The 72,089-nt window shown below is 42.5% G+C and overlaps 1 protein-coding gene across 1 annotated transcript; it reads right to left on the bottom strand.

The window, feature by feature from the left end:
• Window positions 1-20,376: 20,376 nt before the first annotated feature.
• SYNE3 (spectrin repeat containing nuclear envelope family member 3) lies at window positions 20,377-55,439 on the bottom strand. The gene is made up of 17 exons (XM_082485148.1): window positions 55,184-55,439; window positions 52,090-52,262; window positions 51,344-51,653; window positions 45,102-45,263; window positions 44,021-44,365; window positions 42,710-42,846; window positions 40,647-40,794; window positions 39,688-39,870; window positions 39,278-39,421; window positions 38,159-38,293; window positions 37,033-37,194; window positions 36,139-36,302; window positions 35,070-35,196; window positions 34,742-34,894; window positions 33,838-33,987; window positions 32,472-32,510; window positions 20,377-20,720 (listed from the first exon to the last, which is right to left on the bottom strand). Exons 1-17 carry the CDS (start codon window positions 55,325-55,327, stop codon window positions 20,532-20,534), a joined length of 2,865 nt encoding a protein of 954 aa, XP_082341274.1. The 5' UTR covers window positions 55,328-55,439; the 3' UTR covers window positions 20,377-20,531.
• Between the last annotated feature and the right edge of the window lie 16,650 nt (window positions 55,440-72,089).

The raw sequence follows: 72,089 nt of genomic DNA, 5'->3' as shown, positions 1-72,089 counted from the left end.
AACAGATCCCTCTTTACTGGCAGATTTCAGATTCTTTTATCCTCCTGTGAGTCTCTCAAATCCTCACGTTTCTTTTATATAAAGATTCTTCTCCTCATCCCTTCCTCCTTTTTTTCTTACAGGAAAATGCACATGGGACTTTTATCTGCTTTTGTCTGAGCTGAGCAACTTTGATTTCATTTTTCGTACTACCGACAGCTGTGCGTGACACTCGGTGGTTTCGGAGTGCGTGGAAAATGAGGACTCCATCCCACAGATTATCCGTGACACTCTCAAGAATTAAAGTAAACACTGTTTGGGTTCACTATTTCAAACACAAGAAGAAATAGCAGCTGGTTTTGGCCGGTTGGAACAGAAGAGGTTTTGCACGATGTGATGGAATTTAAACACAAATGTTTCAGGCTGTGGCATGAAAGGGGCAGAGGAAACGGAGCCTTCCACCTTCCCCGGAGAAGCATGCACAGCCTCGTGTGTGCACACACACGTGTGCCCTCAGAAGAGCTTCCCATAGCAACAGTGCAAATTGGAGATAGAAGCTAGGAACGTGATTGCATCCAAAGTCAGCACATGGGCTCTCCAAGGAGGGTCTTATCAACCAAGTCTTCAAAAAAAAATCTCAGATAATCTCTCATTCTGTAGGTCATAGTCCAGTCCCAACTGCTCTCACCTGACACCTTTCTACTGAGTGAGTGTCCAGCACTATGGGAATACGCCTCTCTGTGAGGGTCCTGGGCTCCCAGGCATGTGGCCCGTAGACCTCATGGACTTCTCTTCTTGTGAACCTGCCCGGCTTTTCTCACTGCTGCCTGGGCACCCAGGCTCCTCACAGGTAAGATGTTAACACAAATTGGTTTAAAAATAGAAGTGATCCTTTTTCAGCCAGCTGCCGGCACTTCTGAGCAGAGGGTGAGCAGCATGGCACGCATGCCTGAGTGTGATTTTTGTCAGCTCTTAGATACTTGTAGGTGCCAGTAGGGATGTTCTGGCTTTCTTCTCTCTCCAATATCAATGGATTTGCACAAATGCAAGCCTGTGCCTTAGCACAACTCCTGTCAATTTTTATTGAACGCAATTTTTACTGAACCTGTGTTTTCCCCCCAAGTTTAGGCAAAGAAATTCAGAGCAATGTGACATCCAGCTCCAGATACTGAAAGCATGAAACCTGTGCTCACGGTAGTGTGGCGCTACCTTGGATTACCAGCTTGATCCAACACAGCTCTCCAAGATGCTGATTTCCATTTTCAGAGGCTGGGAAGAAAGTGGCACCGAAGGAAATGCTTACATTTCTCCTCCTCCCGCTTAACATGAGTCTTCTTCTCATTACCCTGTTTTCTGTCATAAGAAATTAAACACCTTTTTGCTGTCCTGGAGGAATCGCCCGGCAAAGCACATATTGGCCCTTCCCGTCTGCATTACCTCTGCCAACTCATGAGGTAACGCGCTCTGCCACCGCAGGTGGGTAGGGGACAGAGCGGCCAAACCCATCACAAAATATTGTGACACTGTGCCAGTTCTTGCTAATTGCCGCATTTAGCTCTTCCCACAGCAAAATCAAGGTGGGATGACTAGTGGTTAAAATACTATAACAATAACTCAGGCAAGGCAAGTCTTCTATCAAGGACAAATAGCACATGTACAAGAGGAGGAACAGTTCTTCTCAAAATTTGGCCCCAGGAAGACAAGCGTGGCCATACTTGCTCATCCTGGGATGAAACCTCAAGTTTCAGGACTGCTCTGAAGCAAAAGGAGATACCCAGAGTCACCAGCTGCCCTTCCAGCACGGCAGGTAGGCACCAGCAGTGATTGACTGCATTCACACAGAAATTTAACCTTGCTCTCGAACAAACCTTTCCCTCTAGCTTTCCTCAAGCTTTGCCAGGTGCCCTCTGGAGAGGACTGTGCCGCTGGTGGGCACCCAACACTGCCCTTTGCCATCACTCCCTGGCAGGGGCTGAAGGAAGGGCTGGGACCATCCAAGGTGGCCAGAGACAGCCCAGGAGGCAAAGATGTGGCTTGTGGGTGCTGTGTGGCAGCGGGCATGGTCAGAAACCAATTTCTGTTGGCGGTCGACATGGTTTCGGAGGCCAAACGGACCCATTAGAAAACTGCTGGTTATAAAGAACCTGTGGGTATGGGTTAGTTTTGCCAAGCGTTGGATGGAGACCAGCCTTGCTGGTTCCCTGCCAGCCTGCCTGCCAGTGGGGAGCAGGGCCGGGGCCGGCTCCTGTGCAGCCTCCGGCTCCTCTGTGGGGGATCGGGCATCCCCCTGTGCCAGGAGTACTCTTCCTCCCGGCTCACTGCCGAAAGGGAGCCGGAGAGCCAAACACAGCAAGGCAGTGACAACATGGAAGAAGATCAGTTTGGAATTTCTTACCATGAGTAATGTGACTCCTGCTTGGAAATGTTATTAAAAAGTACCTCTGGACATGACTGTTAGCAGAAGGCAGTTTGCTGTTCTGCTCGGCTCCGAGTAAACAGGCTGAGGTGTGGGCAGCAGATCCCCTCCAGGCTGACGGCTGTGCCCAGGCTGGAGCCCGGCTGCCCGGGACGCTGCCCTGCTGCCTCTGCTCCCCTTGGGAAACCCAGCACTGCTTCAGGGCTTGTAGCTGTGGCATGAATTTCATCAGACCCATAGGAAGCATTGCAGAGCACTGTTTACCCCCTCGTTCCAGCTCGGCTCCTGCAGGTCTCACCACACCTCAGGTGTCTGGGGTGGATTGGAGGTGGCAGCGGCATCCCCTGGCAGCAGCAGGATGCGGCGCTCATGCCCTGTGGAGCACGGGGCTGTGCCTGAGGCTGTGCCTTCGCTCCGACCCTGAGTCCTGTGTCCCATGGGTCTCCTGCAAGTCAGGTACCAGCAGCTGGACATGGAAAATATCGAGTTCCCCCCCAAGATTCCTCTGCACTTTTGTGAGGCAGATTCCCAAAGTGGGAAATGGCCATTGCGCTGTGAAATCAAGGAAAGCCAAGGGGGATTTTGGCAGTGATTTCCCAGGGATAGCAGGATTTCACTCCGGTTCCCCCAGTGATCTGAGGACACCCGTGACCCAGCCGGAGGCAGAACAGACATCTCAGCCCCATCCACTGCTTCTGTCAAAGGCTCGTTGTGGCACTGAGCCATTACCCCTGTGTCGCCCTCCCGCTGGGCCAGCCCTCGGCTCTGCGTCGTGGGTAGCCCCCTCTTTCCTGCCCACTCCCACTCCCGCTCCAGCACCCACTCCCTTCCAGCTCCCTCTTCCCCCGGTGCAGCATTTCCATCTGCGGCTCACCCCGCTTTCCTCTTCCCTTTGTTAGAAAGCTGTCACGTCATTTGTCATTTACCCTTTTTATTTTCCATACATAAATACTGTTCTTCCTTTTTTTTTAACCTTGCTGCCACAGCTTTCCTTTAATTCCGTTTCCTTGGTTTTGCCTTGGACGGTTTGGGTTCTGAATGATTTTTGTTTTTCTTTGAATTTGATTTCAGTTTTCTGGGATCAAATTGCCGCCCTGTGTAAATTAAGCAATAATGCCGAAGTGGTCACGTTCCTCATCATCTTCCTCAGCTTTTTGCTGAGTGACGAGCAGAGCTGAGGCAGAGAGGAGCCGAAACTGCTTTTATTTACTTTTGTTTACTCTTGGCTGGTGTCTGCATTCACTAAGGCAAGCCCGACACTACAAATGTTGCTGATCACACATATTACAGAGTACATACATATACAGGCATGTAAAAAAAAAAAAAAGCCTGTTGCATAGATGTGGTTGTACCAGTAAAAGCATATTTCTGCCAATATGTCTTCGTTCTCCACTGGAAAAATAATGCTGTTAAAAAGATGCAGTTTTGCTGCTGTAAGCCGTGTCTCGTCACTGACTGTTTTGCCGGTAATGTATAATTCCCCGTCAAAAAGCGACACTTAGCATTTTATCTGCTATAGCTGTGAAAGCGTGAGCAAAAAAGAAATACAATCTGCAGCTACTTTGTCCTTAATGGGCTGTGATGGTCATGTTGAAAGCAGTAATGTAGCCGTATTAGCAGTATTAGGCTACATTCAACCTCCAAGCAAGTACGCTTGGCTTGCTTTGCACAACTGGCGAGCTGGGAATCCTTCTCCAGCGGCTGGCAGCTGGGCTGTTAACGCTCAGCTGTACCTGCCGTTCCCCAGCCCCCGCTCCGGTCATGCCCCGAGCACCCAGGCGAGTTGGGTGAGACGGGGGCGTTTGCAAACCTTTGAAGAAGAGGGAAAAAAAGCGGTTGCATGTGTTGTCTTCGCTTCTGCACCAGCTCAGAGGAAAGGGATTTCAGGGCCTGACATGTTAGGAGGTAAAATTTGATGCTGGGGCGTACAAGTGCCATGGACTGCAGGCGAAAGGCTCGGTGCAGCACCTTTCATTGATTTCAGGCTGATGGCAAGCTAAATTGCTCCTCCTGGGTGTCACCCTCTCTCTCACCTTCTTTCCACCCCTCTCTGCTCAGATACAGCCCCCTAATTATCACGTGTAAGTGAAAATTTTCCTCCTTCAACCATAACTCTTGGCCAGATGTCTACAGAAAACAAATTTTAGAAGTTTGAGATGTTTTCCTCTCCTGCACGGTATCATTTCATGAAAAACACAGGACCTGGTGCAGAAGGTAAAACCCTGCAGCGGGTACCAACGTGACACGCAGTGTAAACACTAACCCTGCCAGCCACCGCGGCCTGAACTCATTCCCGCTGTAACTTCGATGACCTCCTTGGAATTACTCGGGGAGGAAATCGGATGCTTACAGCCACGTAACTAATTGGCTGTTCATGAAGATGTGTTACTAATTACAATTACCGAATGTGAACAGCGCTACAGAAACATTGAGAGTGCCCTGTATATAAAAATATTTTGGTAGCAGCTAAGGTCATAAATGAAGGTACTAATTTCAATTTAAAAGCAGAAGCCAAGGGTCTGTAGGTTTGCCGAGGGGCCTCGTGCGGTCTAACGCCAATCAGGTAGGGGCTGCTGGCACTTGGAAAATACCAGATGAAGAAGAAAGGTAATTGCTAGTCCTGACCTGTCAGAGCTGCTCCTTTGTGCCCCAAGTCCAACTTCCCCTTACACTTCCAAGTTATCTACAGCAAAATGTCTTCCAACCTAAACAAAATCAGAGGCTTTTAGGAACTTAGAAACGTCTGCTTAATTTCAGCATCGATAAGCCACTGCTCCAACTCATTCTTAATGTATCAAAATTAAATGTTTTAAACATATTTATCTAGTTGCTATGGCTTCGCCTGGTGCGTCAGACACTTTATCCATCAAATATGACAATTGAATAATATTTGTATTTTTAGATATGGATCACAGATCCTTCTCATCATGCTATTCCCTTCCCCCTCCCCCTTTCCCGAGTTTTGAACTCACTGGAAAATCTGTTCCATAATACGGTGGGTAAATGAATTACAGTCACAGATGGCCTCTGGAGATTTCATACATGCTGCAATTCATTTGTTTGGGGATGAAAAAAAAAAAGAGACCCTTGTCTTGTGAGGGCATTATCAGAGACAGCAGATCAGACCCGGTAATGCTGCCTTGCACTCTGGATTCGACCCATTTCCTAAGCTTTTATGACTCGGCGTTTACTATTTCTGGATTTGAAATTTTTTAAGTGGAACGTCAAAATCCACAATGAAAATGACTGAACGCAAGGAACTGCGGCAGTTACAAGTTACAATTTATTTTTACAATGCTGAGTAAAACTATCGTGCGGTACTGTAGCGAGATGCTCAAGAACGGCAATCTCCCACTCTGGCAATAGTATTTCAGTTGCAATTAGCAAAAAGAACTTAATTAACAGATGACTGTTGAGAATTAGTTAAACCTTGCAGCGGGCCTTGAGATCCTTGGGAGGAAAATGCTAGGAGAACAGGAAGCATAATAAAGTAGTATATAATTTTACTGCTTGGGTGCCTTGTTCAGTGTAAGCCCTAAGACCTATTTTCGGGCGACCGTTGGGGTCCGTCCCCAGGACCCACTCCTGCCGTGGAGTTCAGGCCAGCAGTTGCGGGAGGAAGGGATGGGGTGATGGATGCGTCAGCCCTCGGGGAAAAAAAATCACCCTGCAATAAATGCCCCGAACTTGTCTTGAGAGTGAATCGGACAGACTTGTTTCTGTTTGTGCAATGATACCAGTCAAAACCAGTGTGGTGGTTTAACTATCCGCACCAACGCACCGCCACCCCGTCGCAGGGCTGAGCCACAACAGGCTGAGGGAGCCAATATTTACCTTTTCTCAACATTTGGCCCTTTCCCAGTCGCATGTGGTACCTTTCACCCCCCCCCTTCCCGCCATTAGGCCCCACAGGTGACACAGCCCAACAGGCGCCATGACGGAGGTGTTTGTCCGAACGCCGGGTCAACTGGCCCAGCGGAGAAATGTCAGCCGAGAGGCCCCGCTTTGTGTCGGGCATTGCTTGGGGTAGAAAGGAAACCACCCAAAACCTTTGGCCGCCATTTCCACAGGCGGGCGCCAGAGAGGAGGAGGCCGGTTCCCCCCTTTACCAGTGAAGGGCCCTGCCAGGAGGTGGGCCGCCTGCCCTGTGCCGGGAAATGGCCGCGGGGACGCCTTTGCTCACACCCCTTAGCAGGAGTTTAGGGAACTGGGAGGTTAAAATGCCGGCTGAATCCCCCCAGGGCGGCCGTTCCCCCTCCCCGTAAACCAGAGGGTGATTAAACAGACTCTGCGGTTTAATGGATGGCTCTCGCTGCAGCGCTCGGGGACCCCCTGACAGGGCGCTGTGAAAGGGCAAAGGGGGACTAATGGCTGCTGTGTTCTCCGGCATCCCCAGCCGGAGCGAGCTCCGTGTATGGCTGACATCCAGTCAACGTCTGCTCCCTGTCTCTGTTGGCACTTCATCGAGTTATCTCCTCGCGAGCACAGAAATCCCAGCTGATTGAGCAGCACATCCATCATCTGGATTTCTCCCCTCCCTATCTTTTCCTGTATCGACGGTGCCATAAAAAGCCCACCAGAAAAGTCACCGGCGATCTGCTCTACCTTCCATTAAAAGCTTTTGCAGAGCCACATTTAAGATCTGAAGTCAAGAAAAAAAATCAAAACAAAGCCCGAACTTTCCCCCCCGCCCCTCGCTGAAGCGTCAATCAAGGAACATTAAACAAAAAGATTAGTTCTGCTCTTATTTGTTTGTGAAACAAAAAGCATGAAATATTTAGCAGCATTGTAATGCGAACCAGATGGGAATAATGGCGGCTTTCAAGGCCGCTGGTGAGCAGCTCCCTTTCATGCCGCTGCGGCGGCGGGAGGAGGCAGGCAGCCCATTAGGACAATTTATGAACTGGACTTCCACAGAGGGAGTTCTAGCAAGAGGTCCACGGCTCGTACGGAGCAACCCCGATAACATCTGTTAGGGTTATTCATTGAAGAGGATTATATTACAATCCCTCTTAATACCACGAGTGCTACGGTAAAACCGGATGAGCCTTCAGTTTCATTTGCTCCAGCAATATGTGTTTATCAGAGCGTTCCTCTGCAGTTGGAAACCAAGGCTGCGTTCATGGTATGTCAAAGAATGAAATCTGGAAAGCTTGAAATATTAACCTAGAAAAAAAAACCCTCAGTCCCTGCTTTTAATCTCTCACGGCCGCAGAGCTCAGCTTCTACGGGCAGCATCAACACACCATCAGCCCTTTTCCATGGAAAGTCACTGCCCATTAACTCTCCAGGGCTGAGACTGGTTTTATTTAAATAGTTCTCACTCGCTAACCTTGCTCCATCCTTTAAGACTTTGCTAATGACGTATTTTTTTTTCCCTTAATTTACCTAAGCGTATAATGAATGCTCACATCCGAAATGACCTCATTATACCAGCGAGGACTTTTGTGCGGATACGATTTAGTGCACGGGCGTAAGGCAGAGGAGAACTCTCTAAATGGAGAGGTTTTAAGCATTCTGTAAAATCCCTGTTGACTACAAGCCAGATTCTTACTGCTGTAAACTGACTTAGCTCCAACAGCTTCAATGAAACTACACTGATTTACTCCACTTGAGGGTCATACCCTATTTATTTTATTTATTGAACTTGCCACCTTTTGCTGCTACAACCTAAACAGATACTTCCACCCTCTAGCAGCAGGGCTGCTATCTAAAACAGGTGTTTCTCCAGTAATATATGACTTAAGAGATTTATAACTGCCTGGAGTATTTCATTGTCCTCGAAAAGTGTTTATAATAATTCTCGTTGACTGTCTCAGCTCCCACTGATCAGCTGTAGAGTTGTTTGCAGCCTGAACGCGGTCAACAAAATATTTATTCACCATACAAGTGTGAGCTGTTCTATCTATTCTTAAGCATTTTGCTCTTGTCTGTGCTGGACAACAGTCTTTCCTGGTCTATGTATAGCGTCTAGGACAGAATCAAGCCCCAAGTTTTTTTGCAGGTTCCAGAAGAACAGGCCTGATATACACAAAGAAGCCCGCTTTCTGGCTCCACCAAAAAATAAACTGCAAGCTGAAAAATGCATTGCAAGGGAAAAAAAAAAAAAGAACAGAAATTTGTCTTGTGCACTGATTGTAGCCCTTCCAGGAATGTGACTGTCCCACCATGACAACCTGCTGCTCCTACAACCCTGAGCTTGTTATACCCCCTTCTCTTTCGGGAGAGATTCGAGCTGTTGCTCTGATCTTGACACAGCTATGATCAGCTGAAGTGTTTGCATTTGTACTTTTGGGGGCTTAGTGGGAGACAGCTCACAGGAAGGCACAGGACCACATGGTCCAAATACCTGAGAGAAGTCAAAGACTTGGATAAAGCTCAGCGTGTTCATAAAAGCCACAGAGAACCTAGCCCACAGGTTCACCAAAAAATTGTAGTGGTTTTCCACTCCTCCAGAAGTAACTGCCTGTGGAGCCCTTTGATGTCAGAGATCCTGGCTGACTCTGTCTCATAGAGATTCAGGAAAGAAACCAGCAATTACCTGGGTGCTAATGAGAGTTGTGCATCTGCACATACGTGCTGCAGTGATTACTCTTCAGAGAAATAAGTGGTGGTTAGACTAATACACTGCTCGCTCGCTACATGGGATTGGCTTTAACTTCGAACCTGAGGTCCTCAAAAAATTCCCCTTTGTCTTAGCAGGTTTGGGATTGAGGGCAGCCCCACAGAGAGAGAGTGTCAGAGGCTAACGCCGTGAGAAATCATTCTGAATCGTAATATGATTAAGAAATGCACATTTTCTTTGGGTCTGGTAGAATTCTGTTCAAACAACCACACAGTCTTACAGAAAAGCTGACATTTTCTATTAAATTTTACAGGGCTAGAGTGAAGTAGGTACATTCAGTATAACTTTCTTCCAGTGGTAAATGAGCAAAGATGCAGGCAACAGTGAATTTTATCCTTGCTTCACATCTTCTGGGTGTTTCTAGGTCAGCCCAAATAGTCTGATGGTAAGAAATAAGCACAGCAAAAATGTGAAACCACCCCCCAGAATAATTTAAAAGTCCTTAAAAAGAAATACGTGTGTATTTATTTACTGCATTATAACTGCAACATCAAATACAACTATATTTGCATTACAAAAAAGGACACATGCAATAAAATACTCTGCTTTTATAATCCGATTCAACATAGTTCATTGGTATAAGTGGAGCATCACGAAACGGTCACAGGGCTAGGGCTTGGAGTGATGAATTTCCAGTCTCTTTATCCTACTTGCAAACAGCAAAGCCACGTCATATTTTATTTGTCATCGAGGGATAAACTTCTGGAATAATGTGGCCTGATCACAGAAGGTCCCAGCTGCCCTTAACTCCCAGATGAGTTTTGCAGAATCAGATTTATTTTTTTTTTTTACTTGAGAAAATATTATGCTTCTGACAAAGTTGAGGAATAGACAGTATTTTCCAGGGAGAGAGCAGAAATCCTTCCATGTTACACCACGACCAAGGTACAAACCAAGGGCCTCTGCTTCACAGGTGCGCAGAAGCCGAGGCTGTGAGCGACTTTAACTATTGTTCCGAAGAATGAAATCAGGCCATTTTCTGCAATATTTCACTGCAATTTTCTATTATGTTCACCTGTGCACGGGGCTTCAATCGATTTAATCTGGCATTTCAGCTATGGAATAAATCCAGAATACACAGTAGGAGGCCACAGTGCAGAAAAAGAACACAAAATGTTGTCCTAAAATACTCAAAATATAACCTCTTCCCCAGTTAAAAGGCCTCGTTCTTCATTACAAAAGGGCCTTATTCTGTCGCTTCCATTCACACAACATAGGCTCTTATTTTTAACACTTCCCGTGAAATTTCATGGGAGTACTTGTGAAATAAGGTCCTTAGCAGTGTGAATACGCTATAGAGTCAGGCCCCGAAATGGCACCGTTTCTGGGGTACATTCTCCTGACTTTCAGTTGAGACGTTTTAGGAAGTGTCACGTAACGCTGTCCAGCCTTCTGAAACAATGACCTGATTTCTTTCCGTCCATCTTGCGTGGCATAACACTAAGGATGACTTAGCTCTAACAATTTAAATTAAAAAAATGAAGTCAGTCTTTTTATGCAGCTGCATTTTTACATAGTTACATAGAGTCAGTACACAGAAGCTTACAGCTTTTTGAGATAACTCTAGCAAATAGGAGGATATATATGAAAACAAAGTTTCAAAACTACATGGAAATCTGTAGAATAAAATATATATCTATATATCATTTACCAACACAAGCAATTGGCAGTTTAGAAAAATATGATTGTTACAGTCTTTCTGAATCAATAATTGTAAGAAGAAAGGATTGAAAAAATAAGTTCAGCTTTTCAAAAAGCCACATTTTTAATAAGAAAATAGACTGGTCCGCGTTTCCCTGAATAAGCCAGAAAGGTCAAGGAAAGGTCCAAGCAAGACAAGGAGTCTGACTTGGACTTGATATCAGCTGTGATAACATACACATGTACAGAGACAGCTGCTTGGCTCCAGTATTGTTTACCTTAGAAGCGAGCCTAATTTATCACAAATGTATTTAAAAATCATAAATAACATGACAAAAGTGGAACTGGTCCCTGCAAGGCAAATAATTATATTCATACAAGCAAAAAATGACATCAATCCAGTTATTTTCTTGTGACAGTTAAAAAGGTATGTTGTACCCAACTGTTACATTGAACAGCACATGTAGAAGCACAGATTATTATTACAGACTCTGCTATCAGCTACTATACATAAACAAGAAGAGATGTTCATGCTGTAATTGCCTCTAATGTTTTTGTTCTACTTGAATATTAACATTTGCAAGAAGCTGAGGTGCAGACCTGACTGCAAGCCAGGATTTCAACATGCAAAAAGCACAGGGTTCACGGGAAGGTTTTTTATCCTCCCCATTATGGACATTTGGAAGTGTATAGGAGCTCTGAAGAATTTTAAAACCATTCACAATACGAGTTCTTCTTGTGAACGGCCTTAGGTTTCCTCTCTGCCCAGAGGTGGGTGATCTAACATGGGACATACTGGTGAAATTTAGATCCGCATCAATAAATCTCTCATTCGGGAGGGTTCACATTTTAGTTCCAGGTCACTGCTGACAGAAGGTGGCCAAATACACCTCAATATTTGCTGATTTTTAAATTAAAAGCAGAGAACAGTGGGATTGCAGAAACTTCACTCCAGGCTGTTCTTAATAACTTTTTAATACATCAATTAGAACTTCTTATTACTTCTGTTCAATGATAGAGTAAACCCCCTCATTTTGTTGTAATTTTTGAGAAATATATGGGATATTTACTCACCCTTTATGGGAGTCTTAGCACAGTTCTTTAAACTTTCTTTTAGCTTGAAACTAAACAAAAGCACAAAAACGGATGGAAGCAAGATTGATGGAGTGTTGGTGAAGGGATCCAAGATTGTTTATAATCCAGCCTTGTTAATTAAATTGGGCCTGAGACAGCCAGCTGCTTTGAGAAGTGAGGACAGGTCCCCTGTAGAAGCACTGTACATCGGTTATATTGCTAAGAATGCAGCTTCTGGGTCTCCTACCACTTTTCAGTGTCAATGGAGTGTTACGTCTTACAAAAGGCAATGACAGAAAAATGCAACGCCTGTGTTATTGCTCGTGTAATTGCTTCACAGTGGTCCAGTACACCCAAGTAAACAATGAGAAGAAGGTATGTTGCTGGAAGGGAAGCTCTGAGGCTGGGCAGGTGGAGTGTGCCCTCCTGGAATCACCCGATAAACTCGATCAGCACAAATTAAAAGGGAAAAAAAAAAAAAAGGAAAGAGTGACGCTGATCAAAAGGAATACATCCACTGAGAGAAAAATGACAGTCAGGGTCTTGGAGCAAGACAAAGGTGTGTCTTCTGCCTCCCAGTCAAGCATGTGTACAAAATGGAGGTTGGCGGTTGAGGACAGACACACAGTACATGCAGCATCCAAATACCTTCAGGAATAGCCAGTGCTCAAGCAGTGACTCCCAGATTAAACTCTTAGAGGGTCTGATCTGGGAAGGCGATGGCAAAATCATCCTGGGTGCTTTTTGCCTTAGAGACTGAAGCCCTAACTCAAAGCTTATTAAAGCTCATTAAAACACATACCTTTAAACTGTTCCAGCTTCCCTTTAAGACACGGTTTCTCTTAAAAGCTGCACTTGAAAGTTACATTGAAGTGGAATGTCACCTTTCTTTAAGTAGAACAATAATTACACTCCCCATTACATATATATACATACATATATTTCATGGCAATGGAAAGTACTGTACAGAGGCGTTCATTCATTTCTGTAGTGAAACCAAGTCTGTGGTGTTCAATGCTTATTGGACTTGACAAAAGAAATAATTTGATTTTGAAGGCGGGGGTCACTTCAAGAAAAATAACAGCTTCTACCCTTGAATTCTAGCTGGAGGCCTCCCGGCAAAGCACTGCTGAGGGCGGGTGGCACTGGAGCCTGCCTTCAGTTTCCAGCCTCTCCAAATTCATCTCTCCATTTTAACATACAGCTTTTGATGGAGCCAGAAGGAGCTAAAATAAATGGTTTGCTAGAGGGCTTGATAAATGAGTTGTGAAATCAGTTTGTTAAAAGTGACCATTTTCTTTTTCTTTCTTTTTTTTTCCAGCTCAGAAAGAAGTCCTGGCTTATTAGGGTCTATAACGGCAACATTCAAACACTCCCGGCAGCTCAAAGGCACGCACCCGGGAGCACATGGGAGCGCTCACACAGGCAGTGTGAGGACAATACTGCCGAGACTGAAACACTGACCCTCCTCGCTGATTAAGGACCAATTTTCTGCATGCAGTCATTGGATTGCCCATCAAAACCTGCTTAGAGAGAAGAGAAAAAGGCCTGGGCAGGCTATGAACAATGCTAAAAAAAAAAAAGCCTTTCGTTATTAATAATTGTTTGTTAAGTGATACCCTCGCACTCCCATCTGCAGATGTGAGTATTAAGGGCAGTCCATGAGCCAACATGGAAGGCAGATGAGGGCAGGACGTGGCCAGGAGACTTGGAAGAGATGGCTGGCAAGGACCGGAGTCCCCTCAGAGAGTCATGAAAGCTGTTTTGACACAGGGGGCAGCAGAAAAAGGCAGAGCATGTGCAGGAGGAACTGCAATGGGGGAAAAATGTATTGAATTTCAATTTATTGAAACAGGACTAGAATTTTTCTCTATGTATGGGGAAAGAACTGGCACTGGAAACAGTTAAGAGGAAGGTGACAGAGATGATCAAGGGCATGGAAGAGCTATAACATAAAAACAAGCAGAAAAGACTGGGATTGTTTACTTTAGGAAGGAGACAAAGCCGAGTCTCCCTTGCTGATAAAAGAAGGAAAGACAAAGAATGGCCTGGAGAGGGTAGTGCGGGTCTTTCTGTTTTCTTGGTTTCAAGACATAGGGGCCAAGGAAGCAAAATCAAACAACCTCCATGCCCCAAACTACATTCAAAACCAATTCAGGGGAATACCTGTTTCACACAACTCGTAAGAAGATTGTGGAACTTAGTGCTGTGAATGGCTGTGAAGCCAGAAAGGCCCTAGCGTTCAGTAAGGCACTCAACAAGCTCACCCCCAAAATCCAGAAGACTAAAGGCAACGCTTGACATTTACTTGCAAAGGAGCAGAAAACCTCCTACTTCACTTCTATAATGAACCTCTAATTCCTAAGGATTGAAGAGAGACCTTCATGACTATCTCTCTATCTACAATAGCGTTTCCTGTCTCTTTTCCTGGAGCATCAGCGCCTACCACCTACCATTAATCTGTCACTGAGGGCTTTGATTTAGCAGTTTCTCCTGTATTTAATGAAAAGAAAAAATCACTCCCAAGGCTCAGCTCTCAGCTAGAGTGAATCACCCTGAGGGGAGCCTCCTTCCACAGTCAGGGATGTGAAACTGCACATTGCTGATGGCCACTGTCAAATCTCTATCTGGCAGAGCAGGACGGCAAACCCTCGTTCCCATGTCATTAGTCCTGGGTTGCTCTCATTATGCCAAACCCACATGTTCGTCTCTTGCATCAAGATACCAGGCTGCCTTTTGAAGACTGAATGTTTCCTGCTGCTTCCACTGGGATATTGCACCTTCACCTGCACAGTTTCATCTCCCCCAGGGTTTACTAGGAGGGTGGATAGCTCACAGCTATCAACAAGCTAAAATCTGGCACTTGCTGAAGTAGGTTAGGTAACAGAGGTGCCATTTAGGCTACTGCTTGAATTGGTATATTCCTGACACATAATCCTTTTCTTTCCCAATCTACCGATAACTTTCTGGTAGACATATATTCAAATTTTATATTGGATAGACAAGAGAGAATAAAAAAATCAGCTGTAGGACAGATTATTCCATCCTGCTTTACATTTTTTTTTTTTTTTAATTCTACATTCAAGAATTTTTTATTTGTTTTGTTTTACCATTGAACAAGTGCAAAATGAACCCACAATTCTTAAACATACGTGTGCAAGTCAAAAAGCCTTGTGCCTAAAACATTCCACACAGTTACCCAACACCTACGACTAATCTGTTTGCAATCCAATACAACCAATAGCTAATTATGTTTAAATATGGCAAAAACATAAGATTGGTTTCTGAATGAATCATGATGTCTGTACCAACAATATTATCTTTACTATTTTAATAAACTGGTTTCTGAGAGTTGTCGACTGCTGACAGATAGGTTAATGCAATAAACTTGTAATGGCTCAGAGCAGGTCAATGATCTGAGAACTACTAAGAATATCCTCGACAGCCCCCAGTGACTCCAAGAAGCTGATATATTTATTTGAGTAAACATGTTTTCAGCTGCAGATTTGCACCTGATAGTGTCCAACAGACAGTAAAGTCTCCAAAAGCAGTTCTTAGAGTCAGTTGGGTACATAACCTATGACCTGAAATACACCTATGATGCCTGGCAAAGATATGTTTATTGGGGTATTTATATCATCATTTCTTGAAAGGAAAAACTGTTTCTCCAGTATGCTAGGGTGGATAATTTAATTTCAGTCTGTAATCTTTAGTTATTCTAAAAGGTTTTGTTTGCCATACAGTGGTTTTGTTTTTTCTGGAGAAAAAGTCTTCTTTTCTGTACTCTCTTGTCGACACAAGTCACAAGAATTCCTCTATGTGAATTCACTCTTCAAATCTCTTTAGCGCTCATGAGATGCGTATGCATACGCATCAAAGTAAAACATTTCCTATTTAATACTGAGGAGGAGATCAGATGGAGCAAACTCCTGAGGTCCTAGAGCAATTAAAGAGAACATACTATTTCTTCTGACATGCAGAGATTGCCATCTGCCTCTCTAGTGATGGCCATTTTTGGAGACATTTCTTCTCTCTGAAGTCTTTTTCAACTATCCCAATGAAAAGGATTAAGGAGAAGCGGAAAGTCATTCTAAAAGCTCTCCAAATTATTCAGTGATCATTAGGTGGTTTTATTAGGTTAGTAGCTTGCTTTTCAGCTGCAAATGTTTGAGTTTAGTAAGCATCTCAGTCAGGGCAAATAAGCTAGTATTTGGTAGAAATCATGATTGCTCCGGAGATCCTGTGCTAACGGAAATACAACATTTTAAATGTGTGCGCATAGAACTGAACATGTTTTTCATACAGAGATTTCTTGAGAGGGCATATATAAATGATATGTAATGCAATCTAAATTGCTAGCTTGAATCAGAGAAAGGGCTATTAATAGACATGTGGCACAATAGCAATTTTCTACCTCACTGTATTGCAGTCATGGAAAATTCTGTTGAAAGCATCTGGCTACAAAATCAATTACAATTTATAAATTAGGCTTGCTTTCACTCCAAAGGTTGGGTTTGAAGTGTGCCTTTGGGGCTGTGCGGAATTCTTACTTTAATGTATGGGCACTGTAGTGCAGGATTTTGCCTTCAACACCGAAGGGTCACTAACATGGTTGATCAAATACCGGGCCCAATAATGCACGCAAAAGAGCTTGGAGAGCCACGTGGGAGCTCTGCTCTGTGAACAGGCTGGGTACCTGCATGCAGTGTAGGCTACATGGCCTGAGCCAGACACACAAATAATTTACAAGCTCAAACATATTCCATCTATTTTAGAAGGTTTTAGCACCCTTTGACAGTGGTTGGATCTGGATTAGAGTCAAGTGGTGCAAGCCCTCAGCCTATCTCTTTTGTGCATCCTAGGTTTTTGGCAGGGGATATCTTAAGGCAGTGGGGCCAGTCCAGAGCTCAGCTATAACACAGCTCAGTTACATTTGGATCTCAGAGATGTATGACCTGGGGATTTTGTAGGCACAAGAGTGAGGGTGTAATGCCCAAATCATGTGTGAGCAAAGATTCAGGCATGAAGAACAGTGCTCAAGATTTTAAGGACTGATTTGAAAATGGTATGATTTAGCTTGTGTTTTGAGTAATCTGAGCTTTGTTCGGTTTCCTGGAAGTTGAACTGGGCAGTTGGTTTTCATTATTCCAATCACTGACTTGATTAATATTTACACATACTTCCAGGAAACAGTATCACAAACTTTTCAGAAAAAAACCCCAAGAGAGTAAAAAACAAAGTAAATTTTGGATTTACATTTCAAGATTACTTCTGTGATTTTAGCAGGGCCTGCTGCAATAGGACATGTGATAACGGTTTTAAACTAAAAGAGGGTAGATTTAGGCTAGATATAAGGAAGGCATTTTTTACAATGAGAGCGGTGAATCACTGGCCCAGGTTGCCCAGAGAGGTGGTAGATGCCTCATCCCTGGAAACATTCAAGGTCAGGTTGGACGGGGCTCTGAGCAACCTGATCTAGTTGAAGATGTCCCCACTCATTGCACGGGGGGTGACCTTTAAAGGTCCTTTCCAACCCAAACTATTCTATGATTCTATGATTTTTTAAATTGTTTCTTTCTTAGAAAAATCTCACACCTGCATTGGACAGGTGAGGTCAATGACATTATGGAAGAGTTAAATTATTTTAAGTCAGATCAACATCAAAGTCCTGTGCTTTGGATAGTTTCCATTGCAAAGAAGTAGAAAGATTCATCACTTGGGTGAGATATTTAGATTACTTAAATTAATGAGAATGGATTTGCTGAGATTTAAAGCAAAAAATTCCAAGATTACATACAGGGGACTTACAGAATAAATTGAATGCAAACCTAGCAGCAAAAGTGTGTTTCTAATTCTTTTTTTTTTAAACCTGCCACAACACTGAAACATCAAGGTGATGATGCAGTCGCTCTGTTATGGTCCTCTGTGTAGAATTTTTTTCCCCCAATTGCATGATCCCGTTGCATGATCCCGTAGTGTCAAATGCCTCTGTGAACCCACTGAAATCATCCAGCTCAAAAAGGCTGGGCAGAAAGAAATCTGATGTGAGATTTTGTGCTTTCGTAGGAAAAGCCTGTCTATCTCCCTACTGATTTTCACTTGTGGCTATATCGTTCCTTATTATTCTTACTTTCTCACAGGCATTTTACTTTCATCAGCTGCAACAACTCAGCAAAACCCAGAGAAGTGCAATGTAGCTACGCCAGAGAAAAGCGTGTGCACAAGTACACCTATCCACAACCACACACAGCAGGTTTTGTTACTGCCCCTCTTCCCCCACACTTCTTTTCTACTGGTGCATTTAATTTGAAATGGAGATGTGTGTGATGATTAGCTCTTTGCTGCACAGCCACAGGGGTTTCTTCCCTCAGGCCTGGCAGCAATTTTTAGAGGAACATTGTGGGAACATGCATGGCTCTTGCACAGGTAATCAGAGGAGAGACAGAGGTATGTCCTCTGCCACCAGAAAGAACCATTGCAAAGAAGGCATTGATTTGCCCCATTCTCTGACGAATTATAGCTCCTCTCCATCTGGCTCCTTCATGAAGGAAACCACAGGCCTTCCTTCGCTTCCCGTTTAGAGGCGAAGGTCTTATCGCTCAGCATACATCCTCTCTCCTCACCCTTCTGCTCTCAGCCCCGCTCTGCCTGCTCTCTAGAGCTCTTCTGCTATCTCCTGACAGTCAGGTTTTAATCTGTATCAGTTCAGCTCCTCCTCACGCTCCCCTTGCACTCTGCCTGAATACGTTCCCCATCCCTGCTCTCCTCTAATTTCCACTCTCCTTTTCACTTTCAGCAGAATTTTGGCATTTTTATCCAACTCCAACCCAGTGTAGATGGAAGCACTATTAGGAACACAGTGACAGAGTCCTGGGAGTGGAAGAGTCTCCTCAGAACACTGGTAGAGTCCCTGTTACTTGCCCCATTTTAAACCCTACTGAAGAAAAGCTGCTTAATATGCAATAGGTAGCAGGGAGAGGGAACTAAAAAGATTCAGAGATTTTTCCTCCATAGAGCCTGTATCCTTGTCCTTTGTATTCATTGTGACTACTTTTCTTAGGGTCTATAAATTGTTGGACACTTCTCTTTAGCTCATCCTCATTCACATCTGCCTGTTCTCCCACATTCTGTGCCTATAATGAGCTCCTGGCTGCTACGCCTCTCTATTCTACCAAAGTTTGCTTCTTTAGCAAAACTTTCATGATTTGTTAAAGAAGTATGACTTCCTCCTTCAGTCTCAGCTACTACATAATTTACCTGCATAAAAGATTTAATATTATTTTGGAACTTATTTGGAAAACAACACTGAATAAACCATACTGGTATCCAGAAGACAAGTTCCTCCTGCAACATAGCCAGGATGGGAAAAGTAACTGTTTCTTCTGTTAATTTTTTTTTGCATGATTACTACTGTGGCTAAAAACATGAGACAATAAGGTATAGCTCTCAGAAATAGCACAAAATTTTAGAAATTATCTTTTCTCTCAGGAATCAATTAGGTAAAACACCACTGAGAATGGTTTCATCACAGTAAAGTGAGAATTGCTTTTACATTAAAAGGCAATGTTAAAATGTACATTCAAAAATTTGATAAATCAGAGATAAGGGTAGGTAGATAAATGACAAGTTATCATAATCTTAGAGTTTAGAATATATAGAAAACTATGCTTGACTGTCCTTGATACAATCATTTTACATCAGTTTAACAAACCATTAATATAAAAACATCCTAGGAAGGAATCTTGTTTCCAGGGTGGTATTATTAAAGTACTTCCAACTTTTGTTTTGCTGACACTGAGCCAGGCTGCATTACACTGTTCAGGCTTTATAACCCATTACCAAATGCCTCTTTATAAAGTAAAAAAACCCAACAAACCAAACCACAAAACCCCACAAGCAAAAAAAACCCCACTGCTTTTCATAGACAAGATCATTGATACTAGGTTTTGTTCAATGCTCACAAATTTGTTCAGAAAATTATGACCTGATTTTAAAAGTTCTCCTGCTATAGAGATGCTAAATATATATATATTCCTTTCTTCCCAGCTTCCTTCCTACTGTATGCTACCTCTCCTGATTCAGGTGGGCTGGAGAACACAGTAATTGGAAAAGAAATCTGGTAGAAAATAAGAACAAGAGGAGGCCCTCCCCCACTCCTGCTGAAGTCAGTAGAAAAATTTCCATTACCTTCTGCAATCCCTGTTTTCAGATACTGAAAAAACAGCTCAAGATTTGAAATAGAACAGTCCCAATTTTCCTTGGGCTGAATGTCAACCACTGGTATTCAAACACGAACCACTGTATTCACACATGATACTGTGCCTGCTCTCCAGTTTGCACTCTGGTGCATGCCCACATCTTCTCATACTTGCTCTGACTTCGGTTGTAATCAACAAGAATCTGATTTTAAAAATCAACCCAAAAAACCCTCAACAAAACCATCATTCAGTATTCTTGGCTGAAATATGGTAGAAACAGAAACATTGCAGGATTATCCTTAAACAGTGGATGGTGAATGTTAGTTTGACCACAGATATGTGTTTTTTTATACATATATGTACATACATACACATACACAATCTCTATATACACATTATAAATATAATAATAAAATACTGTAAAAATATTAGTTTTGCTCAAATACCTGATTAAAGTGGACTAATCTTATGTTGCATTTCTGTAATCTTTCCAGTCGGTATGATGGCCTTGTTAGAAGCCCTAAAATCTACAATACTTGCATTTGTTAAAAACAAAGAGTCTGTATTTCTGACAGTCACCTCGTGCCATGTCAAGAAGTTAGGTCGGAGGTGGGCCCTCGTATCTCAGCATCAGGTTGAAGGACCGAGCAAAGTTGTTGGCCCGTGAGCAGCTGTGGGGCAGGGGCAGGAGGAAGGCCAGGAGCAGGAGGAGCAAGAGGAGTAGTTGCAATGGTAGTGCTGCCCAGCACACTCGATGCAGGAACGAGCACACGCCTCCAGAGCGCTTCTGAAAGACACAAACCGAAGAGCAACTCAGAAAAATAAACACCTGGGGAGGTACATTTCAAACACATCAAACTGCCGGTTAGGGGGACTGACCAACCCATGTTGTCCTTGCCCTAGGAACCAGCCTGGGTGCTTGGTACGCTGCAGCTCACTGAAGCTGGTGCTTAAACAACTTCTCTTAGGAGAACATTTCACTCTTTTCAAGAATTCACTGCTGCAAACTCTTGTCCTCTAGAAGGAAAACACTGCTGACTTTCTAGTAGTAGAAAACAATTGGCTCCAAGTCCATTTTCCAATTACAAAGTAGTGCTTACAAATGCTCATGCCACAGCTGCTGACTGGTGTCCTCACAGCCCGCACATGGCACAGGTGGTCTGCAATAGTAACTCTCCTGTCAGTGAAATGAGAGTGCCGATGCCTGAGAGAGGAGCCAGCCTTCTGCTCCCCGTCAGCAGAAAGGAGCTTAAGTTTGCAACTCATCCAGCTCACCGTCATCTCCCCAGCTGCAATGTGCTCTTTGGATCCTGACTTTGGGCTCCATGGGGCTGCAAGCCAGAAAGAAGGCCTTGAAGTGCACCTTTCCTCAATATCTCTTTACCATACCCATCTTAAACTTTTATGTCATGCAAGACAATGAGAGAAAACACAATACTGACAGCGAGGAGGATATTAAAGTCACATGTATCGCTGAGTAGTCACAAAAGGGACATGTAAGTAAATCACACTGCACTTTCTTCATGCTTGCGCAAATCTAGAGTAGCTCGGTTAACCTCATGAATTTAATACGGATTAGCACAGATGGGACAGAACATATTTGGGGCTACAGAATTCAGGAAAGATTAATTAAGAAGTGAGATTTCCACTGTCATCTGGATCCCTGGATATCTCCTGCCAATGAGTTGAACTACATATGTTTCACAAAAAAAAAAAAAAGGCAAAGTCAACTATCTGTAAGGGTGTCCTGAAAAAGAGGACTCAATAATCCATTAACTTCATCAAACATGGATTTATACTCAGAACATAGAAATAACACTTAATGCTGCTACAGCATTAGGTGCCAACCTACATTACAAAAATCAATGCAGAACATCCACTGGAGTGGGACCCACGTTTTCCACAAGCAGAAGTTAATTTGTTGTATCCAAGCCACAGGCGATGTCAGTGCTGCAGTAAAATTAGGGCTTCTGGCCTCTACTGGATGCTTGACTTAACAGGCAATGCCTTTGTCCCACTACAGCACCACCAGGAGTAGTCCGTGGGAAACACCAGCAGAGAAGATAAGGAGCAGAATGATGGCAGAGGAAAGTAATTACCCTCTTCTATTTTTTAAGGGTCTCTCTCTTCCACTGCTTTCTAAATTTCTCAGTCTCTTGCAGCTCTATGTAAATGCTTACAGAATTAATTATGAAGGAAAATATATAGCTGCAGTTACAGATCATGAGACAGTTGTGCTGTGAAATCCTTCTTCTGTTGTAGTTGGTTTGCTTCCATTAAGCCAAATGGCTGATGAGATTTAATTCTTGTGTCAGGCAGATGTAGAGGCAGCAAAGCAACAGCTGCTCGCTCCTATAATTTCTGGCCTGCAGTATCTTGAGTTGTAACTTGCTTGCTGAGGCCAGCGAAAACTCAGGTCCTTGGCCACTGGAACTGCCAGTAGTTAGTGGGCAATGGCCAAATGTCAGGTTGTAAGTGGGACTCCGACTTTAAGCACCCTAGGGCAACTTCCCTGGGTACAGTGAGCATTTACCCTCCAAATCAAAGCTTCACCAACTGGGCTGCATCACAGGACTCATCTGCTCCTACTGTGACTTGTTCTCAAACACGAGCCAAAGTACCAGGAGTAAGCAGCTGTACTAACAGGACTTTCCTTTCTCTAGTTGCTCAGGTTTGTTGTTGGCTTCCGAAGATGACCACACTGCCAGTTAGTCACTCATGTTTTTCCCATAGCAATTCTTTCACTGATCCAGCATTTGATTCAGAGCAGGCCACTGACTCTGTCCTGATCTCTAAAGCAAAGACTATTAATGAAAATCTAAGAAATGGGATGATATTGAAATGTTATTTATTAAGTGCCTTGTTTTTAGATCTACTGGAAAGAGCTGTAGAATAGTATTGCTTTTCAAAGCCCATCCTCCAGAAAGAATTAATGCGAAATGGCTTTTTTAACATTTGCTCTCCTTGGAGCTTTTTGCAGGGTAAGATACTCAGGCTCACCCCAGCAGATCCTAGCTTTAGAAAAATCTGTGGAGGCACATTTGCCTGGGGGCAGAACTTCAGAGAAGGAGAAATATTTTTTCTTTATCTCCTGCTTCTCTCCCACCTGCTTGCTGGGTTTATAGGCATTTGTGTTTGATGAACTTTTGTCTTTGCTGCCCAGCTTCTCCGTTTCTTTTGATCACACAGGAAGGTCAGAATCTTGTATTTCTGACTCCATTTGTTGGGAATGACTCTGCTATCACAAACATGGTATTATGATGTCTCTGCAGGACTGAAGATGAGGCACACAGGAGCTGTGAGGGTTTGGTGCTTTCAGCAAATTTGCAATGATAAGCCCTTAATATATGAGGGCCCCAACCTGCACACACTGAAATCCATGGGAGATTTACCATTAACTTCAGTGTCTGCAGCAGGATTATGCACAGAGACAACTAAATAAAGTCAGGATTGGGAACTACTTATCCATGGAATTCAGCAGATACCCTGACAAATGGATTCATTACGTATATGCCCAGGTTCTGGTGTTCTTGTGCACATGAAACCTACATTAGTTCTTTTACTTTATGCTTGCTAGAACAATTGGTGATACGATACTTTTTTTTTTGTGGTAGTACTACTAGAGGTGTTATAGTTAAAGGACCAAAATTTTTGAAGGAGACACGGTAACTTTTAATAGGAGAGATGATACTGATGGAAAAAGCAGGGAAGGTTTTGGCCACTGACTCCCTCTCTGAATGTGAAAAAAGCAGCACTTCAATTTTACTAAGACTAAGTCAAGGTATTTTTTTAGGTCTGTGCTGTGAGAGAGAGATGCTTTCAGGCTGCGGTGACCTGAGACTATGGCTCCAACAGGGAATTCAGGAGGCCAAGGTTCAAACCTCTGCTCTGCTGGGCTCAGAGTGATCAGGGCTGTACGAGTCTACCTGGAGTCAGAACCACACTCCCAACCCTTCAGCACATCATTCTGGATTAGAAAAGGACAGTCTGACAGAGTTCCACCTTTGCAAAAGACAGTTTGAACATTTCCACATGCCATCAAAGGTGGGAACTACAACCCCTGCTACACACTGGAATTCCCCAATCACTCCAGCTACTGGCATCAGGAGAGCTACTACCTAGTACCTACAGTGCCTGCAGTGCGTGTGTCAGATCTAGGCTCCACAAAATATTCTGAAATCAAATCTTCTTCTGAGAAAAACTGGCAAAGCTCCAGTGAAGTCAACAGAACTTTAATTTCCACCATCTTAGAATAACAGCTGGAATACCTGGGTATCGAGCCAAAGTGTCAGAGACATTTTTGAAACACACATGGAAAAGGAATAGGTTGACATTTAAAAAGAAAATATACTTTTAAAGTTCACCATCAAGAATGAATGTCGTCCCACTTTTCCCTCAAAATACCAGGACAAGCAAGGACTGTCAAGGGGCAGACGGCTGTGTTTCGTGTAATGCTAAATGCATGCTTGTTACCAAATGAACTGCACTGGCTGTGAACATTCACATTTGTACTTGATTCATGTCGGGGCATTTGAATGACAAGCATCGGTTTAGATCTATGGAGTCCTCAGCACTTAAATCTGTTTGCAGTTAATAACTCCTTACCAAATGCACCGTGAAAAATCACTTGGATGGGAAACAGCAGAAAAGCACTTTAGAACTTGCTACATAATATTCCTGTGTAAGTTGCTGAAGTGTTTTACTAAAAATCAGTGCACTCCCTGGTTTGCTATTGACCGCATTCCAGGATATATGAAAACACACAGTTAATCTAGCTATTTGAGGGAGCAGAGGAATATAGCATCTTATACCATGCTCATTAGTGGGTTTTTGCTGCTGCTTGTATGTCACCAGCATGCCTGACAAAAATCATACCTGCACCACTGCACTGGGAGCCAGCAGAGAAAAAGATTTAGTCTGGATTCATTCCTCTTACCTTAGAGCATTTCACTGAGGGACTAACCTGGGAAATGCACTGCTGCCTGAAAACTCCTGCTCTCCCCATGGATAAAGGAACCAATACGCTAGCGTCCTACAGACACTATACAAACAAAGATGCCAACAGCTATGCTGCTTCATGCCAGTGCTGTACCCAGCCCACGTATCCTATAGTCTACAGCAAACAGCGCAGATGCATAGGTACTAAGGCAAGCCCAAGCATAAATAATTCCTCATTAATATTCTCAGCCTCCATCTGCTTTTAGCTCAGGCAGCTTCCTGAGCCTGTGTAGCTTGTCCATCTAGTTAACACTCAGCGAATCTTTCTTCCAGATACTTGTCCAGTTTCTCCTTGAACCGATACAGACTACACAAAGTCCTTAGTATCCTTCAGCAAGGAGTTCCATGGATCAACCAACTGGCATGAGGAACAGCTCCCTTATGTTAGCTTTGAACCTAGCTCCTAGTTCTTTCTTATGGAAGAGATGGAGAGTCAACCCCCATCTACACTCTCTGCACCAGGCATGATTTTGTAAACCCCTGAATTAAATGCTTACACAGGACGAGGCCAGGGCTACCTCCACACTGGGAAGATCACAACATAATGGGCTTAAGCTATAGCAATAGGGACAGAGGAAATACATCTTAATAGGAAGAACAGATGGGCCTTGGGAAGGATCACCTACACAGGTATCAATTCTACCACTTCTGAGAAAAAACAGAGCTGCCAGGAAGGCTGCAACAGCAGCTTACCATACGTCCCTTTCATTCTGAGTAGGAGCACACCATCATCAAGCACTACCACTTTATTTTTTTTAGGTGAAGCAGTTGCCTTATATTTGCTTCTGAGAGGCCCTGGGTTTCTGCCACTTGAGATCTCATGGGCTACTAATTCAGTTGACACTCACAGAGACAGGTTATTGCCAACAAGAAGACATCAGTTCCAGGGGGAGCACAGGCTGCTCTCTCAAACCAAAGCAAACTGGGTTTTTATCTCAACTGGGGTCCTCATCAGTTCTCAGCTCACAGCCATAAGCATCCCTTTCTAAGATAAGTAATGTATTGCATATCACAGCTGGTCTTTTCAAGAGGGAAATAATTTGGGGGAGTTGGATACTACTGTCACCATAGAACTGAGCATCCAACATGCTCTTGGGCAAAGCTGTGGCTCATTCCCATACACCACAGCAGGAATGAAGAGTTGGATAGGAGTCGGATACTGTCAATCAGAGGTTATGCGGCCTCTGCAAAAGGACAGTGAGCCACTGGGTTCAGAACTGTACTTTCCTAAATGCAAACACTGCCCAGGTTAGGGAACTGGCAGCGAGGGATTAGTAAGGATGGCTGGGACCCCTTTGAGTCCTATGCTTATCATTCTCCATCTCATAAAGAGCTACCAGAATGAATGTGCTGAAGGGAGGTTAACTGAGGTCACACAAGCAATTTTAGCTCTGACATTTTCTATCTTCAGATTGCTTGACTCCCCAACCTTAATGTTCTTTTCAATTCTGAAGAACGTGTATGTACGTAAATAAGTAAGTATACAGGCAAATTACAGGCTTTGTTTTCTCCCTTAGGGGAGATTCTGGAGTACCTCAACACGGCTGGATGATAAGCTAGAATCTTTGATGAAGGCTTCATTTAAAAGAAACAGAAAACAAGGAAAAGCCAGCAGTTTGTATCTGAGGTTTCAGCAGTCACATATGGCAGATATTTCAGAATTTCTGCTGCAAAGTCGCTTAGAACTAAGTACTGTGCCATATGCTACTCTGACACAAACGGATTTATAAAGGTTAGCTTCTGTGTGTGTATACAACATGACATGCTTTTAGGAGAAGGACACAGGAAAAGGGCTACAGCCTGATCTGTTAAAGTAGCACTGATTTCTATAATTCTCCAGACCTAAGCAAGCAGAAAAAGTCCCTGGTTTTGTCCCATCTTCAGCACATAAGCAGTGGAAACTACTTTCTTTTTATCTGGGAAGTGTTTGATATGTGACAGAAGTTAGGAAACGCTATGGAAGATCAGTAAAGTGGTAGGTAGGATGGGTCACTAAAAATATCTTAGTTCCATGTTTTAAGAATATGGAAAGTCACACTTCCAGTGAGGTAATTTTTAAGCACATTCTCATATCCAATAGCAGGCAGTGAGTTACACTTAGTTTCTTAAGTATCACACGGGAAGTATTTGCAAAAGGTTCAGAACAGGGTAAGAAGTTTTTAAACCAGTTGTACTAGTTTTGCCTCAGATAGCGTTAGCTTTCTTTAAGAGTAGCTTGTATGGGAGTATGTTTTGAACTTCTGATTAAAACAGTGTTGATAACACACCTCTGTTTTAGTTATTGCTGTGTGTACATAGCGTCAAGGCCTCTTCTGCTCCTCACACCCACCCCACCAGTGAGCAGGTTGGGGGGTTACAAGAAATTGGAGGGGCCACAGCTGGGACAGCTGACCCCAACTCACCAAAGGGATAGTTCCTACCATATCACAACAAGCTTAGCAATAAAAATTTGGGGAATGTGTTTTACCAGGGTTGACATTGCTCAGGGACTGGCTGGACATTGGTTTGCTGGTGGTGAGCCACTGGGGTTTTTTTGTATCACTTGTTTTCCTTGGTTTTGTTTTTCTTTGCTTCCTTCTTTTACTTTTTAAACTGTCTTTATCTCAACCCACGAGTTTTCTCACTTTTACCCATCTGATTCTCTCCTCCATCCCACTGTAGGGGCAGATGGAGTGAGTGAGCAGCTATGAGGAGCTGAGGTGCTCATTGAATTTAATTGAATTAAATTAAAAACACAGGAATACTCCACTGGTTTTAAACACACTCATAAGCTATATAATTTATCCCAATAAATATATTTTGTACTTAGGAGCAATGCTGTACTGCTTTTAGAAGGAGAATTATCGGCAGCTAGTAGCTGGATGACATTTCAGTCAGTGTATCTGAAATTTAGTAGAGGAGACATCAGTGTTCTACGTTTATTCAGGAAGGAGAAGAAGTAGGACTTTGCTCCATTTCCAACTCCCACTCAGCCTTGCAATTTCAAATAAACTAATTAAATTGGGCATAGAAAGAATAAAAACTAAAATAAAGACGACATGTTCTGGAACCTGTAGAAGGTGCTACTGACATCAAAAGCTGGTTTATCACATCAACAATGTACGTTTCCAGCTGCTTTACCAGTGACTTCTCTCAAGTCAAGATTAAACTTTTCTTAAACTTCAGCAGTCACCATACATAATTTAAACATTATCTGCATTTTATTTAAATAATTTTAAAATGTGATAGCTTACTTTTAAAAAAACTAACACGTATACAATTTGAGATATTGATTACAAGAATTTTTCCTTCCATGCTTTTTACAGTAGCCTTAAAAACATTTTTCAAGTATATACTGGAAATTGGTTTCATTCTGCTATTGGTCAATAAATGTCTCTCTCTCGTTACCTTTCCGTTAGGAGGTAAAATTGTATTTGCTGAGAAATATCATTCTAAGGTATCTCCTTGGTGAAAATCTGCAAATATTTCACAATATGGTAGGCTACTAAAGGACGCAGCTGTTCAACACAGCAAGCAGGGACCACCAACCCCATACCTAGCTAATACCACGCTAACATTAAGAGAAAGTAAGAACCAGGTGTCCTGGGAAGCAAGATGTCTTCTCCATCCTGCCCCAGCACTGCTGCAGAGGGAGAGCATTGGCAAGGCCCACAAGTGGCAGAATCAGATAAAAGCCAAACAGAGTCCCCGTTTTCTAGCATTTGGGAAAGCTGTAATGTAGAATGGTGAACAACATGAAACCTACAGAAATAAGAGCAGAGAGGCAGGCAGTAACATGAAGGGATGCTTGTGGGCCAGCTGGAGAAGGAAGGGGATGATGCTGTCTGGCACAGCATACTTAACAGTGGGTCAGAGTTAGGAAGAGGCAGTCAGGATTTTTCAGCTTTTAATTTTTTTTGCCTAAGTCTCCTTCCTGAGCAAACATCACTGCTGAGGGAAAATAAAGTCTATCTGCTAGGTTTTAATGGTAAGACGCCCTTCTTCCTGTGTTTGGGCCACAGCTTAATTCCTAAAGCAAGTAGGCACAGGCTTATAGGCACAGTGATGAAAAAAAAAATACGGAAAGATATTCTCTCTACCTTTAAAAGATGTTGAAAACCGAGGGAAAGATACCTTTTAATGAGTATTTTCCATTTCACTACGAATGTAGTTGTACAGAATATTTCAAGTGGCTAACACCCAGCAGGACTTCAGGAAAACAAACGGGCCGCATACATTCACTAGAGAGGCACCACTAACACAGGCACGTACACACGATGCTGCTCATTTCTGTGATGTGAATTCCTGCCATGAAGAAATCCTGTCGTATCTGCACTTGCACACATTACTGTTTTCTTCCTGGCAAGCTGTGGCAGCTCTTGCTTTGCACAGTTTCCTGAATGACTGCATTAATTTGATTGACTCCAGATCAATGGTGTCTCTAAATAAGATTAAATTACATGTTCCTTCTGTCTGTGTGTTACAGGAGATTACTCTTAGTAGAATCTCAAAGGAAGCAATTAGCTGACCACTGATGTAATGAATCCTAATTATTTTGTTTGTACAAACAATAAAGCCAGAATCATTTGTTTAGCAAGGAAGTGTAATTACTCTGAGCACTCGAGAAAATAAATCAAACAGTGCTACCTAGATGTGTAAATAACGAGCCTTTGACTTCCTATTTATGCTAAGAATGCTCATGGAATATTTTCAGGTAACTGGGAGCCAACCTTTGAAAGTAACATTTATCATAGTTATTATTGAGCGTTTGCTTGATTATGTCCTTGGGCGTGCTAGGTGCCCTGCAGAAATATCCATCTACATTGCCCTGTCACTGGCACCTGCTAAAAATTCACTGCAGCCAGTGCAATTTCCTGCAACTGTTTTTTGTTAATCAGCAAGAAGTCGCTCACATCGCAATCATTAGCCTGCACTGCTCCTAAGGGCACCAGTGGCTAGGGGCACGTCCTCAGCAAAGGATGAATGATCAGAAAAAAAGCACATTACTATACATGGAGCAGGCTCTATTCTGCTCAACATTTGGCCATGTAGGCTAGAAATGAAAAAAAAAAACCAGAAGGCAATGGAAGGAGACTGACCACAGTTGGGTTTTCCCCTTCTCCAGGTTGATCTGCTGCTGCTGCAAAATATTCACAGCTCAAACAGGAGAGACAAGCAGAGTCATTGGGGACCTCCTGTTGCAGAAAGCAGAGATCAGTCCAAAAATACCTGAAATTCTGCCACCTCTGCTGATTTTGTGTGACTCAAAAGCATGAGGGAGCTGACAAATTAGAGATAATCTGATCCCATTGCATGCAAACTCACTGGATGTTGCAAGTACAGCGATGCAGCCCCTCACCATGTGTACCGTCTGCAGATACTAACTCCCGAGATCAGCCATTCTCTCAGGGTAGTTGGTTTCCTTCACCATGGTTTCAAAAGGATATTCAAAACATCCAAAAATATTTTGCGTAATCTTTCTTTCATTTCTAGCCACACTTTAGGTGTTAAATCTGAATTTAAAATAAACTTCAAAGCCACGAATTCTGCAGTTGGTTTGCTTTTCCTCCTCTCTCAGCCTGAACAGCAACGCACCCAAAAAGGCTTAACATTATTTTCTCACTCTCTTAAGTGGTGCTCAACTATCTTATGGCAACACAGGCTCACGTCCTGACAAAAGCCTTAGCCTGAATGAAAGAAAAAAAAAGACACTTCTGCTTACAGTGCTTGGATTCTCATTGTAGTGACGCTGTTTAAATACAGAATGAATGCTCTGAAGTCAGCAAAATCACACTGAAGGGAGTAAGGTGTAAGTTACTGCAACATGTACTGGCTGAAGGGAAACTGCAAATCACTTGTTGGTGTAATGGGAGCCATTTCTGTCATGCTTATGAGGTATTTCAGTTCTTCGCTCCTTCCCACCCCGAGCTGTTTCTCTTTGTTTGTGTTCAGTAGCTATTAAAAACTCATAGAATGCTTTTTTTGTGCTCTTGCTGTAGGCCTAATTGACAAATGTTTGCAGCACGCCATTATGTTATTCCAGTATCCTTGAAAATTAACTGAAGACTTCAGTCTCTTTCGGAGAACTTAAGGAGGAATAAATACCACCCACCCCGAGGCAGGTGGGAGAGATGAATTAACAAATGGTATCTAATTGTGCAGTGGAAATGGGCTTACGCCTAAAGCTTTTTTTTTTTTTTTTTGGTTTGTTTTCCCCTACAAACAACTCGGCCCAACCAAATCATACGAAAGCAGAGAATACCTTGGTCAGTCTTCTGGAATATCCCTTTAGGCCTCTTCTAGGGAAAAGCAGCACTACTAAACATTTGGCTGCCTCTACACCAAGTATTAAAATGTCATATTGTTTTTCCAGCCTGAAAAATTCTGGTGACCTTACTGGATGACCAACAGTGCTGAATAATTAATGCTGAGCCAGACAGGCAAGAACAGAAACTCTGGAGGTTTTCAGGAAGGCTGAACTGCGGCCAAAACTATTCAGGGGATGTGTGAAAACTACCTTAAACTGGTCAGTATTTTGCTGGGGGAAAATATTGGAGATGCTACTCCATATTTGAGTACCAGAGGAGTATCTCATAGGAATGAGGAAAGTCTTGATTTCTGGCCATACTAGAAGTGCACCGTACTGCACCCTTTAAATATTGTTCTTTTCTAAAAAGATGTTGCAACAGGAGAAATCAAGGGTTGATTTAGCTTAAGATGATCATGTGATTATGTTCATGCAAGACGTTATTCATTCAATCTACTGTGTGTTGGGCAAATAAAGCCTTATTCTGTTCCTTTTGAAAACAAATGGAAAGTGAGTTGACAGTAAAAAGTAGAAGCTAATGGTGTCTATAAACAAAGCAAATTGTGACAGAGAGAAAAGACTCAGTTCAACACTGCTCAGGTCAACAGAAAAAGCTTGCTGACTTTGTGAAAATGGGATACAAATGCTGCTTGTGTTTAATAAGAAACTGGCAGCATTTTGTTTTCTTTAAGCTTCTCCTTATCGTCTCCCGTACTGCTTCTGTTTCTTATGTCATCACTACCAAAAGAAAATCCTTCACAGGAGGAATTCTGCTGCTTAGAATAAGGATTTAGCCTAATAACATTAGACAAATCTCTTGACTTTCTCTGGTTTTCTGCATTAGAAAGTGGGCTGAATGATCCAAAGCAATTTTTTCAGAAGTGTCTAAAGAATTAGAAGTCCCATTTTCAAAACCATTTTAGGCACCTGACCCCTAAATCCTTTAAAGAGAGATTTGGGCTCTTCCTTAGTCTTTTTTGAAAAACTAATTAAGTTCATATAGCATGTAGATGTATAAAAACTGAGTTCTCCTACTCTCCCAGGACATGGAAACTTAGCTCCTAGAGATACAGTAAGCATAGCTTGAGTAAAAACTCTGTCATATTTTTCCTTTAAAATCTCGAGAAAATAAACTTCTTCTTTAAGAGAGGCTGCTAATAATCAAATTAATCTCAAGAATCTTTAGAAATTATTAATTATCTGTGAAATGTCTGATCAAATATTTTTTAGCTTAATGATAGGAAACTGTCATACCTTTCTGAATCTGTCTGGTTCTTCCAAAGATCCATGACTCTGTTTAAAAGAAAAAAAAAAAAGTGAAAAAAAAAAAAAATCATGAACTTAAGATCCCACTGGAGCCAATAAATGAGTATTCACCTCACAGGGGACGTTTCTTTCAAATTCATGGTTGCCTGGATAGAGTGAACCCGTGGGAGATTTTTTTTAACACACATTAGGCAGAAATGTTTTCAAATTCTTGACTATTTGAATCAGATGAGCAGTTTTCTCAGCAATAGCTTTCACTTTACTGACACCTATTGACTATATTTATGCTTACACATGGTTTTGATGAAAGCACAACTCACTATAATCAATGGCAAACAATTCTTACAAATACGCTCTTTATTAATAGAGGTCATGCTTACCTTCCATGCACTTTAAAGGATTTGTACTTTAAGTAAGCTTTGGATTTGAAGACAAGATTTCTCAAAGCAGAAAATTTTCAAGTGCCTCAAATTTTAGGTGTTTGAGTTCAGATACCTTCAAAAGCACTTGCATACAGAAAGTACCAAATGAACACCTGTAAAGTCTAATCCTTTGATTATGGTATCTTAAAGTTGAACACATAACGTAAGAAGTTAAAATAGAAAAATCTTAATTAATAATTATGTATGTTTACACTAAGAACATGGGAATATCTTTAGCATGCCCTGGAATATCTTACATATGGGGATGAATTGTGCCATCCTTAGCATGTCTTATATATAACAACTCTGTAACTTCTTTAATCATTTGGTTCTTGCATTAAAATACCTCCTATTTATTTCATTCCAAATCCTTAGCCCATAAGGACAGTTTCAAAAACGGCTAGGTCCTTCTGTGCACAGTTACTTTCTGAGTCAGTTCAGTCGGCGATCACTGTCTCACAGCAGGAGACACAAATAGTGAACAGGGAATATATTCTTACTGCAGGAACTGTTAAAAAAATAATTGAATGGAGAATGTTGTGTGGACGAAGGGCAAAAAACTAGAAAAAAATGTGCCCAGAACTAGGTGTATATCCAAAATATTCACACAAAAAAACATCTCACAGACCCCAACTGCATGCATCATTGACAACAGCCAATTGTTGTTCTGTTTTCAACCTTCAATTTTGAGAAATATTCTGAGCATTGCTTACAATGTCAAAATGACAGCACACAACTCTAATGCAAGAACATTTGTGCTTATATTTATAAATACATGGCTACGTTTTTTCTGTCTTTGACAGCATTTACTAAGGGAAGTTTTAACTAAGCATACACACACACACGTACTGTGAATTATGACTAGCAATATGAAACAACCTAAAAGAGCAATGGCAGAGATCAGCAACTGGGAATTGAGTGCTGTCACCTACCGGTGATCTCATGTACTCTTTCAGTTTAGATTTGTAGAGCATCCATCTGTAACGCAGGTCCTCCAGATCTTCAGAATTTCCAATGATGGGATGAAGATGAAGAAGGTCCTCAAAGAGACGCTGACCATCAGGCACACGAGACTGCAGCTCCTGCAGGCAAAGACAAGGTCAGCAGCCACTCAGAGTTCAAGAAGGCTCCACTTTTTAAATCTAGCATTCAAAAGAACATTCAAAAAAACTACTGGGTACTCTGGAATAGTGCGTTTATTTTTGTTATTGCTTTTTGGGCCTGAAATGATATAAAAGGGTCAGCTCATCTGCAGGACTCCTGTAGCCTTCGATATTTCTGTTTGTTTAATTTCTTACAGTATCCATTGTCATTGTCTCTGGCTATATTCAACAGAAAGAGAAAGAGTGAGGCCAAATAACTGACACTGATTTTAATCAGCTTCTTTTAATGAAAACCTTTTCCATACCACACCAGAAATTTCCAGTCCAACAGCTAGATGCCAGGCTGCTCCCTTCCTTTCTTCTATTCCAGGTCCGGCAAACCTTTCTTAGTGGAAGGGGTGAAATACTTGTCTTAAATTTCTGAGCTTCATCTATTCTAGAGTCTCTGAGTCTCCTAAAGCAGACAGTGTAGTGTTTGAGAGGTTTTTTTGTTGGTGGTATGTGTTGTTTTTTTTTTGGGGGGTGCGCATGAGTTTTTTTTGTGGGTTTTTTTTCCTTGTTGTTGGTTGGGGGGTATTTTTTTGTGTTTTTTTTTTGTTTGTTTGTTTTGGGTTTGGTTTTTTTTTTGTTTTGTTGTTTTGTTTTGTTTGTTTTTTTGTTTTTGTTTTTTAATTCTGAAAGGATTTGCTCTCATTGCAATCTTTGTCTCCACCTTCAACCCCTGAAAACTAACCTCTAGTTTACTCTGGCGTGCCTTAATTTCCTCTGTGGAAGATGAAGTCACATCAAGAATTTTGGTCAGTTTGGTGTTTTCTCCTTGTAACCACTCTTCAAAGTCGTTTAGGAGCTTCAAGTGGCTGCTCGTACTTTGCTCTTCTATTGCCTCCTAAGTTACAGGACAACAGGAACAAAAAAGCCCTCACTGTTAGGTCAGATGTTTCCTTGGAAGGCCTGATTACAAGATCTTAACCTCCAAGTTTGCGACGCATAATGTCTGATGAAGACAATAAAGTTGTTCTTGTGAAGCTGATATGAAGGCAGATACAGAGTTTTCCTCTCACCTGCTTATGGTTTGGATATGTATCTAAATCATGGAAGGCAGGTCTGGGCTTCCCTCTGCTGTCCACAAACGCTATTTTCTTCTTCTTATCAGCCACTGGTCTATTTAACTGCCACTTTTGGAGAAGACTTGAAAACACAAAAGCAGAGACATCAGTGCAGTGAAACATCTAGTGACAAGACATCCACATTTTGAGTGGGGCTACAGGGGTCACCTCTGGTGAAATAGCACTATTATTATTATTATTATACTGTTATTACTATTAATAGCACTGTTGCTATTAAAGTTATTTCCAACATCTTTTTAACAAAATAAGATCAAGACAGGAGTGTCTCAAAGCAGCACCAGTCCTCTAGTTCTAACATTTCCAAGTGTTTTGTTTTCTTTTATTCAGGGAAGTGAAGGACCAAAACTTACTACCTTGGCAATATACCTTCCCGTCTGGTAACAGCAGGCAGTACAATCAAGCCATCCTCAATTTAGTCATTCCATTTTTATGCCGGTTCTAACACTACGTATGGATATATTCACACAGGTAGCATAGTATTAAATTTTAACATGGACTAGCAAATATGAGCAGCAGTTTGACATTGCACAGTGCAGGCAAAATAAATTAAGTCCACATTTGCCAGCTAAGAGAGGATTTTAGCTCTGTTTATACTCTTGAAGGTTTGCAAAAGGCACAAATCCCAGTGCAGATATAGCATCCTGGGAGGTATCTCCAGATCAGACAGTGAGGAGAACAAGAAAGTGAGGCAGAACAGCAGAAGTGACCCAGTGTATGTCCTGTTTCCCCTGACATGGACTGGCAGTACATGGGTGAGCCGTGTCCTAAGGAGACACCGCCTACTCCAAGTGTGAGCTAAAGGCAGCTTCATAGGCTGCTCTGGTCCCCAGATTATGATTCCGAGTTTATAAATAATTAAATAAAATCTCATCTTGCTTCTAGCATTGTAACATAGCTGATCACTTTCACAGCACAGAGCATAAAGCATCAAGTGTGTCTGGTCATATAGCAGTAAAGAGCATCCCCTCGAAGGGACATGATGAAGATGTACATGAACACTTACCCAGTTGCCATGTCCTTCAGTGATCTCCATGACTCCTTCAGTTGATCCAGCTCTGCCTGGACATGGGCAGTCTCCTCTGGGGAAGAATTCTCCATGACCAGCTGGCCATGAGCTTCCACAAGGTGCAGCTGGACCTCCTTATCTGGAAACTCAGCTAGCCATTTCTGAAACGTACAGTCCTTACAGTTACTTCTAGGTATCCTGGGTAAAGCAGAGGCTATGTCAGACTGAAGGCCATGTTCAGTCCAGGACTATGCTGGTTCTGTTGGCACTAGCTAGAACATACCTAGCGGGAAAAAAAATATGCTGTGGATTCCTGCAAAGAGCCAACATAGATCAAACAGCTGATGGCAAAACTTAAAGGGTGCAAGCTGTCAATGCACCCCTTCTGTAGCCTTCCCATCAGATATCTCGGTTTCCCATCAGAAGGCAAAAGCTGCTAGCTGAAGTAACCTGCCAGAGTGAATCTAGCATGCAAAATACTGCTACACAGGGAAAATCTAGCAGCTGTGGAACAGCTCAGTTCAACACAGTATAAGGTCAGCTAACAAGGGTAATAATGTTCAATGATGAGTACATATAGGCAAAGGTAGGTATTGTCCAGAGAGATCACCCTGGCAGGAAGAGCTCTTTTTAAAACCACCTATCTTTTGATAATACTTTATCCATCTCAGCAGTTCTTAGCCATTTCTCACTGTTCTTGTCTTTTACCTAGCTCCACATTGCACAACACAGGGCAAAGCAAGGAGGCAGCAGCAATCAACACTCATTGCAGGAGGAGCAAAAAATCATTACTCTCCCCAACCATGAAACCCTCACTAGAAATCCCTGCCCTTAATGTCTTAATGTTGCAAAGTGAATAATTAACATCTGACACTAAGATGCTTTTCTCACCTCAAGGTCTGCCACCCTGCCCTCAGTGTTCTGCTCTCCATCAGCATCCTGGTAGGAGTCAATCTTCTCCGTGGTAACTGTGATCCACTGCTGGAGGTCAGAGAGTTTGTCATTATACGCCCAATGCTTCTGAACGTGCTCTTCACTCTGCTGTATCATCATCTACAAATGATAAAAACGTCAGCAACTAAACACAGACAAAAAGCAGTTTCATTACTGAATCTAACACTGTGACTACTGGCACAAATCTCATGGGCAAAAAGGAAAATCACAGTTGTTAATGTGACACAAAAAAACTTTGTCCTTTAGCATTAGTGGCACAGAAAACATTTACAAGCTCCTGCAGGCCTGAATTCAACCACATGGGGGAGGCATTAAGCACTAGAATAGCTCCCTTCCTGTTCAGCTGAAGTAGAATAAAGAATACGTTTGGGTTTTTTTATACCCCAGTCAATATTAAATACATCTTGTACTCCCTGAATCTGAAATGACTGTACAGACTTTTTTGGCAAAAGTCCAGTTCAGCAATAAATGGGATTATTGAGAATAAAACTAGAATTCCACAGTGCATATTAGGGTAGCGCTTTATCATACATATTTTTATGGTGACCTGCATAACTAAGGTAATTTTACAAGCTCTTCTTTTGAGACTGCTTTGGAAGGTCCTTTTATAGCTATGCTTACAAGCTAGAAAATGCCTCAGGTCAAACCAAGTACCTATGCAATGGCAACACTTTTCTCTCATTAACTTTTAGGTCACAAAGCTGTAAAAACCCAAACAGTTTGGTACAAAACCAGTATCCAGGAATCTGTGAAGATGTCCCAGCACCTCCATGATAATACAACATTGAGGTCTACTGGTCAGAAATCTCAGGCCCACTCCAGAAATAATTTAAATAGATATAAAAATCTGTGTGGATGGTAACCTATCCCAAAGGGAAATCACATTACAGATAATCAGAGAATCCTGGAAGAGTTATCAAGAATTCAGTGCCTTCTTCCCCTGAAATGAAAATATCTGTCACTCAAAGTATATAATCTCATACGCTCAAATATTTTTTTTAATATTTTTAAATAGTGGCAACTGATAACTCCTCAGACAACTAAAAGCTCTTCCTTATGTTACCTCCAACGACCTCCTCAGGGCTTGAGAGTCAGATGAAAGTTGGTTCATTTCATGCCTGTGTGTGGTGTTTGACTGAACAAGCTTCTCTACTGCCTCCATTTGAACAGCAAGCTCTGCCAAGTCATCTCGGATCATCTGCAGAGGAAAAGACAGATTCTGTATCGGTAATGTGCTAGATGTGGCATGGACCTCTGCAAAACACACACTAAAGGTAGCTTCATTTGACAGTGTAAGGACAAAGAACCAGGAACAATCACTGTATTTAAGAAAATTAACTGTGACGTCTAGGAGTAAATGTTTCTGAAATAAATGGTTGGATGTCCTTCCATGTTACCAGTTGATAACAAAGAAGATATAAGTTGCTGAGAAGCTGCCAGAGGAGACATAGTATAATCAGCTAAGTACTATAAAGAACTATGGTGATAACACCCCTGTGGTCACCAAGGGTGAAGTGGCACCATACAGCTGAACAACCATAGCTTACCATGGTGAAAAGGAAGAGTCACATTGCCTGTTTCTTCCTCTCCTGCTCTTCTCTCCACTCTCCCAGCTATGTAGCCCCACTGCATGCCTTGAGCAGGCTTTACTGCATGTCGTACCCTTCGCTCAACCAGTTCAAAACACTAACCAACTGGAAAATTATTCTTTTTTCTGTTGATTGTTTTTTCTTATCTTGGCCAGCTGAATCAGCCCATGGAGTAAAACCCAGCACATCTCAAAGCTGTGACAAGGTAAAGAGCAAGAAGGGGGGGCATGCAGAAGGAGGTGCGACAATGGGAACTCCCTGCTTTTGGAGGGAGTTATATTGGTTCAGGTTATCTTGTGCAGTTTCACTCCCAGTGGGAAGTGATTTTTTTTTTTTTTAGCAGTGAAACTAGCCCAAGGTGTGGTGCCAACAGCTTCCAGCTGCTTGTTCTGTCCCCCAAGCCCAGTCTGACAGTTCTTCAGCTGCATTGCTTCTGTTTCACTTACTCCATGCTATAAACCGGACCAAACAAAATTATCTAATACACAATCAATTGAGGGGTCAAGGTATCGAATTCCTAATGCTAATAAAATATGAACAAACGGGACCACAATTAACTGCGGATATCATGGTCAAACATTACTGTAATGTACCTGGAGTCTCTGGAGTTGTGTCTTTTTACCCAAGAGGTCAGGCTGCGGCTCCTTCTCTAGATCTAATTTGGCTTTGATGGCAGATAATTTTTTCTGCAAAGGTGTGAAACCAGCATCAAAGTCTTTATGTTGTGATATCAAATTCTAGATGGAGAAAGAAGAAGAAAAAAAATAATCCAGTATTCAACATATATCCCTTGGCATTATCTTTCGTCAATGTCCATTTCATACTCAGAACAAACATCGAGCTATGCTATGCAACAGACCACAAATTTATTTGAATATTCGATCAACTTTGAAAAACAGATTGGGCACAGCTTGTTAGTACTAAATTTATATCTATAAAAATGGCTTAATAAAAGATTGATTATTGTCACAGGTAAAGACTGTATATGGGCTTTGAAGCTCACCTGGAGTTTGCTCTTGCTTTGCAGCAGACTTTTGTGTAGAATTTCTCTCTCCTTTGAAGCTTCAGCTACTTCTTGCAGGAAAGACTTTGCTTTTTCCTCACCAAGGATATTGTTTAGCAAATCTTTCTTCAACTGTAACGTCATGAACTTCTCTTTGAACTGGGAGCTTTCAGCTAGAGCAGCCTAAAGGAGAAAAATTCTTCCAGTGAAATCGTACCAAAAAAATCAAAATCAAAATCATATAACCATATTATTCTCACACACGTCACACAACCAAAACAGCATGACAAAGTCAGGTAAAAAAAGCATGCTGGGCCGACAAGGGGTAACAGAAGGTACCTGGACAGTGCCCAGTTAAAGGAAAAGTCTTCCTGATAAAGTTAGAAGCACCAGGGCTGCATCCATTTTGTGAACAGAAATAGAGGAAAGCTGTACTATGGAAAGAGTTGTCTGTGCAGAGGAGAGGCCTAAACAATCAACAGAAAGGACAGCTTGAATGCTCATCCCGAGGACAAACTCCATCCCTGTTCACAGGCACATTTATTCTGGAGATGACAGGGATGAAAAAGTAACAAACACCTTCCTGGGCGCATGCAGAAATCATGCATTTTAATCCTACAACTGTATTACTACACAGTTCTTAACAGAGTCCACAAACTTCCCGTCCAGGGAGATCTGGGCTAATGCTAAACAGCATTATCATCATTGCTAAAGACACCCACCACTTTAATTCAGCCTATTCAGTTGACAACTCCAGTTAACCAACTGAAGGGCAGAAAATAAGACATTCTGCTACAGTTAGAGTTACATATTGGCCTCCATACTGTGGGGTTTCCTGCCATACAGGAAAGGTCCTTCCAGCTGCTGCTGTCTGGCAGCTGTATGCAAGCAGCTGCTGGCACAGCTTGGGCAAACACAAACCAAGTATCAAATTCTGAACTTAGTAACAGGTTTGCTACCTCAATGTGAGCCAGTGTTGGCTCAGGAGTCTCCAGAAGCATCTGGACTGATGGCTTCCACTGTCCAAAATCTTGCAGGGGATTCTGGAAGAGTCTTCTCAGCTCGGTTTCTGTATTGATGCTCATTTTAGATGTCTTGCCTCTAACACTGCAAGGATAAAGTGACAGCCGAGGGAAGGATTACGAAGAAATCCAAGTCCAAACATCCTATTCATCAGGCATGAATTAACACAATACTCATGTGTAAACTGTATCCAACACAAATGCCTCAGTCTCTTTTACTGTCTGAGCCCAGTGCTGCATACTGACAGCTGCTCTGTCAGTCACAGACATCCGACAAAACTTTATTTAGATGCCCTAAGACACATTTGTCTCTTGTGCAAGTGTGTATGAGGAATTACTTTGCCTTTCTAGCAGCCAGCAGTCTCCCCTTGTATGTGATCTTTCTTGGCTGCTATCACCAGCGTGATTTAACAAATTTTATTATCGGAGCAGTCTCAATGACTGATGGGAGGAACAAGCCAAGATTGTCTAGAATTTAACCGCAGTTGCCTCTATTGTTTTACATATTACCGAGTCTTTGTTCCTTTAAAAAATTACATTAAGAAATCTTTGATCACCTTACGTTACCTATAAAAAGAGGAAAATACATATTTTTTTCAGATACAAATTTTTCAAATGTTGCAGAACCTCTTGTATTTATACTAATATATAGGCGATTCTGATCAAAGCTTTGTATTTATATATAGGTATACATATACATGCACAGCTATATATGTATGTGTACATATATATTGAAAAAAAAAAAAATCAGCACACATTCATTAGATATCCAGGCTTCTCTTAGAAAGGATTCTCCAAAATACAGCTGAGTAACAAGGCCTAGCAGTGACACACCCCATGCAGCTGCCTCCTGTTTTTCTCAGCTTTCCTGACCTCCCAGTTTGCAGAATTCTATTTGATATGGCAGAATGCAGCCCAAACTATAAGTTCACATGGGAACAGTATCCTGCAAATTCACAAGACAGGCAGGAGCAATGCCAATGAAGATTAATACTGCCTTTCTATAAAAACAGAAACAATAATCTTACCTGTGTCACTGGGACGTTACGGAGCTAAACAAAGGCAAGCTTGCAGAGGCCAAAAGCTCCATAAATAGAAAGTTCTGATATTACATGTCCTTTGCCATTTGCTCTGCTGCCCCTGCCAGGCTCAGCGTGAAGCTGCCAGACTTCGCAAAGAAGCTCTGGAGAGAAGCTGGCAAAAGAGCAGCTGCCATTTTCTACCCAGAGGCAAGTCCCCTGCCTGCCCTGCTGCTCTTTCGACATCGTTTACTTGTTAGTTTTTAAACTGAAATCTTTTCCCATAATGACCTATAACCCTTCCAGCAGGACACCATACTGTGCACGGGACAGAGGAAGATAAGCTTGGATACAGTAAAAAACTGACCTTTCTTTTTCCTTAAAAAAAAGATCCTTTCTTCTTGTTTGCAAAATTTGCTGCAGCTTCTTTACTTCCTGATTCCAGCCAGCCTGGAAACGGAAACACTGAAGTCTGGGGAGAGGCTAAACTTTCAGAGTTTCCAACCCAAGGCAAGTTGAAAACAGGAATCATGCATATATGCCACCAGGAGAAGGGGAATAAGCTCTGCCAAGTAATTGCTAAGGCTGATGAGTCACCACAACAAACTCAACAAGGGAGGGCCATAATTCTTCTGAACCGTTTACTACTACAGCTCCTGTCCTGATTTTCTAGTTGCTGTCATGAAAGGCAAGCACAATACATAAATTATTATTATAAAATGCTAAGAAGATCAAATTAGCTGCCAACAATCTAATTTTCTTCGAACCATACACAACATTAACAATGCAAGATCATTGCTTGAAAATGGCCAGCAGCCTACAGCTCACAGCAAATGGCTAAAATAACAGGTTTACTGAAATGTGGAAGCGGATATAATTAGCAACAGCCTTTCTTTTCTACCCGTCACTTACAATCGGATGGCATATCACTTTTTTCTTTGGCCCTTGTTAATCCCTTCAGTGTCTGAGAGAAGATACTACCTTTCGTACTGCTGTATTGCAGAGACAACACTCTCAGCATGTGGCTGCACATCTTGGGAGAACCGTAGCAGTTCCTTAAGCTGAGCCTTCAGCCTCTCAACCGTGGACTCTTCTGCAGCCAGAGCTGCTCTCGTTGCCTTAATCATACAAATAAAGAACAGATCATACCTTATGTAGTGTCTGGCACATGAAATGAAGAGATGAGGCTGTCTCTCAGTGTATTCACAAGTCCCCTTTCTGCTATTTTTTTCCTGGTTGTAAGAAACATGGGCATTCCTAAAGCACAAAACATTCCCAGGGACAGTTTTGTTCCTGCAGGCTCCCTCTCCTCACCTCCCACTGCCTAGCCTCTGTGGGCATCTGATCTGCAGAGTTCAGTATGAACAGAGTGAATCACAAACAGGCCCAGTTTCAGTTCACTGATTGCAGTATATAACATGAGATGCATTTTTTGAGCAGCCTTAACTGCATCTGTTTGTATGAACAGATCTTTCTCAAAGACTCACATATACAGAATGTAAATTCTAGGGTGACACAGGGAAACAAAAACGACAAAACCCATGCAAATGTAGCTGGATTGAACCAGTCTGTATTATGTGGATCCTTTTTGCATATACTTTTCCCAGCCAGCCCTGCTGAGTTCTAGATACACGAGTAGCCATGAAAGGCATTTTGAGAAGAGATAGTAACCACAAAACAAATCCTCAAGAGGAAATGAATAGTAAAAGATTTTATCTACTGTATGCGCATCAAACTTTTTCCACTTGTTTTTGCAACAGATTGATTTTAGTGTAAATACTGAATTGCTACAAACTTGGGACTTCTTCCTAGGAATGAAGTTGTGTTTGTTGGTAGAGGACGATGGGTACCCACCTTACATGGATTAAGGATATAATATAGAAATGGTGTCACCAAATACCCCAGAAATATGTGTATCTTTATGTATATGTGTGTGTGTACATATGTATTTGTATGTACAGTGAAGCATTATTTTTTCTGCTTCTTTTTAAGTAGACCAAATTGTGTTGTTTGCTCTGCATTGTGCTCTTTTTTGCATACGGGCCCTGTGAACTCAAGACTCAAACACATCCTCCAATCTTGCTCCCTCTGTGCAGAGACAGACACAGGTTAGAATAGCTGACTCCACTGTTACTACTCAGATTTTCCTCAGTCTGTTTCATACACACTTGTACTCTTTCCTTATCACCTTTAACCAACGGGACAGGTACCTGTTGGATGTGACTATTCGTGTTCATTCTATGACTGCACTTGATCCTGCTGATTTTAGGCATATCAAGGGTAGCAACTTACATTGCATTTTCTCCACAGAGTGACAAACTCATCTTCAGTCTTTTCGCCTTCCCCAGGGTCCAGATAATTTTCTAGTCTCTGTAGATCTTTTCTCAACTCCTGGACATCTGCTTCTAATTGTCTGGCTTGGGACTCATAAGCGCTTTCTGACTGTTGGATCTTGAGCAGTCTCTCCTCCTCCTCACTACTTCGCAGTTTCAATGCCTCCAAGGCTCTTCTTAGCTCTTCGAGTTCATCCTTCATTCTCTCAGCTCCGAGTGGGGAAGTATTCTGAATCACCTCTGCACACTGATTTTCAAGGTGCCTCCATTTCTTTCCACCGCTCTTAATGTTTTTGGCAATTTCCTGCAGAAAGAAGTTAAATAGAAGATTATCTGCAGGAATGGGAAGTTGGGGGGAAAGCTGCAAGTGTTAGGAAAAAAAGACTGCCTCTTCTAGTTGTACATATTTTGCTCTTCACTTCCTATTTCAAAGTATGTCTTTTTTCAAGTGACCAGAAGCCAGGGTTGGTCATCTGACTGCCTTCTGAGTCATACTAACTGCCACAATTTTGAAAATACTGGCTTGATTTTCATAAATGCTTGTCATATGAGTTCCCTAACAAAGAAAACAGAAGCTGCGGGCTCTAAGAAATACTAACAGATCTCTCAGAGATTTAAAACTAAACAGTTTAAGCAGTGGCACCAAAATATTGGATACTGTTCTCAAGACTGGTATTTTTATCACCAACTCTAAACTCTCAGAATCTGTGAGCCTTCAGGCTCTGTTTGGATCACGTTTGCCAAATATAACTCATTTAAACAAGTTTAAAGGGTAAGATTCTTAAAGAATCACATAACTGGAGGAGATAAAGCTTTCAGAAAAACAAAACAGACCAGCCTGTGACTCATGCTACAGTTGGGAGAACTAACTAAAACTAACAGTTTTAGGACCTGATACAACTAGACTACGTTACAATCACCGCCCTCTTTTGTTTGTGTAATTCTTTTCTCGAGTACACCCTTGTGTGGTTTGAGAAACATATATAGGCATGAAGAACACACAATCCTACTTCTTTTTTAGAATGATATTGTTTAAAGACCTTCAGTGCCTTTAACTTGTCCTCTGATGAAGACTTGGTTGCTTCTCCAATGCAGCAGTTTAATCTTTCCGTCACACCGTTCAGCCACGATTGAAACTGGTTGATGTTAGCGTTGTACTGTTCATGTTCCTTGGTTATCTTTTCAAGCAGTTTCACTCTGCTCTGTAAAAAGAAACATCAGAAGCTGTGAGGACAGTGCTTATCTGGCTCTTTTTCCTTTACACTAACCCAGAATTTATCAACAAGAGTCCCTTTCCGCGAGGTCTGATAGTAGTTGGCCTCCACAGGAATTCACAGTTCACCTCAAGAAACAGGACACAAAAGGGCATAAAGGCTTGTCCCCATCTGGGTCATGCTGCGGGCTCTCCACGGCTAATCTCCGAGGAGACAAACTGCAAAGCCCTCTCAGGTGAATTTCTAGCCTCCCCTTTCCAAAACTTAGACTCATAAAATAGAATCATAGAATTATAGAATTGGTTGGAAAGGAGCTTTAATATTATCAAGTACAACCAGTAATCTAACACTGCCCAAACCACCACTAAACCATGTCCCTCAGCACCACGTCTACCCGTCTTTTAAACACCTCCAGAGATGATGACTCAACCACTGCCCTGGGCAGCCTGTTCCAGTGATTGACAACTCTTTCAGTTAAGAATTTTTTTCCTAATATCCATCCTAAACCTCCCCTGGCACAACTGGAGGCCATCTCCTTGTGTTCTATTGCCTGTTACTTGGCAGAAGAGACCGACCCCCATCTCTCTACAACCTCCTTTCAGGTAGATGTAGAGAGTGATAAGCCTCCTTTTCTCCAGGCTAAACAACCCCAGTTCCCTCAGCCGCTTCTCACAAGACTTGTGCTCTAGACTCCTCACGAGCCTCACTGCCCTTCTCTGGACGTGCTCCAGCACTTCAACATCTTTCTTGTAGTGAGGGGCCCAAAACTGAACACAGTACTCGAGGTGTGGCCTCACCAGTGTTGTGTACCAGAGAACAATCACTTCCCTAGTCCTGCTGGCCACACTATTCCTGATACAGGCCAGGATGCTGTTGGCCTTCTTGGCCACCTGGGCACACTGCTGGCTCATATTCAGCTGGCTGTCGACCAACACCTTCCTATTCTCTCATTAGAAAAAAAAAAGAGACGGGAGACTGATTCTGGTTTCGACTTTAGGAGACAAGCAGTTATGTTCCTCACGCTGGTTAAAAACAAAGATGACCACACAACAGATTGAATTTGTCCATCTGTCAAAATGATAGTAGGAAAGACTGTGCGAGGAGCATGCAAATTGTTTCAAACTGTTCATTATTTCAACAGGCTGCACAGAAAGTGACCATCAGTTTCAAGGCATCCAAAATCATATAGCCTGGGAACTTACTTAATCAATTAGCAGATCACAAACTATCCTGTGGTGGTACTGCAGACCCTGGAAGCAAATTTAAGCCTATGGGAAGCAGGCTTCATTTTCCGAGTTACTGCATGAACACTCTATAACCAACAATCCCTGCTCCTACAAGAGCATGCACATCGTTAGTTGCTCCCCACCCATCCAGCCTGGCACCCCTCACAAGGCAGAGTCACATTTGCTCTGACTACCCTGGTTTGTCAGCTGAAGTTTAGACCTTGCTGAGGGAAATTTTACACAAATCACGAAGAATCCAGTTTTTCTTGTTTCACTAAAATAATATCCAACCTAAGGATATTATTTCCTACAAAATCAGACTGATTTTTTCGTGCCTTTCACCAGTTGTTATGGAGAGTAATTGAGGTACACTTTAGTTACATTAGAAAAAAAATTGTTCCTTGTGCAATCCGTTTAGGACTTGCAGCACCCTTGAAAGGCTTTGCTGTCACAGACAACAGGCTGAGTTTCAAAATCAAATATGGGACACATTCCACGCCTCTGAGCAGAGCTGCCAGCTGCCCTCCACGGAGAGCAGGGTGATAGCTGCAATGGTGGGCAGAGTTTCAAGGTCCCCTCTGTGTTTCTCTTGTCTCTGTGAGGCTCTGTGCACTTCTCCACAGCCATCAACCAACCTGAGGTGGCAGTGGGCCATGGCCATCCTGTCACTCTTTCTCCAGCCAGACCAGCAGAAGGATGGCATAAGCATCAGTCACCAGTCCTATGCGTTGTGGGGCGGTGGTTTCTCTGGGACTTTGTCCTTCACCTTTGGGACAGGTTATGCCCATGGTGCAGTACAAAGCCACCACTCTCCAGGTGGCACCACGCTGGCCTGTGTTTTCCACACTGCCACCGCAATCTCTGCTGACTTGTGTAAATCAAGAGTGACTCCCCTAAAGTTAGTTGACTTGCTTTGGGACAAAAAAGTGACGGTGAAGGGACAACTGTTTCCCATGGAGGATGAAATGTTGCCCATTTATTAGGGCAGGACCTTTAATAGCACATCCTATGCAAACACAGGTTTGTTTGAGACCAAAAAGCAGAATTATGACTGCAAACTTCTGTGGCCAAGATGTATCCAGCAGAACACCTCACTTGTTTGCTAAATCACCCTGCCTTGATTCTCAAATCCACAGTGGTGCATACAGGTTAAACAATTCTCACCTTGACCTCAAGTTAGGGACTTGAAGGATACAATCTTGTAGTGGTGTAAATGGGCCAAACATTGAAGTGAAACAAGTGAGCCTGAGCTTATTGATTCCGGGGAATTAGGCTAATTTGTTGCACTGACAGAAGCTCCAAAGGGAGCAAGTCAGAAAAACAAAGCGGAGCTATTATTAAACTCAAAAGTCTAATATATAGAGGGTTAAAAAGGAAGTCAAAATGACCCAGCCCTGGTCAGGCTATTCAGCCAAAACAAAGGATTGCATAATTTGGATACTCCTGCTGGTCTATGAGGTCAAGGAAGAGATGCCATGGTTCTGGTCAGACTGTGCTAGCTGTCAAACAAAGGGCTTACCAAGAGCTAGCTGAGCACCCCCTCCCCCGAGAGGTTAGGCAGGGAAATTTGATAATGATGGAAAATATGGTATCACTGGCTTCTGTTAGGTTAGCTGTTTGAGGAGCAGGACAGTGTTAAACTCCATCTCTACATGCACTTGGTTACTGTGAGGAGACATTAAGCAAGGATATGGCCCTGGAAAGAGTGAGAGCATGGACAGGAAAGCAATGGGTTGGCCATTGGTTGCAGAGGAAGAGATGTGTCTGGGCAGGATGTGCCCAGCCCTGGGTACTCATGGAGGGTGGACGGAGGCGTAGGAAACCCTCTCCCCTAAGCTCTCCTTACAGACAGCAAAGGCAAACCAGCCTCCTCTGGAAGGCAATCTAGAGCACATAAAGAAAGTTCCGGCTTTAAATCACATTGTGGCATCTCAAGTAGAGTCCAGAAAGCTCCCATAGCCCTTCCTGGTGCTTTTAGTCTTAGCTCTAGGGTATGTGAGGGTTGGAAGTATAAATATCTAGGTTTCAGTTAACAAAGACAACATGGACTGAAATTCATCTGATGTGCTCAGACATATTTGATATATTTAACTAAATATCAACATACTGTATATTGTAACTTTTCTTACCATTTTCAGTCATCATTTATGCTAAAATCCACAACCATCTACCTCTGCATATTGCTATTTTACAGAGTCACAGGATGGTCAGGGTTGGAAGGGACCTCTAGAGATCATCTAGTCCCACCCCTCCGCCAGAGCAGGCTCACCTACAGCAGATTACACAGGACGGCGTCCAGGCGGGTTTTGAATGTCTCCAGTGTGGGAGTCTCCACAACCTCTCTGGGCAGCCTGTTCCAATGCTCTGCCAGCCTCAACATAAAAAAGTCCCTCCTCATGCTAAGATGGAATATCCTATGTTCGAGTTTGTGCCCGTTACCTCTTGTTCTTACTAGGCAAGGGAAAGCACGTAGGAAATGGCTGCCACATCTAAAAATAACCCTGTCAATGTAATTGAAAGAAGATTATGTGCTTTTAAAATTTGGAAATGATAAGGACACATGTTAGCGCTAAGAAAGAAAAAAAAGCTCACCATTTGCTCATACCAGAGAAGCAATGCCACGGGCAAACCATTTAAGAAACACTGTCTAAGACCTTGCCTTCTGATAGAGCTGGACAACTGCACGAGATCTAAAAATGCTGTTCAAACACAAGTGTAATCTACAAACACGAGTGAGCCTTCTCTGGCAGGCAGCTCAGGCATTCAGCTGGCATCCGCAACTCATGTTTAGCCTGGCCTCCCATCATGCGAGGGGCCGGAGCAATCCCCTTACAACTCCTGCATCTCTTTCATTCATTCCTGCCTGCTGTTGAAAAAGGTGGCAGGGTTTCTCTAACTAGTGTTATACTTTCCAACACGATTCCCAAGGCGCCTGTAACCTTGGCATTAGCTAATGAACTCTGCATTTACTTCAGCTGCAAAATCCAAGGTTTCCCAACTCCCCTTTTTGTTCCATACCTCCCGAAAGAGGGATTTCTTAGCTGGATTATCTCACTCCATCCTTCTATGAAATGTGGTATTTGTAACCAATGCCAAAGAAAAGCTTTTTCTAGCATCTCAGTTGGCTGGAGACACAAAGACATATTTTATCTAAGTACTATGAGCCACTTCCTGATCTCGTTTATACCAGCATGTATCCAAGTCAGTTAGAGAAATTACACTATGTAAATCTAGTCTCAGAGAGGTCACATTCTGGCTTTGAGTATTCAAATGACTTGTTTGAAAGAACTGCCTTATTAAAATAGCTAATGACTGTCTCCTGCTTCAAAACCAAAGACAAATCTTGGTTAGAAGGGAGTGAATGAGAACTTTAAATGCCAATCTACATAGACAACACCTGAATTCCTGCAAACCCTCTTATTCGTAAATCCAGTCGCCTTGTAATGAAGAGATCTACCTTTAAAAATAAATAATCAATGTTAAGGCGCCAATCTGTTGCTGGCTTTACAGCTTCTCTGTAACAGCTGCAGTTACAGAATTTCCAAATATGCTCTGTTTTTTGGAGAGACTTATTAGCAACAGTTTTAGCTTTATACCTAAAAAATATCTGAATTTCATACTCAAAAAGGTGCCAGCTTGGCAGATTTTTCATTGTTTTGGGGTTTTGGTTTGGGTTTTTTGTTTGTTTTTTTTAAACAGAAAAAGTATCTGTAAAGCAAGCAGAGCAATAGCATGAGCATCCCAATGTTGTTGCTCTTCCAGTGTGATCTGAAGTTAACTTTGTACAACAGCACCTGGCGGGGGGGGGGGGGGGGGGGGGAGAAAGCATACATCACTGTCAGGCTCCAGTTCTGGGCTGGGGTGTAGGTGTGGGAACAAAGAGAAGGCAATGTTATGACAAGCAGATAGCAGAGACAATGCAATGAAAATTATTTGTATACGCACCAGGTAATTCCAGCCTATGGAATTCCTGGAAGCCACTGTGAGACAAAGACTAGATTTTAATCTCTATATGCTTGGGATAGATGCGCCTTTGAGTATTTCTGTTGATATAGGCTAGTAAGAAACTGAATTCCTCTGCCCACCTGCAGAAGTCTGCCCCTCAGCCATGCCACATGCTCCAATCCTGTCTTGATCTTAGGTTAGATCAACTTTCTAACCTTTACTTTTCACTTAGAAGTGAAAGTAGGAGCCTTATCTGAAATCTTGACCCAGGAACTGGGTAAAGGAAATCGCTGGCACTGAAAAATGAACTAGGATGTCTATCTAACAACTGTTCAAACTGGACCATTAGCATCAGACAAGAATTGGTATCTGTGTGCAATGAAAATTGTTCAGATACTGGAACTGGCTAGTTGAGCTCAAGTGTTAGGCCACAGCTGTCTCCCACCTCCGTGTTTCCCACTTCTGCAGGCAGGGAGTGCAGCTCTGGATCCGGACTAATGCTACTTCCTCTAACAAGGGCGCATGCATATAATATTCTCTGGCTCTGGGAATGGGTACTCTGCATCTGGTTATACAAGAATCACTAATGAGCTGAAAGATGAGGAACAGTTCAAACTTAATACAGAGATGACCTAAAACAATATTTACTAGGTCACAGGAAGCAGCTTGCGGTTACTTTACAACAACATACTATAACGCACAGTCTAAGAGCATCCCAATTAACAGCTTATCTTAGGACATGATGCCTGTTGTAAACAGCCCACTGACTGAAAGACAAGGGATCCTCAGCTCTGTTTTTGCAGTCCTACCAGGTAAGCCCCATGACTCAAGAAGCAGGTAGCAAACAATACTGTATATTGATGAAATCTGAACTTCTCCCACTCTTTATAGGTGTACCTGAGCTTCTTCCCTGATTCCTTCGTATTCCATCCTCATTTTCTTCTGAACATCCTCATCAACACTGGGGTCACCTATCCTGCTGAACAAGGAAGCAGCTTCCTCTAGCAGCCTTTCCAGCAGGACTGACTGATTTAAAACATCATTCAGCAGAACCTGAGCATGGCTCAGTTGCCACTGCTTCTCCTTTAAGCCAAGCTGCAATTCAATGTCAGGCTCCAAGATCACCCTCATGTTGTGAATCCACGCGTGAAACTCATCTTGTGCTTTCAGGTACTCACTCCAGTGCAGCCAGACCCACTCAATACGGCTGTTGGAGAGACCAAGAGAGATGAGTTAGATGGAATTATGATGGGAGCAGTTGCGACTGGCAAGCTCAAAAGGCCTTCAAAGCAAAGGACAAGGTTCTCAGCAATTTTAAGTCGCTCTGACTTCAGAGGGTCACTTCACTTCCCAGGTCCTCCCTGCTCTGGGGAGGAAATATCCTGTACAAGGTCCCTGTGCCTGGCCACACTCATCATTCAAGACCATGAGGCGGGCTGGCTGTGAAGGCAGAGAGCACTGAGGTCCCATGGACCCCCCCTTCCCACACAGTCCTCCACATGCTCATGGGACTGGGATTGGCAGTGATTCCCATCTACAACCCACCCAGCAGAGAAAGGCAAGAAGCACTTTTAAAAGCACTGGATGAGACAACTGCCTCAACACACCAAAGAGCAGTCTTGTACAGAGTACCTTTGTCTTACCTGTGACAGTGAGTAATGTATATGGCTGTCTCTTCCCACAAGGCTTTAATGTCTTTCAGTTTAGATAGTACCTCATGCTTCTTATCCTCACTGATGCTGCGAAGAGCAGCCTCTGCCTTCACAAGAATCAAGTCCATTTTCAAGCTGCCTTCTGGTTCCAGCGCACGTATTTTCTATGAAAAAAATAAATGAGACTGAAAGCATGAAAAGAAAGCAAGCTTAATTGTTGTCATTTAAACTTTGTTTTTACCCAGGAATCATGACGTTCCTGCTGCAAAGCTTCTCCCGAACAGAAAATACGAACTTCTCTTCAGATTTGTTTATTCTTAAACAGCCTAAAGGACTGAATTGAATTGAAAACCACATAACAAGTCAAAAGCATTTTAAGTTAGCTACAAAACCCAGATCATCTTCTATCAGATATCTATGGCTGTGTTTCAATTGCAGTTATAAAGTCATAGCACTACGTTGCCACGTACCAGTTGTTCTCCCAGACCTGCCAAACAGTGTAGAGGCAATCTCCACAGGGTACACTGCAATGTCTCAATTTTAAGCTCTACCATATGAAATCATGAAACATATTAAAAAGGCTTTCTATTGCAAATAAAAGTTGGCTCAGAATACAAGCCAAAAAGAAATTAAGTAGTGGAATTTTCTGTCTGCTACCAACTTTTGCTTTCACCCTAAACTGCTAAGCTATGAATTGGCAAAAACGTGTATCTTAGAGAAATTGGAATGCCAGAGACTGAAAGTTAAGCCATACAATTTTAAGTAGATTCTCTTCCTCTACCTAGGGATGGAAAATCAGCACAACTTCTGTAAAATGTAGATTAATTATGTCCTAATTTGGATGTCAGCTTTCAGCATCACTTTATCCAAATTTCTGACACCATCAGATTTCTTGCTGTTCTTCCACAATCTCCTGGCAAACTGCAGGCTCTCAAGTCTGAAGGAAAAGGCTTCTGAGAGGTTCAAAATCAGCAACTACTTTTGGAAAAATTAGGCCCATGGGATTTGTTCAAAAAAAATCATGTCAGTTATTGCAAAGGTGAGACCAAATCACAGGCCTTTGGATTTCCAGTCTCACATTCTGAGAAAAAACTGTTCTTTTGGCATGTACACAGCACATCTGCATGTGACGTACAAACAGGCATTTGGACGAGCTATCTACTATGAAAAGTGTGATTAAAAGAATCCAGGAAAGCAGGGCAAAGAGTAGGGCAGAGAAAGAAAATAAAAAGCCATAGCTATCACCCGACAGGAATAATTTAAGAGTAAAGCTGTATTCTAAGCCTAATATTTTTCCAGCAAGTCAAAGCAAACAACAGCCAGAGAGAAAGCAGTGGCTGTACAGGCATTTTTCTTTTTTCAAATCCATTTTTTAAATTATTGCTATCTTTGGCTGGCATTTTCATTAACATATTAACAGAAAGTAAACCACAGGAAGGAAGCATGAAAAAAAAGGCCAGCCAGATGCAAAAAAGGAAATGAAAAACGATCACTGGATTTGAAAACAGCCAATAGGTGAAGCAGCAAGCACATCACGAGGAGATGTGAGCTGGCCAGGGAAGCCAGGCCCAGAAAGGAGGCAGGATGAGGGAGTAGGAGGTGGATAAGGTATACACAGGAAGACAGAACAGACACTTGTTATTCTTTAGAATGATGAATTTCCAAAGTCTGAATTGAAAAAAATCTTCTAACATGATTTTTTGCATATTTTAGACCTCCTCCAAAGCCCACAGAAGTCAACAGGCTTCAGTTCAGGCCACATTAAATCACCAAACCTCTAAACTTTACATTTTGTTATCTCTGCCTTGAATGCACCTACCTTGCCAAACTCTCCCTACTCAAGTGTGCTGTGTTTCTTGCCTTTTTTTTTTTTTTTTTGAGTTTATACATATCATAGTTTCCCAGACCAAGGGAAGGGGTGAAAATAATTGAAGGGCAGAAATAAATCTATAGACCAAGAGGAAATACTTGATATTTTCATAACTGACATGCAAGTCTAGCCATCATCCATCACTCCATGAACAGTCTCTATATTATGCTAGAGGCAAGATCCAGCCTCCAATGAGCCACAGTTAAGGAAACAGGCTGAAGACATGGGTGTACCATCATGTAAACTACCTCTTCCTCCATGTAAGCCTGCAATATCTTTTTGGAGTTGTTAAACTTCAGAAGAGGCAATCCAAATATGAGTAGACACACAAAAAGAAAGACTTCTGTGTAAATAATGCTGGAAAAGATTTGGCCATTTATTTTAAAGAACAGACTAGTTAGAATTAAATATAACACAAGTATAAAAATAGTTTCAATGTTAATCATAGAAATATCACCACTCCTTCTAATCATGAATGGTAGAGATGGGACAAACAGGAGTGTTTCATTCTCTGAGGTTACAAGAACAAGATAACATCTAATGAAACTGAAGTTAATGAATGTGAAATCACAGTAAGAGAGCAGGCACAATCTGCAACTCCTCTGTAAGAGGAGTTATACAAGAGATTAAGTAAGACCAGAAAAATATGACAACATTTACCTTTCATTAGACAGATTATAAAGGAGACCTGTAAACCCTCTTATCATCAGGGTTTATGGAAAAGGACAAGGGGATTACTCTAGAACAGCCCATTACTAGGACACTGCAATCTTTCTCTATCAGTGCCAGACTCCTGGAAGAGACGGGACACTAACGTAATCTGATTCTCTCATACTATGTGCTGCACTTCTGCAAATCACTATTTGGTAATTGCAAGCAGCGACTCAATTGTTTCAGGTTTGAGCATGCTCATAGGAGAGTATAAACACTTTAACCTGCCAAACCTGCTGCTAGTCTTCCAAATCAATCTGAAAAGCTTGGAAGCCTGTGATATCAAATTGCTATCCTCTTTTTCTACAACGTCTGTAAACATTTTGCAGATGGAAAAATTAGAAAGAATACTGATGTAAACCCACTCGCACAGGACCAATACTCTGGCAAGCAGGGGCAGCTGACAGTTTCCTAATGGAAAACTCCAGAGCTCAAAGCAATAACTGCTTTAACAATGGCTGCAGTGACAGCCACCTCTCAACTCCTGCATCACTCTTCCCTTACCTCAGTCTCTCTGAGTCTGGCTTCTAGGGCAGATCGAGGTCCCTTGGTGTTGTCATTGATCCTCAGTCTCTCTTGGATGGCCTTCATCCAAGCTTCTGCATTCTCCACGCTACTGTCAAATTCATCCTGTAGCTGCTGAGTCATCGCATTCGAAGAAGCTGAAAGGATAAGAAACAGGGAAGTAAGCAGGTTTTGGTTAAGACCTCAACAGGAACGCATTCAAGGCAATCTAAAGGAACAAGGGAGAAAAGCTAATGATGCTGTGGCTTTCCTTTTTAATGATAATACCAAAAAATGCAGCAGTATCACGGTTCAGTTGAGCACAGAGAACACATTCACGCTGCAGCTTTCCCAAATGAAAATATACCAGGAAACAAGAAGAAGGTGGGGAACTGTGGGAGGCTCCATTACAGTAAAGAGATTTAATTCAAAGCTTTCAAATGAGATTAATCTGGTGTTTGTGGTGTATTCCAGATTGACTGCAGCAATCACAAACACGTTCTGTCTCTTCCCAGAGCCTAGTCAGTACAAAACTCTCCCTATGCCCTTCCAGGCTCGTGTACTGAGCATCTGACGCCAGACTACCAGAGCACTTCAGCACATGCTTAACTTAGAGGTATAGAAACCCTTTAAAGCTGGTGAGATCAGGATCAGATGCTTACGGCCTCAGTTCACTTGTTCTGCTGAGACCGCGGACCAGTTATCCAAATGCACATGCACTGAGTCTGGGATACACAGACGACAGGAACTGGCCAGCAACTGCCATGACAAACCACTCACGAGCCATCACATGGGAATATCAACACTGACTTCTTCTTTTGCCACCTCTATGACATACCAGGCTCCACGCTTTTGAATTTCCCCTCCCTCTCTCTTGTTGTCCCTTCCCAATCAGCGGGAGGGTATATTGGTTGGTTGCTCTGTTGAAGTGCTCTTGTGTCTTCTCTGTTTGGATGTAAGCTCTCTGCTGCCCAGATGGCCTCCTTTGTGCCTGTACAATAGAGGAGAGCCATCCTACGCTCGCCCTTAAGCACTGCTTACTAAACTTGACTAATAAGGGTGAATCATAACAAAGCCCCCTGTAGGTCAGCTCCACTGAAGTGAGCGGCCATCAACATTAAATGGTTTTGGATCACATCCTACAACTACTGCCAGCCAAGCAGTCAGTGTGTCCTGTAATTTAAAATATTTTTCCCCTTTGTTATTCATCACTGAAACATTTTTGCAGCACAAAGTTTGAGGCTTAATTACTGAACCCAAGTTTGCTGCACACAATTCAGTTCCACAGCAGCCCCCTCAGTTTCCATGAGACGATTCATGTGGAAGAAAGTGCTCTGTAGGAGAGGCAGAGCATGGCTTGGCTCTTGGCAATGCTGGACCAGTGGTGTTTTGTAACCGCTTTAACTCTTGGCAGCTTAGTCTTTACAAGGGAGAGGCATCCTTCTCCTACCCACTGGTGGAAAGCTTCCCACCACCTTGCTGATGTTCCTGTTCATGAGGTAAATCAATTAATGCAATATTAGATGTCCTCCCCTGTAGCTCCCAATGCATTTTCTTCCACATTAGACCAGACAAACAAGACATTAATGTTCACAACACTGATGTCTGGCAACAGAAACACTCTAAATTGTTGTTTCCCAGCCTTCAGCAGGCTTTATGCTCAACAGGTCCCAGAACAGAGGGAGAGAACTGCACCTACACAGCAGCTACTGTACTACCCACGGGGATTACTGGAGCAGAGGATGGGACAGACATCCATGTGCAGACAAGCGGAGCTGCATTTGCATGGAAGAGGGAATTCCTCCCGAAGTGAGAGATGTCAGACAGGGCAGAATCCCGAGTCGTAACTCTCAGAGCTAGAAGGCAGTTTTAAAAAGTGTGACCTCACCTTGAAAAGATTAAAGAATAGAACAGGATGTACTGGATTTAGTGAGAGTGGTGTGGCAAGGGGCAACTAGTCCCTCTCTCAAATATAAAAACTATGACAGGATATATAATTAAAGTTAAAATCATTGACTTACATCACAAGAGTCCTAAGGATGAAGCCAGCTAAAGTGGATTGCTAGATAGCTGTGTCCTTCTCCAACTGTGACTGGTCCAGAACTGACGTTTCTGAACTATAATAATCCAACCCCCAGAAAAGACCACACACCTCTCTGCAGCTGACTGATCAACTCATTTCCACATTAACATTTCTCATTATATCTGGCAGCCATAGAGGGACTGTCCCCTAAAACTTTGTTACGTACACACATTTCTAGGCAAATAGTTTCTGAATGCATGAGTGTAAGCTGTGGCAATTCCAGTTATGCTACTGTGAAACAAAAACTCATGGTACGTTTACTGGATAGACTCTGATGAGGAGTCTTCCTAGGAGAGGTTTCTATTCCTGGCAACATCCATATCATATTTCAAATTGACTTCAGGACTCCAGTCATGGAGTAGCCAATACAGAACGTTACATTATCATAGTCCTATTTCTTACAAAAAGTCGAGGGCAAACATGGTTAAGAATTCATGGAAAACCTGCTGTCATCTAACATGAAGGAAACCCCACTCACACTCTGCCCTCATGCTACTCTCCATTGAGCACAAGGATTTTCTGTCCCAAACCCACAGATACACAGGTCACCATCCCACACGCAGGCATTCCATGTAAGCAGCCGTTGCAGGAAGCCATGAAAAATGTCATTTCAATTTTAAGGTTACCAGTTTGCAAAGGAAGAGAAACACTTTGCTAATCCAACTGTCTGCATAACATCATTGCCGGATTTTGACCAAGTAATTCCTACACCTAGCACCATAAAGATTATTAAATTTAGCATGAATAGAATAGTTTGGGTTGGAAGGGACTTTTAAAAGTCATCTAGTCCACACCCCCTGCAATGAGCAGGGACATCTTCAACGAGACCAGGTTGCTCAGAGCCCTGTCCAACCTGGCCCGGAATGTTTCCACGGATGGCACATTTACCACCTCTCTGGGCAACCTGGGCCATGGTTTCACCACCCTCAGCATAAAAAATGTCTTCCTTAAATCTGATCTAAATCTACCTCCTTTTAGTTTAAAAACATTACCCCTTGTCCATATCACACCAGGCCCTGCTAAAATATCTGCAAGGAAAAAGTATGTTTTCTGACATATCGTCTGCTTGAGAGGAAGAACAGCTGTTGAATATCTGAAATTTGGCAGTATCTGTAATTTCTTTGCAAACACTTCTAAAGCTGAGATAAATGATTATTGGGTAAGCGTTCATGAATCAACAGTATTTACCGCATTTCTGTTGCATCATTGGGACTAAATGATTGAGCAATACTTCTGGACACGAAACACAGGGCTCTGATCAGTACAAGAAATACAAAGGAGACATAGGAGCTCCTGGAACAGACCTGAGCTGTTCAGCTGTGCAAACCCAGCATTCACAGGCCAACCTGCAGCAGACGATTAGGGCCACCTGTACTGCGGTGTGACAGCCCCTGTCCCAGGTTGCAGGCTCAGTCACGAGGACCCACCGTGCCAGAGAAAGCCTCCCCTTATCACAGGGGTGATCCTCTGAGCAATTTGTACAAAATTATTATTATCATAGTAATTTTCAAATGCATGTGGCTGTTCAAAACAGCTTTTCATTTTAATGCCACTTGAATTGGTGTATTAATTCATAACCGTGGAAGGAGTATTTATACTGCAGAAAGCGTTTAGCATCTCTGTACATATGTTACTAAATGAGGGTAATAACTATGCATAAGAAATTCTGGCATAGATGAAATGCTGAGTAAAACCAAGCTTTATTTGTCCAAATGCAATAACATAGTTACTTAATAGAGGTAAGGAAGAACCGTATTTCAGGATGCTGAGCATAAATGACCCAGGACAGGTCTTGACGCATGTCCAGAGGTTATAACAACCATGTTTCAGGAACAGGAAAATGTAAGACACAGATTAGCGCAGCCTCAGCCCTCGCCCGGTTGCTCTGCCAGACCCAGGGCTTGTACTGGGCTGCCTGCGGCTCAGTTACCACGCACGGGAAATCTGCACCTTTGGAAGAGGGAAAGATGAACTCCTGTGGCAACACACACCTGTCTCAAGTCAGCATCACTCCTCTCCCTCTCTCTCATCCAGACACAAAACCATTTAGCAAGGAGGGAAGCCAGAGGACTGTGACCCAACCTCCCTGAGAAGAAGGGGCAGCTGGCAGGACGCTGGGGACACACGTGCTGTCCCCCTAGCCTGCCCACAGGCTGAATATCCCTGAATTAACAAGACCCACAGCAACACCAAGTTACGTTTTGCTTCTAAAATCTGCTCAGGTCCTGAGCTGTGCCCTGTTTGCGTTGGGCTGTGCTGAAGAGAAGAGATACAGAGACAGCCTTTTATCAACTGTGGTCTTGCAGCTGTCTCGTTGAAAGAGCAGATAAATTAATTAGCTGACTGCTCTTCATTATAGCTCTTGGAGCCACTACCTGGTAGCAGCGCTACTGAGGGTGGTGGAGATGGCTGGGTCTCCATGGCAGACCCTGACACAGTGAAAGGCACAGGTCACCCTCCACGTGATGCACCCAGCACTTGCAGGGCCAAATTTCTCTGAGCACTTCTTCCTTAAGTACAGCTACTTCAGCAATCTTTCTAGTGCATTTAATAGAGTATTGCAAGATTTACTTATTCAATATCTGTAATGCGATGCTGAGTGCTTTTAAAGTTATTTTGCAAGTGCATGTCTTTTCGTTAGGATTATCCCATTATTTTGCAATGTTTCCTAAGGTACTATTTCCTCTCTGCCAAGTTATGCTGCTTGTTTTCTTTTTAAAAAAAAAACAAACTTCTTAAAACGTTTCTCGCAACCACTCCCATTTTACACATTCTTTTAAATCCTACATTTATAGAATGCAGGCTTTTAAATGGTTTCAATATGTCTTGGGTTCCCATATTCATGTACTACTTGACTAGTTTCCAGAGCCCAGTTCTTACAAAAATAAAAGTATAAAAACACTCCAGGAAATTCAAATCATTCATCATTAGGGAGGCCGTTTTCCAATTATCGAAATACTTCAAACTTTTCATAACCCTTTCCATTTGGTTCCAGGATTGAAAAAAAAAAAAAAAAGGTATAAAAAAAACCCCACTGTACTGTGTCAAATTTTATACAAATGCATGAGTGTGGAAGCAATTTTGGTTCTGGGAATCGTATCTGGGATAATTTAACAACTTTTCAGCTTCCCTGGATATTGTAAAGAGAGCTCTGAGAGAGAGCAGAGGTGGGAGCTCTGACCCGTCTGCTTCAGACTGGAGCGGAGGGGTCAGTCGTTGGCACAGATCAGTGAAGGACTGACCATTGTCTTTCCAAAGCTGAATATTCTTAGTCTACTCCAGGAGGAGCTGTTGTGAACGATGTTACCAGTGGGTGATGCTTCACCAGCTGAGGGACTGAAAGCCTCCAGGGTAGCCGCACCCACGTAGAGCTGAGTTAAACTGCCCGAGTAGGTGCAGAAGCCCTCAAGGTTTCAAATAAGAGGTGTAGCTGTTTCCAGCATAATCTTTTAAAGGCTTGAAACATTAATCCTATCACCTTGGCCATCTTCCAACACAGCCTCTTCCTGTGTTATTTGCAGCCAATGTTTATGACAGTCAGAGACTGTTTGCCCTAATTAATGAGCTAGAGAATAAATAGGGTTTTTGAATAAACACATCCATATCCTAGTTACAAGCACCCCCTTCAACCAAGGAATCCTAACATCATGAGTACATACAGCACTCATGCGTATCATAACCATTTTCTTTCCCTAACAGAACAATCCATAGGAAGCCTATGACTAATGCAAGACATTCTGCCAGAACATGATCGCACCTGACAATTTCCTATCTATTTGACACAAAAAAAATGAAAATCAGAGACATGTTCTGCACAGGCTAACTCTCAAAAAAAACCCTAACCTGATTCTTTCAACCATTTGTTTAAAGATTAACTTCAGACTTTGGTGATAGCCAGTGCAAATGGGTTATCTTTTTGCTTTCTAAGACTGCTGTGGAAAATACGTAATTCCCAGGTCTAAAAAGCCATTGCATAAAAAAAGGGATTTAAATTTTAAAATAGTTTTATATCTGAATGGAATCTTCATGTGCAAGTAGGGCAGAGTTGGGTCCTGGGGCTATCTTCCCTTCCAGGATCAGGAATGACAATCAGTATATCTGACCACAGGGTTTTTTGGTTTTGTTTTGTTTTTGTTTTTATATTTTCAATGTTCAAGTCATTTGGAAGTAGAAACTATAGGTGAGAACTCTTAATTACAGATCTCTCTGGACTCCATACACTACACACACACTTCTGCATTTCCAGGTCACTCTAGGAGACAGGCTAGTCCACCACGATTCAATTAGATAAGTAAAATGCAGGTTTTAGTACTGGTCTAGAATTCCTTTTAACCACAAAGCAGACAGAGTATCTGTATCAGATATCTGTCTGGTTTAGATTTTGGTCTTCTATCCCCACATTACTGAGGTATTAAACAATCTTTAGAGCATTTATTCACTCAGCCTCCCCCTGGGGAGTAAGGCTAGCTCTATCCCCTTTATAGATAACACCTCAGGTTCAAAGGCACTTTGTTTCTTGTCCCCAGGCAATAAGGAAATACTTGAAAGGACAAGAACTAACTCAGTTAATAAACACTGCAGAGTGACTTTCAACCTTTTCTAATATGTACCCCTTCAAGTGTCTCTACAGAGATGCAAATCTGTTTAGTGCCTAAACTTAATGACAGCAGGCTTCTTTTTCATAGTTACCATTTACAGACTCTTTAGCATGAGAAACCACAGGTTAAACACCTCTGCTCTACAACTTCAGCAGAGATTCTTGAGATCCAGGGAATCTACTTCAGAAATCATCCATGAAAAGCACCTGCGGGCTTACCAGCAATCTACATCTTGTGAACTTGTCCCCAGCTGCTGAAGTAGGCTATGCTTCAGCTTTGCTCAGCTCCCTAAGAGTTTTACCATCAGTCAGCCAACGGAAAAGCACTGCAAGCCAACAGCATTAGTCTCACAGTCTCTGGAGGCTAGAATTTATGTATTTAATTATCTCCCACTTGTCCTCCACAGACTGTATGATCCCTCAGTACTGGGTGCCAGTCACACCACTGATACACTGGCTAATAGACCTCTGTGGTATCTGCCTCTTGGCAGATCAGTGAACAATTCAGAGTGAGTAATATATCTGATAAATTGTTCCTCTTTTACTGGTCATATATTGTATGGACAACCTCGTTTTCTCAAAGGTGTGGTTATTCCTATTCGCCAAATATATTCTGCAAATTAGTTTTGTTCTGTGGACTATTTCCAAGAAATTCTTCCTTGTGATTCTTAATACCCCAGCTGTGCTGCTTAATTTGGTTTGGCATCACAACCCTAGTAAGAAATTGTCCATCTTCCCTGGCTGGCTGGCAGCAGCTCTTCTTGTTTGGGTGCAATTTGTCCCACGGTAACTCCTGAGGGGGCCATTTTCATAATCAGGACCCCAATGTGTTAAACTGTGTACGAAGAGAGTGCTTTCACGGCACCCTGCGGTGAGCACAAGTGCCCTACAGTTAAAAGGATAATACTGCTGCCCCAAAGAGATTACAGACGTGTTCGAAGGGGTTCAGCAATGAAAGCAAAGTGTCAGTGTGTACTTAGGGACACAAGTTAGCAAGTGGTGGATGGAAGAAACGGTGGTTAGAGACCACAGCTGCATTTCTAGTGCTCTGTGCAAGCTGTGGTGGTTCCACCACCCATGTCCTCTGCCCATCCCTTAAAGCCAGAGATACTCAGAAAGATCCTCCAGCCTTGCCAGAGCACGTTGCCTCAGCATGGGGTCTGCAAACGTGCCGGGACTCAGAAGTGTCTCTCACACCAGGAGAGAGGATTCATTGCATTGAACCTCAGGCTGTCAGTGGCACCCCTTGAGCTAGGAGCCCTGCAATTCCCTGGGGAGTCAGTGCAAGAGAGGGGCACTTCCAAGCAAGGATCTGTGCCAGAGGTGGGACGACTTCCCTTCTGCAGGAATCCCATGTCCTGAAGAGGCCTACTCAGGGCTATGGGATGTCAATCTGTCTCCAAGTATGCATCCTTTCCTCTTCCACATCACTGTTTCCACATTTGGATCTAGGGTGGTTTTTTTGCACATACAATTTTTTTTCCTCTTACAAAACCAGTGTTAAAATCTTGTTTGACCATCAGTCAAATGCCTCTGCCTCTGAATGAGCAAATGTGTGCAACCTGGGACCACTAAGCACACAGCTTTTAAACTAATACACCTTTTAAGTCAAGTATTTTCTAGAAACATTTGTTAGAAATAAAATCACTTGCAAGTACGTAACAAGTATACTCTACGGACAGAGTATCTTTTGTCCCCTTTAGAAGAACAGCTGAAGGACTAACTCCCCAAAACATAAGCTTTCTCAGATATATCTTTCAAAACACTAGGACGCTAATGAGATATTTATATGGTGAAAGCAAGACTCATTGGAATTGGAAAAAAAGTAGTTAGCAAGTAGGACAATACCAATTTTTAATATTGAAGCTGTTGATTAAAATAAGAGTTATTTTCATGGGATCAAAGCACATGGTTGTGGAAAAAATAGCAGATTTTAATTTGTACAGAACAGGAAAATCTGTTTATATAAAGAAAAAAGAAGAGTGACTACTGCAAGAGTGAAACACTTGAAAAGCTGTCAAAAACATACAGTAGGGTAAGTAAAGCTAGACCTAAACAGCCAACATTCTGGACATAATTTAAAGTAGTATTTTCATTAAGCTGATAACACCAGGCTTTATATTGCAAAACAGCACTGGTTTGTGTTCAGACAAACCCATGGGCAAACAAGGCCTCTCTGTGTCCCAACAAAATACACTATTGGAACTGCCAGCAACCTCATCCCCAAGCTCAGAAACAAAGCAGACCACTGCAAAGTGGTGGATATAAATTAATTTTGAGTGGCTGAAAACATTTCTAGAATTGAATAAAACAGGCTGCTTTCTCGTGACTCATTTTTGCCTGAACTATTGCAGTTTCCATGTCTTCGTCACCCTCCTCCCACTGTGCGTGCTCGCCAGGCACTGTGGGTTGGAGGGCAAGATCACATCTCTGCTTTCAGTTGCAGAGACCCCTCCCAGCAGGCGCTGGAGCACGAACACGCTTTCGGTTCCGTGAAGAGACCAGCATCGCCACAACTCCAGCGCTCTGATAGCCCAGGGTTTCACAACAGGGATGAAGAACGCCTCCGAGATGAAGCAGCACTGCCTTTTTAGTAGTCTTTTTAGCCTGACTGAGGACTGAAGTCCTATAGTTTATAAACCTAAAAGGGATTTGAAGCTCCTCCTACCGAGATTAATCAAAACTAAAATAAAGACTAAAGTGGCAGCAGGACCCAGCAGTAAGCCACGTTTGTCAGCAGTCCACCTCCAGTGAGGAGGACTAGAGTTATTTAAAGCTGTGATCACAGATAATTACCGTGCTGAGCAGCGAGAGTAAAGCCGGTGCTTATTCTTCTCACTCTTACATCATCCACTTTTAATTACCTTTTAGAAATGGAATACTATAACGAAAACAAAGCTATTTCTTTCCTGCAAACATCTGAAAAGATCAGGCAGCTCAGCTCTATTTAGAGCCCAATGGGACCTCAGGACCTACTTCTTCTCAGCAACTTTGAAAATCCCACCCAAAATATTATGGGACATATCTCTGGGACTGCTGGCTGCCAGAGAGCTAACACAGACACACATTTACAGCAGCAGGGGTTTTGTATCAGCTGAAAATTCGCACACACACACTGGCATATTTGACAAACATCTGGCAGATGTGTTATACCACTAATGATTCTCAAACACCTGAAAGAAAGCAAAGGTGTAAAGATATAGATTCTTATAACCCAAGTAATACATAATTCTTCTACAAGGAGTAATATATATCATGGCACAAACTTTTTGATCTGAAAGAAATAATCTTTCCTCAGCGGTCTCCAAAGCTACCTTTTAATGATACCACAGACACTTGCTATATTTTAAAGGCATTTCATGTCACTGTAATTTTCCTCCACTATTTCCCCTTTGAACTTGTAGATCAGGACTCAGCAGGTACCTTGCTATAAAGGTCAATTCAGAAAACAGGAGAAGCAGGTTATCACCTTCCTGGAGGAAAATGCATCTGTCTGCGATAGGGGACCACTGCTAAACCACAGCACAACAGAGCCTCCGATGACCATGTTTGGGCTCCATGAGCCCAACACAAGCAACAACACTTGTACAAACTATACTCCCTCCTTAAAAACATAATATTGAATTTCTTTAATCTCTTTTTAACTTACTGTGTACATCCAGGTCATGTTTCAACAGCCATATATAGGACCTTAAACCCACATTATTTGACAAACTTCAGGGCAGGAATCTCAGCAGTCCCCAATTTGGTGAACATTTTGGGGCTGTAAAAGCTGATACCATGTTTTGAGTGCCAGCAACACTCCCAACAGAGACTCTCCCTATTAACTTCACTGGCTGCCCCTTATCTCCAACCCTTGTGGTAAGCACTATGGTAGGGATATTTTCGCTTCTTTTTTCCTGCTTACACGTAGGAGTTCCTCATCCTGGCCTGCTGCTCACAAAACAGTTTATCAGGCCTTATTTCATCACACAGGACCCTTGCCCTTGGATCCTCCCACCGTCTCCACCAGCACCCTGCGGCCCTGACACCAGGCAGGAGGCGAGGGGTTTCTCTGGAGAACATGAATGGGCTGGTGCCAGAACCCTCAGTCATTGCCCTCCCCCAGCAGGCCACTAATTTCTGTTTCCTTTTCATTATAATTCAAATCCCTGAAATTTCTCTGACACTTCTGTCTCCCTGGCAAAGTTAATAGAAAGCAGAAAATGAGTTCAAAAAGTTATGAGGAGGCAAAAGATACAAACACACTGCATGGTCATGACCATCTCACTTCATTATCAAATAAAAGTAACAAACCTTACAAAAACCTTACCAAAATCCTGGAAATTCTGGAAAAAAGAGCAGGTAAAAGTCTATGGAGATTTCATCAAAGTCCCCTGATGGGTTTCCAGCATGGCAAGCGCAATTCAGCCTGGCCTTCGCTGGGCGTTAGGACAGCAGCTCGGCAGGGCTGGCAGCATGAGCAAGTCTGGCGCGAAGAGAAACCAGCAGCTTCCTCCTCACACGTGTCGGAGGCAGCACAGGATTTCCTCTCTGCCTCCTACAGCGTGGTAGGAGTGAAAGAGGGGATGACAATCTAAGGACATATCAGCCCAGGAAAAAAAAAAAAAAAAAAAAAAAAAAAAAAGAAGAAAACCAGCACGGCATGCTGCCACTGTTTGAAAGGTAGGTAAGATTTAAATAGCAATAATCCCCCGAAACTATCTAGTTGAGGTCATCAACTAACAAGCTGGTTAATTCCTGTAAGGATTAATGCTTGAAATTATTATGCCTGACAGACGTTTGCTGAATAGGAATTAGTCCAGAATACGCAGCATTAAAACCAGCAAGAAGTAGAAGTGCAGACAGGTACATGTCAGAGCTGAGATTTTTAAAAAATCATAAACTCAACCTCTAACATTATAATTTTCCTTTGTACCCACCTTATCTTCCACTTCTTTTTTACTCTCAGCTCTCTAGCAGGAGATTCCCTTCACAGACTGACACACTAATCTAGATTCTGCTCTCAGTTACAACCGCACAACACAAGGAAGAGGTTAGCCAATATTTTTGGGCGATACCACTGCTGCACAATTTGGCTGAATGGAACACACTTTGTAGGCGTTAGCTGTCTCTCGTGATGGAACACATGATGAATTCTCCATTCCTGATTCCCCCAAACTATTGGAAAATATAAAGCAGCATTCTCCCTCAATTAGTTATGATCCTGCTGGGTACGTCTGCTACATTCAATGAAACCCACTGGTTTGGTCTACGCACCCACTGCCATTTGCATCATCCTAATGGTGTAAATTTAGTTAATATACTCCAGGATGAAACCAGATCCCACTTACACTCAAGCTAGTGCAAATCTAAAGCAAGTCCATATGGCCAACAATCCCTCTGGTTTTATAATTGCTGTGTATCATAATTTGTACTACACTGATCAGCACTTCTAGGATTACAATAAAAGTGAGACGGTGGAGATATTAGTGAAATTAAAACATGGGGAAAATAGTTGGTTCAAATTCTACTTCCAAATTAGAAGTTACAGACACAAACAGGGATAAAACCATGAACCTTTCCACCCATTTCAGAATCAGGCAGCACAAGTGAACAGCATGGGGAAAAACTGGAGAGGAACAAAGATGGGATGAAGTGGAAGAACAGCAACAGAATAGAACCTGTTGATCGAGCTAACCCTGTGAAGTTGCTAATACAGAGGATTAACTGAAGACCAGTAGCCTTAGCTAGGCTGTGGCCCCCGTGTGCAATGATAACTCCAATGCAGCCAACTGAACACAGAATTTTGTCACCAGTGGTGGAAAAAAAATCAAGGGACAGAAGAGAAGGAACATCTCAGGAGTTAGCAACTCTGTCAGTACCTCTGGAGAGGGAACTTATACACCAGCTACTTTCCAACTGTCTTGTTAGCCTTTTGCAAACATGAATAATCTTTAGAAACCATAAGAACATCTCAAAACACATAAGCCCATCAGCCTGCAGACTAAACTATATGCCTGGGGGAATGCAAACCGGAGAGCAGTCCACTTATCCGAAAGTCAAATCAGGGTTGTTTTAGAATTGTGTTGCTTTTTGAAAGGTGGATTTTAAAATGTCTACAAAGGAACCCCTTCACATGCTTTACCCCTGTTCTCTCTCTCCTGTGGTAAATCCCATAGTCACTGTAAATTTGCCATAGTCCTGTTAAAAACAAACAAACAAGGACTGAAACCACTAGTACTGAGGAAGCAGAGTATATATGGCTAACATCAGCTATACACAGCAGCTTCTAAAACACAGTAAGAAGTGGTCTTCTTTGGATGACCAGCCTAGAAAGCAAAGGAGCTGAGCAGCTACCCTGGTGAGTACAGTCAACCACAACCTGGAGGCAGCAATGAAAGGATCAGACTAACACTCAGAAATGCGGCATTCCCCATAAAACTGTCAACAAGTTAGTATCACAACACATTTTAAATATATACATCCTAGATTACCACTTAAGCATAATTCCCTTTAGACCAAATTTGATTTTACAAAACCAAATTTGATTTTACATTTTTCCGTATTTTAAAAGGAAAATGCAGTTTCAGCAAAATATTCCAGATGTTCCCACAACATCTGACCTGCCATTCCTTGCTTTCCCATACAAAGACGACTATTTTCAGTTTTAGCAAAGGACGGAACAGTATTTTCCCCACTCTTCAGGCCAACTATCATTTCTGTTGTTGTAGTGGAAAGCATTTGAATGGCCCCTTCTTTAACCTGACATTTCTATGTTCAAATACAGATTCAACTACATCTCTACAAAACAGCTGGATGATCTTAGATTACCTGACAGTCTGTAGGCACTGCAAACGAAATGTATTTCTGCAAACCCAGTGCAGCCCATGGAGTTAAATGACTACATTGCCCCACCGATTAACCTACTGTACTTAAGTGATACTCTGGACAGACTGGTCTCGTTGCACACTAATTGTCTGCATCCTTGAACAGCCAGTGATGTACCAGACCACTAATGGTTTAGGAGACAGAAGTTGTCACCCTAGTAGGGTTACAAGGTTTATAACTTACAAAGCGTTTTCTGAGCTCTGACAAAGAGCTATGAAAGCCCTCAGGTAGGAAACAGAGCAGCAGTATAAAAATTTTTCTTCCAAAAAGATTATTACAACTATGTTAGATATTCTTAATATTCTGCAGAGGCTCAGGTCCTAGCTGTGAACTAGCACTCCACCATGCTGCAGGGAGCACATGCAGTGCAGCAGTGGCATCCCCGATTTGCCGAGGTTACTGCTGAGGCAGATGAGAAGACACAGAGTATGGATAGAGGCAGCATTAGCCAGCATGAAAAGCCACTGCCTAACCACGGTCAAATTTCCATAGACATTGCAGCAAAAGAGTTCTAAGGAGGAATCAGAGATGGTCATGACGTGGATTTGGGAAGCATTACTTGTGAGGACAAGACTGGGAGAAAAAGGATGAAAGTGCTCGGGTGAAAGTCTACCAAGCGTTAGTGGAGGTTGGTATCATAGGTTGGCCATAGGTGGAATCTGCTCTCTCAGTAGCAAATGAAATGATTCACATACATCCCCAAGCTTCAAAATTTCCATCTTCTGGGAAAGATCATATTTCTAACTATACTTAATTCTGAATTAGAATAACACTGGTATAAAGGGACTGTCCATGCAATTGCTACTCCACAAAGAATCTGGTTTGGAATTGCTGTGAAAGGACTTTTCAGAAAAGGAACACCCACACCAAGCATTCAAGTTGTCCTAAGTACTGGGCTTGGAGGTGTGGGCAGGGGTGGCACAGACAGGCATCAAGTTCTTGGTCTCTCTTTCTGGTACAATTTCACTCTGTGTAAATAATGAATCATTATGCAGAACCTAATCATTAGGCACAGCCTAATGATTCAGGTGTCCCACCTGCAAGCTAAGCATCTGAAAGATCAGGCTGAGGTAGTCATTATGCTCTGTCCCATTCAACAAGAAAACATGTATTTTGACTTTAGCAGTTAGCATTAAGACAATAAAAAAAAAAAAAAAGACAACAAGAAAACCCAACTCCCCCACAAAACCAAACTCTGAAATATGCCAGATCTGATTTGAGCAAGACTGAAAGAACCATGATGTGGGTTAGCTGCTGGTATAGTTGCTTAACTGAAAAAAACATCTATTTGCAAATCCCCAAACTAAGGTGTAACCAGCTAGTAGTAATAACCTAAAAGCGCTTCACAAATACCGGAGTGATAGACGACACGGGAAGGGCACACTATAGAAAACAATTACACGTGCAGCACTAGAGCAGCCTGCTAACATCCAGGTAAATTCCTCAGCACTGACTTAACCACAACTATTCAACACTTGCAGGGCTTTAAAAAAAAAAAAAAAAAAAAGCTGTGACATTTAAAGTATTGGGATTAAATGTATTTATATAATCACTTACAAAAGTGTTTTTTATAATCATCTTCAGCTCTTTCATCAGACAGCAAAAGCTCCTTCATTCTGCAGACCAGAATAACAGTACCAGCCCTCCTCCATCATTAAGTATTCTCACAATACACAACAGCTGGAACAAGCAAACAGCTGAGGGGAGAAATAAAGTAATGCTAAAGGCAAGAATACCTTCAGGGTGCTGGTAGCCCCATTCCAAGCACCACCTAGGTAACTGCCATCAGGCAGTTATGGTGTACAAGCATGATGACAAGGGATGTCTCCAATGGAGTGTATGAAGAAGAGATATTTTGCGAATGGACAGAAGATGTTCCTACCTGTCTTCTGCACCACTGCAGAAGGTACATGGTGTTGCAGGCAAAACTAGGATGCAGGCAGCAAGGTCTAGGCTGATGGGTGGTGATGAAAGCTAGCCATATTGTGGACAACTAGAGGGGGCACAGCTATGATTGCCTCACACGACCTAGGTGCCAGCAGCTGCCAGGCAATGCCAGGGACACACTCCTACTCCCTCACCTCCTTGCAGTAACTTCCTCTCACTGCTTTACCATCATTCTCTTTCTTCCTTATCTCCCTAATTATTGATTTATTTAATCAACATTTATCCATGAACTTCTGTCAGGGCAGGGAACAATCATTTTTGTGATCTCCATAACAGGGCCATTTTTCTGACTAGGACTTTTAGTTCTGGACCAAGAGCTCGGTGCCAATGGCATTGCCTTCCAGCTGAAGTAGTCCAGAGGAGAAGCAGTCATAGCTGGGTTTGGATTTGAGAAAATCTGGGTAAAGAAATTAATTCTACACTGAAAGTGTCTTAAAAAAGTTAAGTAGTAACTAAGGAATAAGGATGCAAGGAGAGGGGGAAAAGTTCTACAAGACAGGAATTTGAGGCTTGGCTATTAAGAAAAACCAACCCAAAACAGAGAAATTTGAAATTTTTTCCTTTCTTTTAGATTGAAGTAATTTTCTGTAGATTGGTATCTCACACCAGCAGCATGCACATGCTGACACAACAACTAATGGATTCAGCAATCTGAGAATACAAGGGAAAATGACAGGCTTTGGTGAAGCCAAGGGCAATACTGTCACACAGCCAAGATTCCTACTCTGACTCCTGTGGACTTGAAAGACAAGGTAACAAGAAAATTTCTCCTTGGGTGCTTTCTTTATCTGGAGATCTAAATTAACCCGAGCACTTCTCTGGTGTTTACTGAGCTAGCGTTATTAGCTATATACTTCACACAAAGCCTGTGCTTAACCTGCTGCAGCTATAGACCATTTCTGCTGACTTACATAAGAAACATCACCTACATTTGTCAACTGCTGTCACCTGCCATTCATATAACCACTACCATGTTCCCACGGAGACTCAAGAGTGCTCATGCAAAGAGACTTCAGTCATCTAAGTTAAAGGAAATGTACAGCCTGGAGAAGAACTGACAGCTCCAAAGATCGGTTCTTTTATTTACTCACAGAATCTTTAAGGCGGGGACATATTTCCTCACATGACTCTGCCCTTCCACCTAACTGACTTGAAAATGCAGCGGGTATGCCAGTGCCTCTATGCTTTCCACCTTCGGCTTCCCTGAACTTCTTCAGGATGTACTGACAACAGGGTACAAAGCCTGGATAAAGACCAGCTGTTACACTTCTTAAACTACTCCTCAATCGGAGGCAACATGTGGTTTTATGTGAGGATTGCCTCTTTATAATGACAGAAAAACAAAAGACAAGCATGCAATGCTTTAAATTACCTATCATTTCTATGTAAGGTGGAGAGAAAACACAGCC

The sequence above is a fragment of the Vanellus vanellus genome (assembly GCF_965231255.1).
Source record: "Vanellus vanellus genome assembly, chromosome: 6".
In the NCBI taxonomy this organism is placed as follows: domain Eukaryota; kingdom Metazoa; phylum Chordata; class Aves; order Charadriiformes; family Charadriidae; genus Vanellus; species Vanellus vanellus.
This window is presented reverse-complemented; position numbering and strand designations above follow the sequence as displayed.

Bases quoted from the DNA above. Each gene is read 5' to 3' on its own strand.
- SYNE3 (XM_082485148.1), bottom strand. From the start codon at position 55,327: ATGACTCAGCAGCTACAGGATGAATTTGACAGTAGCGTGGAGAATGCA. The intron at 44,366-45,101 runs GTCTTTAAACAA...TTCTTTCTGCAG, and splicing joins ACAAGTTAAAGGCACTGAAG to GAAATTGCCAAAAACATTAA. The intron at 35,197-36,138 runs GTAAGTGTTCAT...TGTGTTTTCAAG, and splicing joins CTGAAGGACATGGCAACTGG to TCTTCTCCAAAAGTGGCAGT.